This window comes from Corylus avellana, chromosome 10 (genome assembly GCF_965113065.1).
Source record: "Corylus avellana chromosome 10, dhCorAvel1.hap1.2, whole genome shotgun sequence".
In the NCBI taxonomy this organism is placed as follows: domain Eukaryota; kingdom Viridiplantae; phylum Streptophyta; class Magnoliopsida; order Fagales; family Betulaceae; genus Corylus; species Corylus avellana.
In genome coordinates this window covers 15260712-15332800 of record NC_142499.1, presented here as the reverse complement: position 1 = coordinate 15332800, position 72089 = coordinate 15260712, and the positions used below count along the sequence as shown (strand labels likewise).

The 72089-nt window shown below is 34.8% G+C and overlaps 1 protein-coding gene, 1 non-coding gene and 2 pseudogenes across 2 annotated transcripts; 1 reads left to right on the top strand and 3 right to left on the bottom strand.

Annotated features, from left to right (window-relative positions):
• Window positions 1-22641: 22641 nt before the first annotated feature.
• On the bottom strand, window positions 22642-23620 carry LOC148583394 (uncharacterized; annotated as a pseudogene).
• A 16067-nt stretch (window positions 23621-39687) lies between these two features.
• GAMMA-TIP (gamma tonoplast intrinsic protein) lies at window positions 39688-40918 on the bottom strand. The gene is made up of 2 exons (XM_059607486.2): window positions 40383-40918; window positions 39688-40258 (listed from the first exon to the last, which is right to left on the bottom strand). The coding sequence occupies exons 1-2, from the start codon at window positions 40764-40766 to the stop codon at window positions 39887-39889; spliced, it is 756 nt and encodes a 251-aa protein (XP_059463469.1). The 5' UTR covers window positions 40767-40918; the 3' UTR covers window positions 39688-39886.
• A 1478-nt stretch (window positions 40919-42396) lies between these two features.
• Window positions 42397-43676, top strand: LOC132177906 (protein PLASTID MOVEMENT IMPAIRED 1 pseudogene; annotated as a pseudogene).
• A 3988-nt stretch (window positions 43677-47664) lies between these two features.
• Window positions 47665-47736, bottom strand: TRNAH-GUG (transfer RNA histidin (anticodon GUG)). The gene has a single exon. It is a non-coding gene; the product is annotated as a tRNA-His (tRNA).
• Between the last annotated feature and the right edge of the window lie 24353 nt (window positions 47737-72089).

The following is a 72089-nucleotide window of genomic DNA, read 5'->3' as shown; positions in this document are numbered from 1 at the left end:
TAATAAAAAGTAAATGATCAGATATAAAAAGTGAGTGATTTGATATAAAAGTAATAATATTTTTTTGGGAGAAAAATGAAGTGAATAGTGTGGTGGATCTGGGGGAATGTGGGGGAGTTTAACAAATACCCCCAAGATAACCGTTGCCGAAAACACTTTATGAAGTACACTCGGCTCTAACTCCACATTTCTATTTATTATTATCACAATTACAACAGTTCCTGCACGACCAATTAAGATGCCAAGGAGACGGTAGAAAATTTTGTAATGACTGGGCTGCCGAATGAATTTTATGTCATAAATAGTAGGAAGCAAAACTAAATATATAAAAGTTGGAAAGCAACCTACAAGGAAAAGCTAAATCTTTATGTCATCATAGATGTAGAAATTTGTGTAAATTACTTGGACTATACGATAAAAAATCGAGGAATATTCTATTAGAAGTCCTAAGATAATCTAACGATTGTGAGGGAAGTTATTTAAACAGGACACATATATAGGTTCGGTTTGGCAAACGACGAGAGGATTTCCACTGCACTGTTTATACATGGGTTGACGAGATGCATTAGGTACAAAGGCTTGATGAGACGGGCTCCAGGAAAAAAATGAATGCCAGTTTGAAAAAATGGAGCAAGTGAAATTCCTATATCGTTCTTACGTTTTGCCAACTAAAATCAACAACCAGCTTTTTTGTCATCCAATTTACGTTAGGAAATTGACAATAAATTGGCAACCAATTTCCACACAGCCCTTTATGCAAAAGACAAGTTTGGAAAGAAAACACACGAGAACAAACACCAATCACGCATTTACACAAAGAGTTTACATGGTTCGGCCCAAAATTTGGCCTATGTCCACCAACAAGAGAGTTTCACTATGTGCAAATTCTTACAACTCACAGTACCTGCCCATACCACCCAATTACACTTTGCTCCGGAGAAAAGCCACATACACTCCTCTCAACAAATGATAATTGAGTTAGACAAAAACTCACTCTCTTGCCCTATCCTCACCCTATCTCTCTTCTCTTTCTTACATTGAAGAAGCTCTTCTTTGGGATTTTTACTTGGGATTACTTCTGTGGAGCTACTACCCACTTCACTACAATAGCCGAATGGCTATATATAAGCAAAGCTCACAATTCTCTTCTAAACATAGCCTACAATTGTTGACAATATGGCTTGCATTTGCTACTCCTTTTATCAAGCAGTGACAGAGCCACGTTATCCCTTGGGGATGTCGTGGCACCCCCAAGGATTTTAATTTTTTTTTTCTTTTTTTTTTAAATTTTAACCCAAGGCACCCTCAAAATAAAAAAAAATTAAAAAAAAAAAATGTTACAATTTTACCTACCCATTACCAAGACATAGCAACCCTAGCCTTCTCTCGCACCCCATTTAACCCATGGCAATTTGAGCACATATTTATGAACTTTTATAGATATTTTTTGTAATACATATATTGTGTGAATTACCAAATTTTTAGGGTGGAGAAAATTTCTAGGACACTAAAAAAATTTTGGCGGCACCCCCAATATAAAATGGCTGGCTCCACCACTGTTATCAAGGCTTCTAAAGGGATGAAGACTAATGGAACAAATTAGCCTCAATTGTCAACAATCTTCTAGAGAAAAGTATAGCATGCCAATTTTTCTCCTTCAAGGATTTATGGCAACCACCATCTTTTGACTTTGAAATACAAGTCATAACCAACAGAGCCTTGTGCTGCAACCCTGCAAACGAGGACTACTGAAATCTTACGACAAACAGTATCGTGGAGCATTGGGTTTGGCACCGTTGATTTCCACACAACTCCATAGTATTTTTGGTAAATGATTGTGCCTTCATGGCCATGGTAATGCTAAAGCACATTTGCCGAACTTTGTATAGGGCGATTCTCTTGGTCAAAGCGAGCCATACTATAAGACTGTTTGGCAAGGGACCAGAATGGCATTGTAACTATAGTGCACCGTTACAGAAAAAGACGGTTTGCAAGGCAGACCTGCACTCATCAAAAGTAGCACTGTCTCCCATTTTTTGTTCTTGTGTGAGTATTAACCCACAGGAGCACTAACCAAACCACCAGCATTAACACATACCTTTTTTCCAAGAAAAAAACAAAAAAAAAAGCCCCAACCCCAATATGCAGAGCAATTTCTTTGAACCAGTTAACCCCCAACCCCTCAACGCAGACCCAGCCTCCATCCTCAACAGACCTACCGAACCTAGCCTTCGTCCTCCATTCTTCTTCCTTGCGTAGACCCACTGAACCCAGCCTCCATCCTCTGTTCTTCTTCCTTGCACAAGTTAACCCACCCCAACCCCAAAACACAGACCCACGACACCTTCTTCTTCTTCTTCGACCACGTTAACCCACCCCCAACCCCCAAACACAGCCTAACCATCCCACCACTTCTTCTTTGAACCCACTTTCTCTCTTTTTGCACTCTACTTTCTGGCAAATTGTTTGTGCGTTGTGTACGTGATTTTGTGGTTTCCACAGCATCTCGGTGACAAAATCTGCAACACCCTCTTGCATCAGCATGGTCAATGTGTTCCATTTCAGAACCTTTGTATCGCCGGTAAGTTTTCATCTTCCAAAACATTGTGTGTATTCTTCTTGCTTACACTCAGCCCATTTACGGAAAAAATTTCTTCTTCCTCTCAGTCCCATCTCAAGAGCACTACCTCATTTTGCAGTATGCAACTATATGGCTCGACGCAACCAGTCAGACCATCTCCTCAGACCAGATCCTAAACCAAGGTTAGTAGCATAAATTCCTTCTGAGTAGCTTTTCAATATTTTTTCCATGGCCACGTTTATCTGTAGGCAAGAACGCAGCAATACACTTTAATGAGAATGGACCAGGTAGAAGTAAAAAATATATTGTATTTATGCTTTGTTCTGCTGGATTGTTACTATTTGTGTCCCTAGAAATTACAAAAAAATAAAATAGAAATTAGTTTGGTAGTTGTAATTGAAATTGTAATCGGTGTTTTCTTTTTTGTTATTTTGTTTTAATAGTAATTCTAATTCTAATTCTAATTTTAATTGTGATATTGTATTTTTTACTTTGTTATTCGTCAATGTGAATTGGTATTTTTTACTTTCTTGTTCGTTAATGTGAATTAATATTTTTAGTTTGTTATTCTTTAATGTTAATTGGTATTTTTTTAGTTTCTTGTTCGTTAATGTGAATTGGTATTTTTAGTTTGTTATTCGTTAATGTTAATTGGTATTATTTAGTTTCTTGTTCGTTAATGTGCATTTTTATTCTTAGTTTGTTATTCGTTACTATTAATTGGTATTTTTAGTTTCTTGTTCGTTAATGTGAATTGGTATTTTTAGTTTGTTATTCCTTACGGTTAATTGGTATTTTTTAGTTTCTTATTCGTTAATGTGAGATATCGTCATGGTTTTTGTTATGGTGCAGCATGTGGGGTATTTCCTTCGATCATTGGTAAAGGACCAACCAGGCACCTCAAGACCATCTGCATCGACTATTCTACGACCACAAAAATCAATATCAAAGGTTTGATTGTTATTAGTCCATTAGCTTCATTATTTATACATTGCATCATCATTTGTACGTTTTACTTTTACTGAGATACATGTGACTGTATTCTGTTTTGAATATTTAGTAATTGTAATTGTGATATTGTATTTTTTACTATGTGAGTCGTCAATGTGAACTGGTATTTTTTAGTTTCTTGTTCGTTAATGTGAATTGGTACTTTTAGTTTGTTGTTCGTTAATGTTAATTGTTTTTTTTTTAAGTTAGACCATGTTCGTTAATGTGAATTGGTATTTTTAGTTTGTTATTCATTAATGTAAATTGGCATTTTTTTAGTTTCATGTTTCTTAATGGGAGGTATCATCATGGTTTTTGTCATGGTGCAGCATATGGGGTATTTCCTTCTATCATTGGTGAAGGACAAATCGACCACCTCAAGACCATCTGCATTGACTGTTCTATGACTAGAAAAATCAATCTCAAAGGTTTGATTTTTGTTAGTCCATTAGCTTCATTATTTTTTTTCTTTTTTTTTTATCTAATCAACTTCATTATTTATACATTGCATCATCATTTGTACGTCCTTTTTTTATTGAGCTACATGTGACAGTATTCTGTTTTGAATATTTAGTAGCATATAATTAATGTTTAGTGTCATCTCATTCACTGCCTATAATATATTTACACCTATCACACTGTCCCATAGATGTCCATGCACATGACACCCCGAAAATCATCTCGTAAGCACCCAGCCCAAAGCAATGTCCGAGCACCAAAAGAGTTTGCCAAAGGGGTTCCTGCCCACGAACTTTAATTGCTATATATCATGTTGGACAAGGCAATCGTTGGCATAATATTGCCATACTGCAAAAACTTGCTTGCTGAGATCACAACCCAACTTAATGTTATTATTCGTCCACACGAATTCACATCTCTCCAGGTGAAGAATAAAATTCAAAAAAAAAAAAAAATTAAGTTAATTGCACAGATTTTGCAACACTCTTGAGAGGGGATCTTATCTCAGATTTTGGCTAGGATTCCAACCAAAACAATGTCATATTACCATAGAAATGATGCTATTTTTTATATATATTAAAAAAAATCTTTTAAAAAGTGGTTATCAGTTACTAAAGTTATTAACTGCCTAAGTAGTTAGTGGAGGCATCAAAATTTTGATGGACTATTTGAGGTATCAAAAAGTTATGGGTTGGTATGATTTTTGGATATGTTGTGAGCATTTGAATGAAGAAAATTTTAAGTCAAATTTTGTGTCATTCAGAGTTAAATTGAAATAGTTATGATTTTTCCAAGTTTGACAGGTCAATCTATCAAAAACAGTTACAATACCTACAATTTATGCAATATTTTGAGTGGGTTAATGATTTCTTTAGGCCACAAATTTTGGATATGTTATAGTTAAAAGCCTTAGGTTCATTAAGGATTAATTGTAAATTTTACGCAAACAAATTAAAGTAAATACAACTTAGCATTGGTGACCATTTGGCCACTACAGGGGCCCACGTTGCAAGGCACCATTTTGGTGCCTAGCCACGTGGCTAAACCTGTGGGACATTTGTCCCACATTCAGAGGGGTTCGTCCCCATTTCTCACATACACGAACTCACTCTCTCACTATTTAGTTTCTCATATCTACCAAAAACTCTCAGCTGGCCACACTTGTTCCTTCGAAAGAAAAAGATATCCGCTACCCAAGAAACTTTATGAAACACACTCGGCTCTAACTCCACCTTTTTATTTATTATTATCACAATTACAACAACTCCTGCAAGACTAATTAACATACCGATGAGACAATATAAATTTTTTTTGTAATGACTAGGCAGCTGAATGACCTTTATGTCATAAATAGTAGAAAGCAAAACTAAATATATAAAAGTTGGAAAGCAACCTACTAGCAAAAGCCAAATCTTTATTTCATCATAGAAGTACAAATTTGAGTAGATTACGTGGACTATATGATAAACAATTGAGGTATTTCGCATTAGAAGTCCTAATATATATGTATGATTTGTTATAACATACATTAGAACTAAGTCTATTAGCACTTAATTATTGTATTAGTATGAACTTGTATACTTATGACTTATGTCATATTATATATGTATAATTTGTTATTATAATCATATGATTCAATGATCAAAAGATCATGTGATATAATCATATAAATTATAGTGATAATACATTAATACTTAAATTGTGATTTAATGGTCAATTGATCATGTTATTATTATTATTATTATTATTTTATTATAAAGGCGGTTAGCGGTTTTAAAAAACTCAATAATCGCTAACGGCTTTTAAGACGGTTAGCGGTTAGAAGTTAAGGCAATTAGCGGTTAGTAGACGGTAGTTCACCCCTAATACTACATACCTCACCAATGTCTCACTTTTATCCAATCTATTAAGGTACCACAATGTCATTCTCCTTGTGGGATGCAATTTCGAATATCATAAAAAGCTTTCATTTCCCTCACCGGACAACAATTAGATTTCAAATAAGATGGTCAAAGGTCTGATCCAACAAATAGTATTAGAGTTAGGGTCATAAGTTCGAGTTACAGAAGCCTCATGTTGAGGGAGGGATTGTTGAAGTGTAACAGTGTCGCTCTACTCATGTGAACGACTAGAACATGCCTTGTGGGGTGCGATTTCAAATGCCATAAAAGGCTTTAACTTTCGTCATTAGACACCAATTAATTTTTAAATGAGATGGTCAAATATAATAATTCAATCCATTATATATATATATATATCATGGCTACTACACCCTACCACGTTAGCATAGAAAATAAGAATCGAATATTAGTGTGGTATATAACATTTTTCTTTATTTTTTGTATTCATTTTTAGTAATAGACTCCCACTAATATTTTGATTGTAACAATATAATTAAATAACTTATACAATTAAAATTCTATAATTTAATTTTAAAACCATAACCAAACATTAGGGTTAAGATGTAATTATTTTATAGTAACATCCAAGTAGCATGTATGCTTTTTACAACAATTGTTGAAACCACCAAGCCTTGTGGCTTAGTGGCTTCAAGAACCTCATTTAAGGATGCTTTCAAGCTCACTGAAAATTATTTTTCAAGGTTGATTCACAGGATCCTCTCCTGATATTATTGAAGGTTTGATAGTATGACGGTCAAAATTTATGGTTCAATTCTGAGAATGCTTACCGATTATCCAAGATTCCTTGGCAAGTATAGATTGTTATATTTTAAGGACAATTTTTTTTTTTTTTTTTTAACTCTTAATCGGTTAAGGAACACAAGTGCGCCCGAGCGCAGTGCACTCCTACGTGTCTATGTTTCTGTTACAAAGATTGAATTCAATTCAATCTCTTCTTCTTCCAATTTTGATTGCATCCGATGCAATATGTTTTATATAGTTAATATCTATTTATATTAAAGCTTTCCAATTGTAATAGTTCTCCTAGTTCTAGATGTATTAGCTCTCCTAGTTCTAGGTGTATTAGCTCTCCTAGTTGTAGTTGTATTAGTTCTTCCTATTTGATTTCAATTGTAACTCTTTGCCTATATATACAATAAGAATAAAACTGAGACTTCATTCCGCCAAATGTAACTTGGCACAATCTTAGAAGCCAATTCAAACTGAATCAAGATTTTAAGCTAAAATTTCATTAATAAGAGTTCAAAAGATTTCCATCAACAATCCTCATATTTTATTGGACCCATATCCCTTGAGACGGGTTCTAAACCTATGAGTCATCTTATTCTTTGAAGAAGTCAAAACAACACTAGTACAGATGCAAGCATGACGTATATCATACAAACATTCACATGGGTAGTAGTAAGACATATATTTCTTTCAAGAACTCACCTGCCCATAGCTTATTTTGTGCTTTCTACTAACATTTCCTCACCCATGAACAAAACCCTGAGTTGTCTGATGAAGAAAAAAGGAAGTTATGGTTTGGAGGGCATGTATTTGGTTTAACAAGCATTGTCATCATATTGAACACATTATATGGCTTCGAACACTGAATGTGTCATATAAAATCTTACACGAAGATTGTATGCTGCAAGTTGAATGGTTAAACTTCAACTAAATTTCTTGAGCCTTAACAAATCACCTTCTAAAACATTTTGATATATTTTAGGAGTGCAAATTACTTGCATGCTTTAAGAGACAAAGACCGTACTTAAGGAAGCAAGCATTCCTTTTCCAAGGCAAAAGTCTTGTTTCTCGTCTACCCATTTAAAAACTCCCAAGGTTAAAAAAAAATGGTGTATTTTTTATCCTTTCCTCTTGAAATGTTCACCCCACGTCATTGCCTTTTACCCGGTAAAAATACGATATCACATCACTCTTTTCCTCTTGAGAAAATTTTCCGATCTTAAGAAAATTTTAGAAAGTAAGACCTTATTTTCCCATCAATACATAGCTCAACATTTGTCAAATGCTCAACCATATTAACTTCAGGTTATACCATTTATTGTTGCAATATCATATGGTCACATCTTCTATCCCTTAATAACTCCTTATTTTCTAATTTTATTTGATTATTTGGATTGATGTTACAAATATTTCCTATTTCCAACAACTACAATTGTAATTAGAGCTTATTTTCATAATCTTTTCTCTATTGTTACTGATAAAAGATATTATTATTACTATTGATGAAGTCGTTAAGTTCCTTACTCACGAAGTTGCTATCACTTCTATTAATAAAGTCATTATTATCATTACCCATGAGTCATCACTATTAGTGCAGTTAGGCTTATCATTATTATTAGGGTTAATTTATAACTTTTTTAGTACTTGGATTTACAGTTTTTTATTTTCTCCCCCTAAGTTTTCAAAACAGTCAGAAATGGTACCTAACATATGAGAAAAGATAAAATTGATACCTCCGTTAGACTATGTGAGAAAAAATTAATGATCTGCCACGTACCACTCCCAAAATATGCCACGTGTCCTAAAAAAAAAATTGAAAATTCCATAAGGTGGCTGGCCACCTCACTTTGGCCATTGGGGGTGGCCGAACCACCCCCAAGGGCCAAAAAGGGAGTGGCTGAAACCACCCCCAAAGCCTTTGGGGGTAGCCGATTTGACCACTAGGCCCTTGGGCACCTCCTTTAGCCTTGGGGGTGGTCGATGCCAAGGGGTGGCTTCGGCCACCCCATGCGGCCGGCAAGCCACCCCATGGCCAAAATGGGGGTGGCCACCCCCTTTTTGGCCCTTGGGGGTGGTTCATCCATCCCTAGAGGGGGTGGTTTCGACCACCCCCAAAGTCCAACCACCCGTATTTTGGCGATGGGGATGGCTTCGGTCACCCATTTGGGTTTGATTTGTTATAAATCTAAACCCGCACATTAGGTTTATAACAAATCAAACCCTGTATTATTTGTTAAATTTAAAACTGAATTAGACATTAAATGATATACTCGTTCTTTACTACTAGTTTGAATTACAAAATAATTCTTTTTCTTTAATATGGACAAAGCGCATGCATTAAGAAATTATGATTGTTCCGAACTTTATATAGATAATAAATGACCACATATTTAATGTGTAAAGAGTAATGTTATACATCACACTCTCTATCTCCCTTCCATTTTTAAAGTCTACGTGGCGTAGTCCCCTAAACCAAATGCTATGGGGATCACACCACATAGACTTTGGAGAGATGAGAGGAGAATAAAAGATGTGATGAATAGAGTTATTCAATGTGTAGAATGTAAATTGTTCAAATTCAAAGTCCAAAATTAAATTGGGTTAACTACCTTTAAATTAGTACATAGGTTTAAATTTGTATCACAAATGATTCATGACTTATGAGTAAATACAGTACATTCCTCACCATTTCGTCGGCCAAACTAACGAACTACCATGAGAGTGGTTTCAGCCACCCATGCGGCCCGTCTGGGAGTAGCCAAACCACTCCTAAGGCCCTTGGCGGTGGTTTGGCCACCCCAATAGCCAAAAAGGGGGTGGTCGAAACCACTCCCATTGCAGTCCATTAGTTTGGCTGACGGAGGTACTAAACTAGTATTTATTCATAAGTTACGTACCATATGTGATACAAATTGAAATTTATGTGGAAAAAAATAAAAATATGAAAAACTAAGAACTAAAAAGGTAATTAACCCAATTAAATTAACACCTATGTTAAAGTCCAAGGATAATATTTATCAAGGAAACTTCACAAAACCCCCCATGAACTTCCATGCATTTTGAAAGTACCCCCAAAGTTCAAAAACTTTCAATTAAAACTATCTAACTTTCAATTTCTTTCAATTACCTAATTCCATTAGAATTTTCTATTAAATCTTGTCAAATTTCTCAAAATACCCTTATTTTTTGTTAGAAAAAAATAAAATAAACATCATATAGGTTAGGCATTTATTTTATTTTTATATAAAAAAAATTAAAAAAAAAATGTGTTTGCAATATTTTTAAATTTTTATTATTAAAAAAAAAAAGAGAGTATTTTTAAAATTGTGACAAAATTTAAGGGAAGTGGGTGATTGAAAGAAATTGAAAGTTTGATATCTTTAATTGAGAGTTTTTAAAATTTGAGGAGGAATGCCAAAACGAGTGGAAGTTTATGAGGGTTTTGTAAAATTTCTCCCATTTATTATTTTATAAAAAAATATCATAAAAATATGTTCATCCTTCTACCGACAAACATAGGTTTCCTTTTCCTTTTTTTTATTTTTGTTTTTTGGTGGAGAGTTTGACAAGACAAACAAGAAACAAAAACTGAGAATTGTTTTATTTGGGCTGAAATTTCGTTGAGAAGGAAATGTTAAGTAAAAGTGGACAGCGAAAGGGTCAAGCTTTGCGGGCTGGGCTTATTTGGAAAACCGCCTTTGTCTTCTAGTAATTGTAGATATTTGGATAAACTTTGAGAGGGTATTTTGGGGAGTGACAATGACTGTTGGGCTTGAGGCATATGGGCTCGAGTTTTTTGTGAGACAAGTATAGATAGAATCGTCATATTCGCTGACGCGGATTGGGCCCCATATCAAATGCCAGCTCGCAAAGCACGTGTCGAAAAGCGAAACGGATAAACATTCAGAATTGAGAATTTGATCAGGTGGATGTGCGTGGCTTGGTTCTATTTGATCCTTCCAAGTGTGTCTCTCTCTAGGTGGGGCCCAAATACCAACAAAAGTTTTTAATGGGAGCAATCGAAATTCCCTTTCTCTCCCATCAATTCTTTTGGAAGAATGTTGGGTGCTTTTTAAGTTTTTAGTATTTTTTTTTTTTTTTTTTTTTTAAGTTTTAGGTAAATATTATTTTTAAAATAAAATAAAAAAGAAATTGTCTCTTATTTCTTTCACTTAGAATCGTTCATTTGAAAGAGATAATATCTAATTAATTATATTGAAAATATTTTTTTTTCTTTAAAAAATAAAAAGACAAAAATACTTATATAACATAACTAATTAGATATTATCCAGTTCAAACAAACTAAATAAAATCATGTTTCAAATTAGGAGAACACCGAAAGAACATTAAGACAACATCAAGCATTTCTCATTATTTTGTATTATGATGTATATATATATATATATATATATATATATTAATTTGGTATCCTACGAAGAGCTTGCAAAACCTTCAACTTCAACGACTTTTAAAAACACAGAATGGATTTGTGTTGGTAATTTGAGGCACTCCACAACTGACTGGGCGTCGCTGCCTCAAAAACATTTATGCAGTCCTCCACATTTGACTGCGAGGCTGCTGATGACATGGCACAAACCTCGTCAGCAAATTGAATAGGAAAGTTAATAGTTGATGGAATGAGTGATTTTTAAAGCCAATTAAACTTGGAGTGGTTTTATTTTTAAGACGATTAATTCTAAATACACAATTTATATTTTATTAGGTTACATAAAAATGAAAGGTAAGTATGTAGTATTACTCAACACGAGACACTTTAAGAGTAATTTCAAGGAAAAAAGTGTCACAACCCTCCTATGCTTTTGTGCTTTTTAACTTTTAAGGTCTCATTTTCTAATTTGATAAATAAATGACTTGTACTGTGAGCATTTTTCAGTTAAGCCCTTTGTTGGTTTTGAAGTCAAATAAATAAATAAATAAAATTAATGTGAAAATATAATTATGCCTCTATATAGGGGTAATTAATGTGAAAAAGGGGTCTGGATTTTTTTTTTCTTCTTAAATTTGTTATCCGAGAAGCATAGTTTTATTTTGACACTTATTTTTGTTATTTATTTGTAGTGTTCTTGATTTATACGGAAAACATGTCTTAAATTCATCAAATTAAAATTTGGGGGATTAAAAAGGAAAAAAGTGAAAGTACAAGAGAGTCATGACCTATTTTTCCTAATTTTTAAACCAGTTAAAACCAAGGAATCAAATTTTTTCTTTCCTAACTTTAAATAGAAAAAGAAAAAAGTGAGAGTCAGACAGGGTTTCAACTTTCAAGTATGGATTTTCGGTACAACCTTATGTTCTATTTGTTTCGACATAAAATGATTTCTAAATATATATATATATATATATATATATATATCTTTTTTCGGTATTTGGTGCGGCGTAAAATTATAGTCAACAAAAAATATTTTTCGTTTGACCAAAAATTCTTCATTAATTTTTGAAAAATAATTTTCATTTTTAAGAACCGAAACCATTTTTCAAGTTTAAGCATCTCATTCTCAAATCGATAGACCCAGTCGAGACGTCATCAGGACCCACCGGAACCTGCTTGGGACCTTGCCTGGAACCTATCCGAGACCCAACCAAGCGCTGCTGGAACCCACCCAAGACCTGATTATGACACTGCCAGGACTTAGTTGGGACTCCACTTGGACCTGGTCGGGACTCGCGGGACTTAACTAGGACCTTGCCGGGACATTTTTTCGTAATTTAAAGTTTAATATGATTAAATGAAAATATATTTATATTAAAAAAAATTTGTGATTTTTCGTACGCAGCAAACACAGAAAAATAAATTTCAAAAAAAAATATTTTTTGCTAAAAATATTTTTCAACAAAAAATATTTTACGCCAAGACAAATGGAGTTTTAATAAAATTGTTCTCCACCAAATTGTGGAAACCTAACGTGAACAGAGAACCGTAGAAGGAAAATGCGTTCGGGAAATAATTAGTGGGAAGTAATTGGGCCAAAGGTATCATCATCATCAAGTCAGGCAATTGGCCCATATACTCTAGAAACTCATCTTATATGATAGGATATGATAAAACTCTATAGAGTCCAACTTCGTATAATAATTGGATAGCCCATTGTTCTATGTACAAGTTGCAGGCCCGTAAAAGGCGAGCATCTCTAGCAATTTTAACTATTTTAGTTATTTTAAAACACTTTTTTTTAGTTATTTTTTAATACAAACTTCAACATAATGTTTATTTTACTATTTATTTTTATTTAAATATTATTTTTTATTGTTTAGGAAAAAAAAAGAAAAGAATAAAAAAAAAAAAAACATTTAATGTGCTACAATAAACTTTTGTGAAATTTATTATAATATTTCAGTTTGCAATTGCGATTTTAATAAATGTGATTTTAAAAATAATGTTTTTAAAAATAGTGTTTTTGAAATCGCTACTTTTTAAAATCGTAAAGGCGTTTAGTAAAACATGTTAAAAAATATTTTTTTATTAAATATTTGTTATGTAAATTCATGGTTTTGATTTAAATTCGCACTTTTTCAAATAAACACCCTCTGGTCTGCGCAATTTTTTTTCCTTATTTAAAATTAAGTACTTTTGAAATCACAATGCCAAACACTTACGTATCCTTACTAGAAAAGCATAATGATTTGTAATAGTTAAATTTAAGAGAAACGATAGAATTTATTCATCTTTTAACTATTTTTATAGTAAATAAATAAATTCACTATACGTAGAATTCACATGAATCTACAAATATAATAAATAATTTATTAAATTTATAAGATAAAATAAATAAAAAATATTAAGGTGAATCATAGATCTAAATTTAATTATTGCGAATCATTTATATTATATACCGGAGATGTACGAATTCTATCAATATGGAATATACGTCAACTGCTCCTGAACAGAGGAAGTATCAAGAACCTGACAAATTGTTGCCCAGGAAGAAAAGAAAAGAAAAGAAAAGGATAAAAAAAAAAAAAATCAAGCCTCGCTGCTATTTTTAGTCAAACTCAGAAATTATATATTTCCCACAAATACAAAGTTTGAGTAAATCAATCAACCCGACTAAAAAAGTTGCACTGTTAACTTTCATATCAAGGAAAAAGATAAAGAGATAAAGATCAGAGTCGATAAGCCTTTGTCAGATTGGCTGATTACCATTTCAAAAGGAGATGGTTTCAAATTGAGACTGCTTGACAATAAGTGGCAGATGAGACTGGTTTGACAAGAAGTGGATTTTTTTTTTTTGTTTTTTTTTTGTTTTTGTCTTTTTTTGCAATTATAGATTCAATGGTTAATTTTTATTTGAAAAAATTACATTTTACTCCCTTAAAGTTTAGGATGATTTGTAATTCGACCTTCAAAGTTTCAATTTTGAGCAATCTATCCTCTAAAGTTTCAAATTTTTGCAATTCGATCTATATTATTCTAAAATTCACATATTGCCCCAACTTTTTATTTGTTATTTTTATTAAAAAAAAAACAAATTTGGAGTGCAAAAATGGCTAAATGGCCAAAGAGCCACATGAATTTTTTTTAAAAAAAAAGTTCTTATAAACAAATAAAAAATTATGGGCAATATGGAAAGTTTTGAATATAATTGGTCAAATTGTAAAAATTTAGAACTTTGAGAGTGAATTGCCAAAACTGAAATTTTAGAGGTCGAATTGCAAATCACCCCAAACTTTGGGAGGGTAAAATATAATTTTTCTTTTTTATTATTATAATATTTTCAGCAGAAATAGGCAAGATAACTATTGAATAAGTATAAATTTTTCATACACACTCCAACAGATTTTTTACTCTTACTTTTTTTTTTTCTGTAAATATTATTTTCTGTTGAAGAGTGAGAAAGAAGATGAGGAGAGAGAGAGAGTTAGGAAAATAAAGTGAGAAAAAAATAATAATAATAAAAGTTTATAGTGTAAAAAGTAAATAAATAATTAGCCTATTTACTATTCACACTAGATGAAAAAAAAAAAAAAAAAAAAAAAAAGTTAAATTGCATATTCTACTAGAGACAAAATTTTTTATATTTTTTATATTTTTATTTTTATTAAAAGTGATACATATCATCATTTTATTGATATTAAAATATATCTAACTGAATTCGTCAAATGTTTTGACAAATTTGACATCAGGAAGTCAGGAACTAAACAAAAATCTCTAAATTCACTTTAATACTATAAAAAATTAATGATAAATCAGATAAATCACATGAACTAATTTTACATTATTTTCATCGGAGTTTAATCGAGATACGTCTAGTCGCTAAGGAATTCATACTTGGTTTGGATTGGTTTGCGAGATATTCATCATCCTCTTGTGCATTTGCTCTCTTATAAAGTGTTCCACAAACTGTTTACTCATGTCGGAAAAGGAGTTGATAGCACAAATAAAGAATTTTAAGAAAGTTTCAAGTTATTTTGAGATGATAAGACAAATATGGCTAAAAGTTTTTCCTGAGTCGTTATATCAGGCCTATCACTTACTAATATATAGGGGTGTCAATGTGGGCGGTAACCGCTATAACCGCTAACCGCTTAACCATATTAACCGCTAACCGCCTAACCGCTATAACCACCTAGCGGTTAGCGGTTATTAAGTTTACTAACCGTAACCCTAACCGCCTTTTTATATAATATATTTTTATAATTATAATTATAAAAATATTTATACATATAATATAATCAATTGATCATTAAATCACAATTTGAGTATTAATATATTATCACTATAATTTATATGATTATATCATATAATCACTTGATCATTAAATCACAATTTGAGTATTAATATATTATCACTATAATTTATATGATTATATCATATGATCAATTGATCATTAAATCATTTGATTATATAATAACAAATTATACGTATATAATATGACATAACTCATAAGTACATCAATTCATACTAATACAACAATTAAATATCTAGAGACTTATTTCCAATGTATGTTATAAACTTATAAGTCTGTATATGTTATAAGTCTATATAAGTTTGCATATGCATATGAATAATATAAATGTATAACATCAATACTTAATCATATGATTCAATGACAATTCAAATACTTTATTGAAGACTTCAAGTGAATCATATTATTAATGTACAATGATGATATGATTTGTATAATATCAAATTAAGTAATTGACATTGGATTAAACAATGACCAATGTGTTACTTATAAACACAATTTAAGTATTAATGTATTATCATTATAATTTTAGTAATTTATATATTATCATTATAATTGATATGATTATATCACATGATGGCTTGATCATTAAATCATATGATTATATAATAATAAATAATACATATATAATATGACATAACTCATAAGTCATAAGTATACAAGTTAATCATACGATTCATGTACAATGATAGTCACAATTGATTCAATTGAATTAAACAATATATTACTTATAACTACAATTTAATTAAAGTATTATTAGATACTTTAGGAATTTAGGATTTAGGAGTTTGAACATTACCATTTACCATTAGATAATAAGTTCAATTCAAAGAAAAAAGATTATAAGTAAATATAATAATAATTTAAATAATTAATCATATGATATAATTTAATGAGAAAAAAGTTAACCGGTTATGATTTAATATTTAAGGAAATTTTTTTAAAATACAAGTAAATGTAAATTTTGTGTCAAATATTTTTGATTTTTCAATATGGACTCGTTTTATAGTAATTGGGCCCAAGAAGACACTAAAAAAAAAAAGTAAAAAAAACCCAAAAATGCCCCTAACAAGAAGCCCAAAAAGCCCTCAGAAAGCCCAACTTTGAAAAAACGGTTATCGGGCGGTTATCTATTTCATTAACTGCTAACCGTTAGGCGGTTAATGGTTGCGGTTAGTGAAATCTACTAACCGCTAAGGCGGTTACGGTTAGCAGTTATTGCTAATAATCGCTAATCGTAACCGCCTTGATACCCCTACTAATATATGTGCACTACACAAAACATAATTTAGTAATAGATTCACTTTTTCTAAATTTCATTCTTTCACATTTCGTAGAAAATGCATGCACTTTTTTTTTTTTTCCTATTCAAACGAGGGAAAGGGAAAAAAAGAGAAATTGTATAGACGTTAATTCTGTCAAGATAATATTACTGTAAGAGATAATATGTGCTGTTTCACATTACTCAAGTGAAGAGAGACTTCAGCCATTAGCTTGTATAAAAGTTTTATTCTCTTGTCCCACAATGTTAAGATACAAGAAGCTTTTTTCCTTTTAATTTTTATATAATGAAGCTCTTATTTATAATCAAATCATTTAATAAAAACTAAATGTAGCTTATAAGACTTTAGTATATAGATGTAGGTATATTGTCAAACCACCTTAATCTTGTCTCTCTTCTTTACATTTACGCATTATAATTTCTTACTATTACTACCTTATCAAATCATAGTTCCTATGATTTAGGTAAGAAAACTACAAGATTTTACTTCCTTCCTCTCATCCTTATTTTACCAAACAAGAAAAAGATATATATATATATATATCCACTTCTTAAAACCCATGCTGAAAACATGCGATAGAAAGGATAAGGATATGTGTGGTTTCCTCGTCTTATCTATTGCCAATTTTAAAATGGAGAAGATAAGAACAAAAATAAAATAAAATAAAAAGAAGTTTGCAACAGAATCATCGTCATTCGTCACACGGAAAATAATACAGAGAATCGAGCGTCAAGCATTCCATGGGAGGCGTCTAATCCTTCACAAAAACAGTATCGTCAAAGTAATAATGGACATTTATTTACAACAGCCGCTCCAAATGGGCGGTGATCGGTGGGTCCGATCCCCTCATCTCATGTTTTGAGAGACGGAGAATTGGTGCATTGTGTGGTCACTTTTATGCCACGTCTTCATCCATGGCTTAAGGTATCATACCCTTCATTGATACCAATATTCCAGGAATCCAAAGGGGTCGTTTTAGAGATCGACAAATTTTTTTATTTTATTTTTCTAATTTATAAGAGCATTCTTAATGAAATAGTCAAATGTTACTTTTATCTAAAATGGTTTTTCAAATGTTTAAAAAACCTTTTACATTGGATTAGCAAAAAAAAAAATGTAAAATAGATATTTGATTTGAAGAGCTAAAAAAAAAAGCTAAATATAGCAGCACTTTTCAATGGAGCTATTTTATTTTTTATTGTTTCTCACACATGTTTTCTCTTTTTCTCAAATATTTTCTTACTTTTTCTCTGCATGTTCTTTTTTTCCCAATTTTTTTTTTTATTTTTCTTCTCATATGTTCTCTTTTTCTCAAAACTTTTTTTACTTTTAATAATATTTTAATAAAATAGATAAAAATATAGCTAATCGGATGTAGAGACATTTAAAAATGACTTAACTAAACTAAATAAAAGTAAATTTTTAAAAATTATTTTACATAAAAATATGATTCATCCATTGAGAATGCTCTAAGGAGAAAAAAGTTACAAGGGATATGACTTATAAGCTCGTGTTCGAGTATGAGAGTTCTGTGGAAGCAAGAGGCTCATCCGTAGGGTTTGTTTGATTAGGGGAGCCCTCTCACACCCTCCAAATATTGTGTTTTTTGCCCTTCCTCCTGAGACGATGAATAATAAAGGATCCTTATCCTTTAGAGCTACCACCCTTTATCTCAAGATTAAAATCACTTTAAAGAGTCTTAAAAATGCTATGTTTGTTGATGTTTTCCAATCTTAAATCATTACTTTTCAATAATAATAATAAAAAAAAAAAAAAAAAATTACTTTCAGAAAGCAAACTTTAAAACAGTTTTTAGAAAATAAAACATGACATTTTTTTTTATGCATGAGAATATGTTGGAAAAACTAGTACGTTATTTTTTCTTACGTGTGGTGGTACATTTATTACTTTCGACACAAAATAATATATATGAAAAAAAAAAAAAAAATTGTGACTTCGTGACTACACCAAACAAAACAGAGGCCATCGAAACAACTTAACGGTGAGCGTGTAACCATTCCAACCAGATAGCTAGGGTGGCTGTTCGACCACATTTATTATAGTCAAAGGCAATCACGTAATCATTCCAAAAGGAAAAAAGGGTGACCACACGACTACTCTAATTAGATAGGAGTAGCCACTCGGTCCTTCCAACAGTTAAGGGTGTTAGGAATAATACCCTAATTAAACTCCAATTATTCTGTATGCTATTATATTTTTAAATTAATAATTTATTTAATAAACATTAGACATATAAATTATTTAGACATATGCTTGATTGTTATTTATCATACATCATACAAGTAAGGTTAGGTACAAATGAAACGAGGTTGGTATAGGTAAGCTCCCTAGTGTTTGGCCCTCAGCCAATTAAAAATTTAGCCCTACGGCCACTAGGCTACCTACCCATTAAATAATAAGTTGGTGAACATGCTCTTTATATATATATATATATATATATATATATATATATATATAAAGAGAGAGCGAGATGGTAGGAATTAATTAGAACAATCTCTCACAATATAAACACATGTGACATTAAATTCTTCAACCATATGACCTCATACACATAACATTGGATTCATGTTTCTCTCCTCCCTTGTCGGTTGTAGGGCTTTCATTCTCATGGAACATCAGTTGTACCATGAGAGTGATGTATTTTCATTTGTTAGATATTTTTGAATTGTGCTAATAGTTAGTTAGTACCAGAAAATCAATTATCTAGTAACTTGTTTTTTGAGTTGTTGTACTTGTACTTAATCTTTCTATTTTTAACGCAACTATAGAACAAACATTTTCAGACATGAATATTTTTAAAATCAGGCTTTGCAACTGTTAAGAAATATAACTTGGAACAAGATTGAACAAAGACATGAAAAGAGAATGAATTCTCATATATTATGCTGCATCTTTGAGCTATGTTTTATAGTACATTAAGGGGGACAAAATCCCATAAACTATGGACTAAGAAAAGGAAAATACAATTCAAATATAAAATCTAATAATGACATACAGGTCTGCTTCTATATACATGGAAACTAATTAAGATAAATAAATGGTAGATAATCAAGGGAAGAATTTCAAGGAATCAAATCATATCTCAATACTCCCCCTCAAGTTGGTGCATCAAGATCCGTAATGCCCAGCTTGCTAAGGAAACTAAGGAAGTTGTCACGGCCTCAAGCTTTAGTGAAAATATCAGCAAGGTGATGGCTAGCATGGACGTGAGCTATAGAGATGATCTTAGCACAGAGTTTTTCACGGACAAGGTGGCAATCAATGTCGATATGCTTCGTTCGTTCGTGAAAAACGGGGTTGGCAGCAATGTGAAGGGCTGCTTTATTGTCACAAAAGAGCTTCATGGGTTGAGAATGAGGAACCCCAAGAGACTGAAGAAGCATCTTGAGCCAAAGGAGTTCGCAAGTGGTTACTGCCATAGCGCCGTATTCAGCTTCTGCGGAAGAGCGGGAGACAGTGGTTTGCTTCTTGGTTTTCCATGAGAGAGGGCTATTGCCAAGTGTAGTAAAATAGCTGGTGGTGGATCAACGAGTGATGGGGCAACTCGCCCAATCTGAATCTGAGTAACCATAAACTTGGAAGTCACAATCAGTAGGGAAAAAAATACCTTTGCCAGGGGATGATTTGATATAGCGTAGAACTCTGATGGTAGCATCGTAGTGTGGCTGACGTGGTTGATGCATAAACTGACTCAAAATGTTGACGGAATACACAATGTCGGGCCTAGTGATAGTGAGATAAAGCAAGCGGCCCACAAGACGCCGAAAAGGGCTAGGATCAAGTAGGGGAGTACCTTCTTCATTTGTAAGCTTGAGATTTTGCTCCATTGGAAAGGTAGCTGGCCGAGCACCAAGATGACCACTATCACTGAGAATGTCCAAAGCATATTTTCGTTGATTAAGAAAGATACTGGTTAGTGATCGAGTAACTTCGAGGCCCAAGAAATATTTTAAAGTGCCAAGATCTTTGATGCGAAACTTTTGGGCTAAGAAGTCTTTGGGTTTGCTAATGGAATCCAGATTATTACCAGCCACCAAGATGTCATCGACATAGACAAGAACTATTGTGAAAGAAGGGCCTTGTGACTTAGTGAATAGAGAGTGGTCAGTTGGAGATTGTTGAAAACCAGCAGCAACAAGGACGGAAGAAAATTTGGAAAACCAATTGCGAGAGGCTTGTTTAAGCCCGTAAAGTGATTTGTTGAGACGACAGACTCGATTCTCCCCCTTCTTGCAAAAACCGGGTGGAAGGGTCATGTAGACCTCTTCATCAAGGTCTCCATGCAGGAAAGCATTATGAACATCCAGCTGATGGAGAGACCAATGATGGGCTACAGCAACGGCAAGGACACAACGAACATTGACAAGCTTGGCAACAGGTGCAAAGGTATCATGATAATTGAGCCCTTCAATTTGAGTATAGCCTTTAGCCACAAGGCGGGCTTTGTACCTTTCTTTGGTGCCATCTGCTCGAAGCTTGGTCTTGAAGACCCATTTACAACCGATGGGTCGTTTGCCAGATGGTAAGGCTTGAAGTGTCCAAGTGAGATTTGCCTCCAAGGCTTGAATTTCAGAAGCCATGGCATCTTGCCAATCTTAGTGTTGGATCGCTTGTGTATAATTGACGGGATCTTTATGGTGAGACAAAGCAGACAAAAAAAGCCAAGTGTTTGGGGTGAAAATGATCATATGAAAGAAAATGAAACAGAGAATGGACCATACCTGCTGAGTGCTGATGAGGGGAAGTCGTGATGGACTTCTTAGGTAGAGGCGCACAAATAAAATCCTTCAAATAGGTGGGTCGGGAGATGGTGCGTTGAGGTCGAGTGGGGATGGGTGGTGGTGTGGGTGAAGGCGCAGGAGGGGTAGGAGGACAAGATGAGTCAATTGGGTCGATGGGACTAGGAGCAGAAATGAATGTTGAAGTGGTTGGAGTAGATGGGTTAGGGAGAGAAAAATCCATAGAGGTGTAAAGGGATAACATGTGCATTTGGAGAAGGAGAATGATGTTGGAATGGGAAAACATTCTCAACGAAAGTTACATCTCAAGATATAAAGATTTTCTTAGTAGTTAGATCATATACTCGGTATGCTTTATGACCAAACGGATAACCAAGGAAGATACATTCGGAGGCACGGGGTGAAAATTTGTCACGAGATGAATGAAGAGTTTGTGCATAGCAAAGGTAGCCAAACACCCGAAGATGATGATATTCGGGAGGGGTATTGAAAAGGAGTTCATGGGGGGATTTGTTTCCAAGGCTAGGGGAGGTGATTCTATTGATGAGATATGTGGCAGTCAAAATACACTCATCCCAAAAAAAGATGGGAAGATGGGCTTGGAAGCGTAAGCACCGTGCAACATTGAGTAGGTGTCGATGCTTACGCTCTGCAACTCCATTTTGTTGGGGCATTTCCACACAAGTGTGCTCATGGATTATACCTTCATCGTGGAAAAATTGTTGGATGCGTTATGATAGAAATTCTTGCCCATTGTCAGTTCGGATGTGTCTAATTGGGCAGGAAAATTGATTTTTGATGAAAAGGCAAAAATGCTTCAAGCAGGAATAAGTTTTAGATTTGAAACGCATAAGATATACCCCAGTGTTGTGTGAATAATCATCAACAATAGTCAAAAAATAATGGGCACCTGTGTGTGAAGGAGTAGGATAACCTCCCCAAATGTCATAATATATTCGAGAAAAAATGGCAGTACTTTTATTGTGATTCAATGAAAAAGGGAGACGAGTATGTTTAGCTCGTTGGCATACATCACAGTAAGAACAAGAATTAGGAATAGAAATGAATTTATTCATGCCGGATGGAGATGGATGTCCTAGACGTTGGTGCCACAAAGAGAAGTCAAGATTCTGTTGGGATTGCATGGCAGATGGAATTGCAAAGGAAAGTGGTGTTGCGGATGCCTTGTAGTAGTATAGTCCATCACGAAGTTCACCCATTCCAATCAGCTTCCTCGTGGCTAGGTCTTAGAAGACACAAAAAGTGGAGAAAAACATAGCAACACAATTTAGATCACAAGTGATTTTGCTAATAGAAAGGAGATTAAACTTAAAATAAGGGACGTATAAAACATTGGCTATAGTGACAGTGGAGGATAATTTGACAGAGCCAATGTGAGTGATAGGAACGACTGCACCTGTTGGAAGTTTAATGGGGCTAGCATTGCTGACTTCGTGAGAAGTCTCAAGGATGGATGGAATAGAGGTCATGTGATCGGATGCTCCACTATCAATGACCCAATCAGAGGAATGTGAAGGTGGAATTAAATTACAAGAGGAAGATGGGATATTACCAGCAAGGTTGGCTGAAGGAGTGGGCGAGAGAAGATCCATCAATTGGCGGTACTGTTCAGCGGAGAGACCTGGTATTGAACTTTCATGGTATGAGATGTTCCTGGTTTTGTAGAGACATGATGAGCAACATAAGGAAAGGATCCTTTTGGGGGGCCGGACTTTTGATTGCTGCGAGAATGATCCCAATTGGGTGGATACCCTACGAGCTTATAGCAGACATCTTTCCAATGTCCAAGAGCTCCACAGTGATCGCATTTTGGCCTACCATGTCCTCTGCCTTGTGATTCATTTGTACGAGATTGCGAGAAATTTCGATTTGCTGCCATGACTATAGAATCAAAATTGGATGTAGGGAGGTGGAGCAATCTCTGTTTTTCTTCTTGATGGATAATGGAATAAACTTTGCCAACATTGGGAAGAGGATCTATAGCAAGAATCTGACTACGGATGGAAGCATATGATTCGTTCAATCCCTTAAGGAACTGAAAGACACGTTCAACTTCCTGCATTTGGTTGAGTTCTCGCAAGGCACCACAAGAGCATTCTGGAATGGTTGTGAGTGTATTTAACTCATCCCAATATGATTTGATAATGTTATAGTAGGCAGCAATTGACATATGATCTTGGCTCAATGTAGATATATCTCTTTTTAACTTAAAGATTCAGGGATTATTACCTTGAGAGAAACGTTCTTCTAAGTCAATCCATACCTCCCGAGGATTGTTGCAGTAGATGACACTGTTGATGAGCGATTTATCAATGGAGTTAAGGATCCATGATAGTACCATATCATTACATCTTTCCCACATAGGAAGGTTTGTGGAGTTGGCGGGTGGTCGAGTAAGAGAACCATCTACAAAGCCAAATTTGTTTTTGGCATTTAAGGCAATTTTCATGGCTCGCTTTCAGGTGATGTAGTTGTCACTGGTGGGAGGGGTAGAACACAAAACTGCTTCTGGATGATCGGCAGAATGGAGATAATATGGAGAAGATTGAAGAGAAACATCACTGGTTGTTGTGTGAGGTGTTTCATTGTTCAAGGGTGTATGACCCTCCACATTTGTGTGGGACTCGGACATGTTGATGGAGCAAAAAAAATTGGAAAGCAGAGATGCTTTGATACCATGTTAGAAGTCCCACATTGTCTGGGTATTAAGAAATATAACTTGTGGAACTTCCAACACGCCCCCTCACGTATGCCGGGAAGACATCCAAGCCAACACGTGCGACAATGGGTGATTGTGGGTTAAAGAGATGGGCCATTTATAAGGGTGAGGGAAAAGCTCTACTTTTGAGCTAGCTTTTGAGTTGAATTAGGTCCAAAACTCATTTATGGTATCAGAGCCTAGCCCAATTGGCTGTGGCCCACTGTCACCCATTGTTGCACGTGTTGGCTTAGATGTCCTCCCGCCACACGTGAAGGGGCGTGTTAGAAGTCCCACATTGCCTGGGTATTAAGGAGATGACCCATTTCTAATATAGTATCAGAACCTAGCCTAATTGGCTATAACCCACCGTCACCCATTGTCGCACGTGTTGGCTTGGATGTCCTCCCGCCACACGTGAGGGGGCGTGTTGGAAGTCCCACATTGCCTGGGTATTAAGGAGATGGACCATTTATAAGGGTGAAGGAAAACCTCAACTCTTGAGCTAGCTTTTGGGTTGAGTTAGGCCCAAGACCCATTTCTAATAGCAACAAAATTGAAGATAAGGTCCTAATTGATTATTTGATGTTGTACATCAAAAAATAAATTGTTGCAAAATTTAATATAAATTTATTTTTTATATATTAATTTAATCTTCAATCTTAATATATTTTTCATTCATGCTTTGACCCCATCTCATAAGAAGCTCTAGTTCCATCATTATGTAAGGTCTGTAGCTTGCATTGAATATGGTTTAAGATACGAATAATGAAATTATCATCACATTGAAGATCGTAAACCATAAACCTTGCAATTTATAAATAAGTTTTCGTAGTCGGTAATGGAATTTAGCATTTTATTTGATAAGACTATAACACATCAATCATGATGATTTATCTTAATCATGTAAAGTAACTTAGGATTGATGAATTAGTGTGAATACAATGCATTGAACGGACCATGTAGATTGTCATTCTTTTATAATATTGTCAAAAGAATGATGATAAATCCTAAAAGGATCATGAACTTAAATGTGATGTAGATGTCACTTTGATACTTAAAAGTAAGATACTTGATCAAAATTTAAGTGTGTTCAGTGATCACCTGTAACATTATGAGAACACCACTCCTCAAGAAAGAATCAAAATCCTTTAATTAAATCAAAGAGATAATAAATATCTCGTTGACATAAATTTAATGGGATTAATTATTTTTAATCTGTGGCCTAAATATTTAGTATGAGTTACTAAAATTATTATGTACATGGCGAAATGCGATCCCACAAATGGCTCCTCTTAAAGCTCTGGGCCCAGATGGATTCACAACGGAATTTTTTCAAAAAAATTGGGCAACTATAGGGGAAGGGGTATGTAAAACAGTAATTGAGATTTTAAATTTGGGAGTGATGCCTTCTACTTTGCATTTGACGCATTTAGTCCTTATTCCTAAGACTAAAACCCCTTCATGTGTCACTGAATTCCGTCCGATAAGCTTATGTAATGTGTTGTATAAAGTAATCTCCAAGGTCCTTGCCAATAGATTGAAGAAGGTTTTACCATTTATTATTTCCCCAACACAAAGCGCTTTTATCCCGTGGAGGTTAATTTCATATAACATTCTAGCGGCTTATGAGACTCTCCACACTATGCATTCCAGTATGAGGGGGAAAAAGGGGTTCATGGAGGTAAAGCTTGATATGAGCAAGGCATATGACATGATAGAATTGAGATATTTTGAGGCAGTCATGAAGGGTGTGGGCTTTGATGATCGGTGGATTCGCTAGATTATGATGTGCATAACTTCGACTCAATATTCGGTCTTAGTAAATGGAACTGCATGGGGCAAAATCACTCCATCCAAGGGTCACAGACAGGGAGATCCTATCTCTCCGTATCTTTTCCTGATTTCTACTGAGGCTTTAAGTTCCATGCTAACTAATGTCAATTGTGAGGGGAGGTTGTCAGGCGTTCCTACTTCTAGAAAAGACCCCCATATTAGCCACCTGTTTTTCGCAGATGACAGTTTATTGTTTAGCAGGGCTAATTGATGTGTGCCAAATATTGCATATTTGGACCCCTTAATTTACTTGTGTTAATCCTTTAGCTGTGTTATTATCTGATGTTCTGTGTTAGTTTTGTGTTTTTAGTATTTTGTAGGTGTTGAAGAAAAACTACTTTTTGGAAGAAAACATACTTTGAGAAGACCTAGCTGATGTGGTTAAGTTTAACAAAATCCAAGAAATGGGTAAATCGGATTAAGGATAAGATTGGATAAAATTTCGAATTGGATTCAAATTCAGATTCTACACATCTCAGTATTTTGACCATAACTTTTCGTTCACATATCCGATTGAGGTGATTCAAGTGGCGTTGGAAAGGTAACTCAAAATACTATAATTCATTGTGAAATAGGATTTTCCTAATTCGGACGTTTACTATTCCAAAATCGTCCCGTAATTAAATGGTACAAACCTGGACGAATTGTATCCGATTTCAACTTGTAAAACCCTAAGTTTTAGGTCTATAAATAGGGAATTATCAGATTAGTTGAGGGGGCTACGAATTTGAAGATTGCAGAGGAGAAAGAAGAGAGTTTAAGGTTTTCCTAACTTTTGAATCTCTACTTTGTGATTCTTATTTGTAAGTACTCGATTTTACATTATGAATTCAATCAATTTTGTTTTGTCTTTCAATAACATGAGAGGCTAAACCTTCAACTAAGGTTGAGGATGAAGCCTCACTTATGATTAGCAACTTTGTTTCATGTATGTAATATTTCCCAATTTAATGGTTTAATTGCTCTATTGTTTTACTTCTAATCAATTGGATTGAATAACTCTTGGATATCTTTTGTGATTCAAGGATACACTTGATGATTTAAGATTATTCAATACAATTGATTGCTTGGTTTTCTTTGTTAAAAATTGGATTTCCTCTGTGATTTATTATCTGGATACAATTGATGTTTTGATAAAGATTGGATATTTTCTTGTGATTTACGGATACAGTTAATGATTTGATCGAATATTGGATTTCTTTTGTGATTTGGGTTATGAATGGATACATGGGATCTTTTGATTAATTCTTTGAAGCAATAGTAAAACAAACTTAAGATTTATATGTGAGAACTTTGGAGAATATTATAGATCATGAAATTATGTTGTTATGAATTTGTGAGTGCGGATTCCGAAACCTTAGTGCTTCGTCATAAGATTTCAATCACTTTAAATTGCTCATGCTTTGGCTTTTTCATTCAAACAAAAAAAACTCTCAAAAATTTGGAACTAGACTAGGGTTTAATTAATTTAGATTTAAAATTGCTTTCAAGAATACAATTCCCTGTGGGTTCGACCTCGCACTTGCAATCCATTAACTACAATTGATTCGTGCACTTGCGAGTTAAATAAATTTGCACAACACTAATCAATCACAATGGAGTGTCATGACGGATATATTGAAGATGTATGAAGGGGCATCCGGACAAAAAATGAATACAAGCAAGACTTCCATATTTTTTAGTAAAAATACTCCAATGAAGGATCGACGAAAACTTTTGGAGATATCTGGAATACCAACCACTCAACGATATGACACATATCTGAGGCTCCCGGCACTTGTGGGGAAGTCGAGAACAACGGCTTTTCAAAGTATCATTGAGCGGATATGGAAGCCACTCCAAGACTGGAAACTACAGTTCCTATCTCAAGCTGGAAAAGAAGTTCTATTGAAGGCAGTCATTCAAGCGACACCTACTTATTGCTTGAACGTGTTCCTATTTCCGAAGGCCTTATATTTGGAAATAAATTCTCTCATGCAAAAGTTTTGGTGGGACCATAAGGAGAAGGAGAAAAAAATTGCTGGGATGAGATGGAATAGAATGGGAGTCTCGAAAGGGCATGGAGGCATGGGGTTTAGAGATTTCAATTGTTTCAAAAAGGCCCTCTTGGCATTATTGGAGCTAATTCGCCAAGAGGAGGATTTCAAATTGATATACTCAATGGAAAATTGAGTATAGCAGTAGGGAGGCAAACCGACCAGCTCACGAGCTAGCGAAAATGGCAACGAAAAATGTAATGGATGCTATGTGGGTTGTTGATCCTCCTCTAAAACCTTCTAGTTCTTGAGGAATCTGCTTTTGCTATTTGATTAATAATGAAAGTCACACGTTTATCAAAAAATAATAATAATAATTATGGGATTAAATTGGATAATCACGAATAAGATGTAGTGAATTAAAGTGATAGTAAATTTATGACTTTAATTTGACTACGAAATATTTCATAAATGAGTCAAATATAAAATATAAGTATAGTCAATCAGAGAAATTGAATAATAAAAAAAAAAAAAAAAAGTAAATAGGTTGTAATTACAATTATTTAGTGAAATTAATTATAATTAACAGTGACTTATGACAAGTCATGAGATGTCATGTGTCATAAAACTATTGGAGCTAATTTTTTGAAATGAGAGCTAGTGTAGGCATAATATATATATATACTCTTATTTTCACAGTCCACTCTTTTGGTCATTATTTTTTAGAGAAAGCTAAAACCTTATTTAAGTGCTTCTTCCTTGTATTTTTTTTATTTATTTTTTTTATTTTTATGTATGCGCCACTCCAATTAAATTGGGGTGGTCGTGTGGTCACCCGAAGAGAACAGGAGCAGCCGTGTGGTCACCCTAACTAGATAGGGAGGCCACAAAGCCACCCCTCTCTACTGCTGAAAGGGGCTGTGACCACTATTTTTTTTTTAGTTTTAAATTATTTACTAGTAAGAAAGTTGGCCTTGAAAAATTAAAATGTTATTGTCGGTTTAGTATTTGTTTCTTTAAAAATCCATAACACTTTCTAAAATGTTTACTAAACAATTTTTTTAAGTAGATCCAATAGAAAAACATGTTTTCAATTGTGGACTCCATCCAAAATACTTTCAACTTTATATCACATAAAAAAATCAAATCAAAAAAATTAAAAGCACTTTTCAAACAATTACAAAACATATACAAATAAAAACAGGGTGATCTGGTTAAGGATGCTGCTCATTGCTATAGATATTATAGCGGAAACAGACCGGAGAAAAAAGCTTCTTATAAATAAAAATGTTTATTTAATTTATTTAGACTTGCATGTTATTTACGGGAACTGTACATAGGAAACAAGAAAATGAGAGGAAAATAATTTGTAGTACCACCGTTAATAATTCTAAGGTGAAGGGCGTGGTGAGTTGGTGACATAAGATGTGGATGGGTTTGAAGAATGAACTACCATCGGTTCTACAATCTTTCCGCAAGGATGGTGTCTCGGAACCCGAGAAGTATGAAAAGATGGTAAAGAATCCAAAGCTAAGGATGGCCACCTAATGGAATTTTTCTTTAAGAAAAAAGTTATTAATTATTCGTTGGAATAAGAAAACAAAGAACAAATTAATTCGTATTATTAGAAAAAAAAATATTTTAAAAAAATTGTTAATGGATTAAAGGCCTATTTGAATTTGTGATTTCAAAAAGTGTTTAGTGAAGAAATTTCTCATTGTATCTTGAATATTATCTCTGTAGAGAGTTGCATTTAATGTTTGTTTAGTTATCTAATAAAAGTCGCTCTATTCCTTTAAAAAGAAAAAAAGAATTTGTGATTTAAAATGTATAATTTTTAAAAATGCAGTTAATGTTATGAATGCATTCATGCAATTGGTGGATGACCATTTAGTTCCATCTCTTGGAATTCTACACATTTATGTCATCTTTTAGAATTCCTATAACATCCATGTAATACATTGATGTACTCTCTTGTTTCATATTCCCCTTTTCATATTCTTTCACCTCCCATTATGATTCCATGCCTATAAAAGGGAGTATTGAGTTGTATGTAAATCACACAATAATAGAGAAGAATAATACATAGTTCCTGAAGAACTAGTTTCATATATTGCAATATTTTATCTTGTCTTGTTATTTTCTTTAATTTTACAACACGTTATCAGCACGAAGCTCTAGCTAATTGTTGTGTTCTTTTGATCTTCAACATCAAAAGCTATCTGTGAGGTATTCTCAATTCATTAAATTTTTATTGTTTTATGATTCATGTGAGATTTATTATAAAGCTATCATAATACTTGCATATTATGATTTATGTGAGATTTATTATAAATTAGAATTTTATCATACTAATGTTATGAATATGATGTCTTATAATTTTATATGCCTGAAGCATATAAAAACTGAGTACCTTTCGGTAAAGGATCCCTTGACCTTGTGTAATAATTTAAGGGAGAGATACGAGCACCAGAAGATAGTTATCCTCCCAAAAGCTCGTTATGATTTGATGCACCTGAAGTTGCAAGATTTCAAGAATGTCAGTGATTAACTCTGAACTCTTCAAAATCAGCCCACAATTAAAATTGTATGGAGAAAAAGTCACTGATATGGATATGTTAGAAAAATACATATACCACATTTCATGCCTCGAATGTGCTCCTGCAGTAGCAATATCAAGAGCGTAATTTCACAAGATATTCTGAACTGATATCTTGCATTCTAGTGACTAAGCAAAATAACGAGCTATTAATGAAAAATTATCAATCTCGTACAATGGACTCTACACCATTTCCTGAAGCAAATGGAATCTCATTTCATGGTAATAAAGGAAACCATGGTTGTGAATGTAGACATGGTAGAAGAAAAAAAATATAGAGGTCAAGGGGAATGTACTCATAATTTTTACAAAAGAAATGCTCCATACCACCAGAAGTGGAACCACACTGAGGCGAAACAAAATGAAAACAAAGGTTTACAGAATAAACCTACAAAGAACTATGAAGATAAATGTTACATGTGTGGTATGAAAAGATATTGGTCACGTACCTGTCGTACGCCTAAACATCTGGTAGACCTATATCAAGCCTCCATAAAAGAAAAGGAGATTGAAATGAATTTTGCTAATTACAGTAATCCTGAAGATTCTTCAATTTTTCTTAATATTCTAAATGGAAAGGGTAACATTTATCTTGATGTTTATGATTTCTTTGTAGACTCTAACACAAATACTGATCTTCTGATTGGTGATGAATATGTCTACAACAATTAATATGTTTTCTTTATGTCTTAATTATAGTATGTTTACATTGTCAAATTTCATTGTATTTTGTTATTTTCTTTTTGATTAATGAAATTTTAATATATATTTTGTTTATATATAGAGGTATGGGTCATATTGATGGAATGATTAATTTCAAGATGATTGGTGAAGATTTGTGTCTAGCAGACAGTTGTACAACGCACACAATTCTTAGAGATAAGAAATATTTTCAATACTTGATATTAAACAAAGCTAGTGTCAATACAATATCAGGTTCATCAAACCTAATCGAAGGCTCTGGAAGAGCGAATATCATATTGCCAAAAGGAACAAAATTTTGTATTGATGATGCTTTGTATTCATCTAAATCTAGAAGAAATTTAATCAGTTTTAAGGATATTCGTCTAAATGGTTATCATGTTGAAACCACTAATGAAGGTAGTGATGAATATCTTTAGATTACTTCAACAATTTCGGGCCAGAAGCTCATATTGGAAAAACTGCCTGCTTTCTCTTCCGGGTTGTATTATACAACAATAAGAACAATTGAATCACATGTTGTAATGCACCAGAAGTGCTCTAATCCAAAGATGTTTATGCTTTGGCATGATCGTCTTGGACATCCGGGAACAATTATGATGCGTCGAATAATTGAGAACTCTCATGGGCATCCCTTAAAGAACCAGAAGATTCTTTTACCAAGTGATTATCCTTGTGCTGCATGTTCTCAAGGTAAACTTGTTATCAAACCATCCCCTTCTAAGATAATTGTTGAATCTCCATCATTTTTACAAAGGATTCAAGGGGATATATGTGGGCCGATTCACCCTCCATGTGGGCCATTTAGATATTTTATGGTTTTAATAGATGCATCATCTAGGTGGTCACACGTTTGCTTGCTTTCTACTCGTAATGTTGCATTTGCTAGACTTCTTTCTCAAATAATTAGATTACGAGCACAATTTCCTGATTATCCAATTCAATCTATTCGGATGGATAATGCGGGTGAATTTACATCTCAAGCATTTTATGATTATTGCATGTCAATTGGAATTAATGTTGAACATCCTGTTGCTCATACTCATACTCAAAATGGTTTAGCTGAATCGTTTATTAAACGACTTCAGTTAATTGCTCGACCTTTGCTTATGAAAACAAAATTACCTGTTTCTGCTTGGGGACATGCAATATTACACGTTGCATCATTAGTTCGGATCAGACCAACAGCTTACCAAAAATATTCCCCTTTGCAACTTGCATTTGGTCAACCACCAAATATTTTTCATTTTCGTATTTTTGGTTGTGCTGTATATGTTCCAATTGCGCCACCTCAACGCACTAAGATGGGACCTCAACGTAGACTTGGAATTTATGTTGGTTTTGATTCTCCTTCTATCATTAGATATCTTGAGCCTTTAACTGGTGATGTTTTTAAAGCACGTTTTGAAGATTGTCATTTTGATGAAAACATATTCTCATTACTAGGGAAAGAAAAGTCGTTGCCAGAAGCACGACAAGAAATCACTTGGAATAATTCGACGTTATCTCATTTTGATCCTCGTACAAATCAATGTGAACTAGAAGTTCAGAAGATCATTCATTTGCAGAGTATTGCAAATCAATTGCCAGATGCATTTACTGACAACAAGAAAATAATTAAGTCTCACATTCCAGCTGCTAATACTCCAGTGAAGATAGAAGTCTCTGTAGGACAATTAATTAATACAGCAGCAAATGAGTCTAAGGCACGCCTGAAGCGTGGAAGACCTATTGGTGCAAAGGATAAGATTTCCCGGAAGAGAAAAGCACAAGGAAATGAAATCGGCGCTCCTGAAGAGGCCTTACCCACAAAACTGGCAACGAAAATTGATCCATCCAAACTTTCTGTACAAAATTCTCCTGGAAAGGAATCCCCCGAAGAGGAACCTCTTGAAGAGGAATCTCCTGAAGAGTTACCTCCTGAAGAGGAACAGGTACCTGAAAATAATGAGATCTCAATAAATTATGTAAGTACAGGAGAAATATTGGATAGAAACAAAATTGTTGTCGACAACATATTTTCATTTAAAGTTGCATTTGACATTACCAGAAGTAATGATGATATTGAACCACAAACCGTCGAAGAATGTCGACGTAGAAATGATTGGCCAATGTGGAAGGAAGCAATTCAGGCAGAATTGAACTCACTAGCAAAACGTGAAGTATTTGGACCTGTAGTCCAAACACCTGAAGGTGTATCGCCTGTTGGATACAAGTGGGTATTTGTACGAAAACGAAATGAGAAAAATGAAATTGTGAGATACAAAGCAAGATTTGTTGCACAAGGTTTCCTGCAGAAACCTGGTATTGATTATGAAGAAACATATTCCCCTGTAGTGGATGCAATTACATTTAGATTTTTGATTAGCTTGGTAGTTACAGAAAGTTTGGATATGCGTTTAATGGATGTGGTTACAGCATATTTATATGGATCACTTGATAATGATATATACATGAAAATTCCTGAAGGATATAAAATGCCTGAAGCATATAATTCGAAATCCCGAAGTATTTATTCTATCAAGCTACAAAGATCTTTATATGGGTTAAAGCAATCCGGACGCATGTGGTACAATCGTCTTAGTGAATATCTATTGAAAGAAGGATTTGAGAATAATCCAATTTGTCCATGCGTTTTCATTAAGAAATCAGAATCCGGATTTGCTATCATTGCAGTTTATGTAGATGATTTAAATCTTGTTGGGACTCCAAAAGAGCTCATAAAAACTGCCACGTATTTAAAAAATGAGTTTGAGATGAAAGATCTTGGAAAGACAAAATTTTGCCTTGGTTTACAAATTGAACATTTTCCAAATGGAATTCTTGTTCATCAGTCAACATACACAGAAAAAGTCCTGAAGCACTTTTACATGGAGAAAGCTCATCCTTTGAGCACTCCAATGGTTGTTCGGTCACTTGATGTGAAAAAAGATCCTTTTCGCCCTCGAGAAGATGACGAAGAAATTCTTGGTCCTGAAGTACCATATCTTAGTGCAATTGGTGCTTTGATGTATCTTGCAAATTGCACACGACCTGATATAGCATTTTCAGTTAATTTATTAGCAAGATACAGCTCTGCACCAACTCGAAGGCATTGGAATGGGGTCAAACATGTTCTACGTTATCTTCGTGGCACAGCTGACATGAGATTATTTTATTCAAAAGGTTCAAATTCACAATTAATTGGATATGCAGATGGGAGTTTTCTTTCTGATCCGCATAAAGGTAGATCTCAAACATGATATCTATTTACAAGTGGAAGTACTGCTATTTCATGGAGATCTGTCAAGCAAACACTTGTTGCTACTTCTTCAAATCACTCAGAGATTATTGCAATTCATGAAGCAAGTCGGGAATGCATATGGCTAAGATCAGTAATTCAACACATTCGAGAAAAGTGTGGTTTATCCACAATCAAAGATAGCCCGACAATATTATATGAAGATAATGCTGCTTGTATCACACAGATCAGAGGAGGATATATTAAGGGTGATAGAACCAAACACATTTCACCAAAGTTCTTTTATACACATGAGCTCCAGAAGAGTGGTGATATTGATGTCAAACAGATACGATCAAGTGACAATTTGGCAGATTTATTTACCAAAGCATTACCAACTGCAACATTTAAGAAGTTGGTGAATAACATTGGAATGCGCCGACTGAAGGATCTTTCATCATAAACAATTGAAGCTCTTCATGCTAATGAGGGGGAGTAAAATGATTATGCTGATTGTACTCTTTTTCCTTCGCTAAGGTTTTTCCCACTGGGTTTTCCTTTGCAAGGTTTTAATGAGGCAATCTTAAAGCATACGAAGGCACACAAGAATATTATACTCTTTTTCCTTCGCCACAGGTTTTTTCCCACTGGGTTTTCCTTGGCAAGGTTTTAACGAGGCATATTCTTAGTGTATGGTCATCCAAGGGGGAGTGTTATGAATGCATTCATGCATTTGGTGGATGACCATTTAGTTCCATCTCTTGGAATTCTACACATTTATGTCATCTTTTAGAATTCCTATAACATCCATGTAATACATTGATGTACTCTCTTGTTTCATATTCCCCTTTTCATATTCTTTCACCTCCCATTATGATTCCATGCCTATAAAAGGGAGTATTGAGTTGTATGTAAATCACACAATAATAGAGAAGAATAATACATAGTTCTTGAAGAACTAGTTTCATATATTGCAATATTTTATCTTGTCTTGTTATTTTCTTTAATTTTACAACAGTTAAGTATTTAACAAAATAAAAGTTTAGCTTTTAAAATTGTGCATTTTTAGAAGAAAAAAAAAAAAAAAAAAACACATCCTTTTGTGTAGGGCTAGGTATCGGTCGGTTAAGACCGGTTAATGGACTTATCGGTCGGTTAACCGATAAGCTATCGGTTAACCAAATCTTAACCGATTACCAACCGATAAGAAGTCTTAACCGAAAATTGGTCAAATCGGTAATCGGTCAACCGGTCGGTTAATTGGTCGGTTAAACCGGTTTGGGCTTTTGTGGGCTTTTTATTGGGCTTTTTTACTTATTGCTAATTGGGCCAAAAAATAAATTTGAGAATTGCTAGATTGAGTTTTGTGGGCTTTTTATTAGGCTTTCTTCTTTTTTTTTTTTCTTTTTTTTTAGTTTATATTAATATAATAAACTCTTTCTCTTACTGGGAGCATCATCTGAGATTGCTCCATGAGCAGAAATGCAAAATCGGTTCTACTGTTCTAGCTCCTGGAAGCCCATTTCGTTCCAATGAACAAAATATATCAACCAAAAAATCAAGCTTTATCTGATTCAAAATGGCAAAATTGAAATTCTTCATTGGAAGGAAATTCGACGTCGTTTTGGTTTTAACTTTTAATAATAAATATAAAATTTTAAAAAATTAAAAATTAAAATAACTTATCGGTCATATCGGTTAACCGATAAAAAATTTTTAACCGACCGATAAGCTTATCGGTATAAAATTTTTAACCGATTACCGACCAATAACTATCGGTTACGGTTAATATCGGTTCGGTTAAAGTCGGTAATCGGTCGGTAATCGGTAATCGGTTAATCTGCCCACCCCTACTTATGTGCAATTTAAAAAAGAAGATTTTTTTGATTCTTCAACTCGCAATTTTTAAAAAACGCAATTCAAACAATTTATGTTTTGCGATTTAGTTTAAAATCGCACTTTTTATTTATAAAATCACAATACGCACCCTAAATGGAGGTGGCTGATGCTCAAGGGTGATTCAACCAATCCCAAATGCTTAAAAAAAAAAAAAAAATTGAAGGGATAGCCGAGCCATTTCCGATGGCCATGTGGTGATTTAGCCACTCAATCGGCCGATCTGATTCGTGTTGATGTGATTCTGTCATTTTTTTTCTAAAAATAGAGACTAATTTATTCTTTTTTTCTCTTTTTTTTTATTCCATAGAAAGTTTAACATTTTTTAAAATTTAAAGAGTTATTTATCAAAATTTCAAATTATACCAATCAAAAATACATTTATCTATTTATAATAATAATTTCAAAAGTGGAATATACAGAAGGGTTTCAAACTTTCTAGTAAGTGATTTCTAGAAAAAAGTAGAGTAATTGTTGTAGGTTGCTAGCTAGACAAGAAACGTGAAGAAAGAAAAAGAAGAGTGGGGAAAAAGGTAACCCAAATTAAGGACAAAGGTCGTGTCCATTCCATAAAGTGAAAGGCCAATTGGTACGAACACTGACCCTAAAGTTTCACGTGCTCTGCTGCAGTGCTGCTTCACTCTTCATGATTGATAGGAATCTAGGATTAACTAATTAACTATCCTCTGTCTCTAGGGCTTAATTGCCCTCCTACTGTTACATTATTTTAACAATTATGTCTAATAATTATATGCATAGACTTAATTAACTACTCTAAATTTTTATATAGACTTCGATTAATTAATAGGATTTTGTTTTTTTGGTGAAATAAAAATGAGTTGTTCTATAATTAAAAAAAATTACATGATAGATATGTTTTTTTTTTTTTTTCAAAGGAAAACATTCCATACCTATTCATTAATAAAATAGTCGCGAGCAAAAGCTCTTACAAGTAGAGCAAAAAACTCTGAAGCAAATCATAGCCGAAATTAAAGTTACAGACAGCAAATATACCAACATACCAATCAAGGCCAATCAATGACAATAGGTTTAACATCAAATCTACACCAAACAGACACAATATAATGCATAGGTAGCGCTTATTTCTTGGCCCTGAGAGCAAAGAACCCCCATGCCGAAACTCATTCTCCTTGATCCGTAAGCCAGGATATCGCTCACATCCACAACTCAAGGGTCTGGACCAAAAGCAAATACTCCACAGAGCATCGAGATACAAACGGACAGACCAAAAGAGAGAGGATAGAACCTTATTACAAGCAAAAAACAGGAAATAAAAAATGTACAGGAAAATAAAACAGGAAAGTAAAGAACAAATACAGGGAAAACAGAAATACAACAAAATAAAGCCAACAATACATGGAAAAACAAACAGGAAAAACACACTAAGCAGATGACAGCAGTCAGAAGAAAGCCAATCGCGTGCTGGCTAGAAACTGACGTGGTAGGTGGCGTTGGAAGCTCATCGTGGGAGGACGCTTGGAAAGACTTGGGAGCAAACGGTGGAAGGCAAAGTGGGCGCGGAAGAGATCGGCGGCGCACTTAAAGAACTGGGGGGGAGAGTTTGGTGAATCCCCCAAGAGCGGCACCCACAAAATGTGCCAAACAAGCAAAAACAAACACACACAACAAGAAGAAACGACAAATAACAGGCAAAAATAGGAAAGGAAAATAAACCACAAAGCAAAACAGAAACAAACCACAGCTGGAGCGACGGAACCGGTGTAAAAGGTGGGAAGGACATGGACAGATCCGGAGAGCAAGATGGTGGGGGCACGCGTCAATGTGAATCAGACGGAGGAGGAGAGATCGAGCAAAGACAAATTGATCCAATTCCAAGCCCAACCCAAACAAGACGCGACAGAGATTGATGGGGGAACGGTTAGGTGGGCACAACGGCAATGGGAGAAAGGGCAAAAAACCATAGAACTAGACAAAAGGAAAAGGGGCGACAGAAAAAGAGGAAAACCGCACAAGCTGAAGGGGGAGAGAGGAGACAACAGAGCTAGGGGTATCAAGTAAATAGATTAGCTCACCATGCGGAGAGGGCGAGGGGAGGAGGGAGGCAACCAATGGCCATCCCTCCTGCCCGAAACTAGGGTTTACCATACCTGTTCGGTGCTCTACGAAAAAAAAAAAAAAAAAACTAGGTTTTCCTCCTTACTCTAAGAAGTAAATAATATATATGCTAGCATAGTATATATTACAAAAATTTAAATAATGTAATAATATTATATCACACTATCACTTTTTCACTTTTATTCATACACTTCATTAGCAACTTTTAAAATCATCCCACATTTATAATAAATTATTATTAAATTTTAATTTAATTGTAAAAATTACGTTAGCTTTGCGAAAGGAAAAATATAAGAGTGAGAATAAATTGTTAGAGCACTAACAGCAAATTTCGTTTAATTTTTTTTAAAATTTATGGAATAAAACTATTTCCTTTTTTTATATGCTTCTGTTCGAGATTGTTCTTTGTTTTCTTTTCAACAATTTGGTCCAGCATTATTATGCCTACTCTATTAACATAATATCGAAGCATTATTTACTTGGTTAGATAAAACAATATTAAAATCTTATTTTGAAATGGCTACTCCTCGAGATGGGACAGTAATGTACGAGGTGCTTCTAGTACTATTAAAAAAGATGCAATAATTGAAGAGTAAGATTATACACAATAACTCTTTCACTTTTATTCTCGCACATTGCTTTTAAAATTATTATTATTTGAGATAATTTATTATTAAATTTTAATTTAATTATAATTTTATAAACCATGTCAAATTTATAAAAATAAAAATATTAGAGTAGAAGAAAAATTAGTAAGAACTTCTATTTTTAATTTTTCTAAATTTAAAGAACAAATTTATTTATTATTTTCCAATCCAAATATATTTTATAATATTTTTCTCGATCTTTTCATACACCATTAAAATATTATTTTTGTTTAACTTACAAGTTGTTACTTACTCTCATATTTTTTATTTAATTCCAACAAAATCTCTAATAAAAGGCAAAAAAGAGGAGAGTGAAAAGAAAAATATTTTATATGAAAATAATAGATATAGAAAAATTCTATATGTTCAAGGAACTAACAGAGAAATTGCTGTATGTTATTTCTTGTGGGTTTTTTTTTTTTTTTTGGTTGAGATATTTCCTATATTTAGAGAAAAGGGAATAGCTCTTAAATCCAATAACGAAAAAGAAAAAAGAAAAAAATGAACAGCATTTTGAAATTGTTACGAAGGAGAAAAGAACAGAAATCATACAGCCGAAAGCAGAATGACACAACCACAACCCGAGTTGAGAATTACAATGACAACTTTTCAGTGAGAAACAACAGTGGCGAGATGATCAAGATGGTGAAAAGATCAACGGTGACCAATTAAATTAAACACAATAACAACCCTCGAAACAAGTAAATACACCAGAGAAAAGCCGTGCCACTGTTCATTTAAACGCAATCCCAATAATTGACTAGCTCAGTAGTCTGTGGAGGGCAGCTGCTCGTGAGTGCGGCTGATGAAGACGAACTCGTACACAGCACCGGCGATCCCGCCGCCGATCAGAGGTCCGGCCCAGTAGACCCAGTGGTTCTTCCAGTTCCAGCTCACCAGGGCGGGGCCAAACGACACTGCAGGGTTCATTGAAGCACCGTCGAATGCGCCACCGGCCAAAATGTTAGCGCCGACGATGAAACCGATGGCGATGGGGGCTATAATTCCCACATTACTCTTCTTTGGATCTATGGCCGTCGCGTAGACTGTGTAAACTAAACCGAAAGTCATCACGATCTCCAAAACGAAGGCGTTCCAGACGCCCACTCCCGAGGACAGAGAGAAAGCACTGGTGGTCTGCGAAGTACAGAAACAAGATCCGAAATTAATTTAAATTTAATAATTAAATTCAATAAATAAAGTGCCAAATAAAGTGTAAGAAAATAACTGTAAAAAACTAACAGAAAACGGATAGCCTCACCATGCCGTTGGTGGCGAACTTGAGAAGCAAGCAAGCGACGGTGGATCCAAGGAGCTGGGCGATCCAGTAGAGGATGCCACGGAGGAGGGTGATGTTACCGCCGACGAAGGCGCCGAAGGTGACAGCTGGGTTGACCTGGCCGCCGGAGATGTTGGCGCTGACGGAGACGGCGACGAAAAGGCCGAAAGCGTGGGCCAGGGCAGCCGCCACTAGCCCGGCCGGGGTGGTGGAGCCGTCGTCGGTGAGCTTGTTGAAGGCCATGCCGGAGCCCTGCCCGGCAAACACGAATATGAGCGTCGATATGAACTCCGCCAACGCCGCCTTCAGGTTGTCCGGGTGGGTCACCTCCTCCGTCCTTCCGACGGCAATATTCCTGAACGGCATGGTCGTCTGATGAGTGTTGTTGCCACGTACACAGTACACTCACTACCTTGAGCTCTGGTTCTAGGTTCTTCTCTCCGCTTCTCAACTACTGCCTTTATATTGAACGTGACGAGAGCAAACACACCGGCTGCAGCCGGTTTCCGGTGGAGAATGAGGATGGCAAATAATAATAATTTCAGAACGGGACTGGTGGACAGGCTGTGAAAACACAGATTTTTTTTTTTTTGGTTTTTGGTTTTTTTCAAATTTTGGGGAGACCATCATCTGCTGCCCGTTCCTGTTCGAACAGCAAAGCAATCGGGCATAGGATGCCGAACTATTGCCACGTGTTCCGCATTGATAAGAGCCACGTAACGTGCTGGTATAGTTGAGTGTTTTTGTCTGCTTTGCTTGGCCTCTGGAAAGATCGAATAAGTTTTTGTATATTAATGTAGTCTTTTTTTTTTTTTTTTTTTTTTTTTTGTGTCGGTTTTATGTTTTCTAAAGGCAAAATACTTTTTTAAAAGTTATTACATAAACAAAGTTGTCAGATCTCATTCCTCAACAAATAGTGTCTATAAAGTGTGTTTAAAAAAATACTTTTCAAGTGAAATTTTTTTGTTAATTCATTTTATGAAAACATGTTGAGTAATTTGTCTAAAAATTAGTATCAAAATTTTTATTTTTAATGTGTCGATCATTGCACGGTCATTAAAGTAGTCCGACCTTCTTAAAAAAAAAAAAAGTAGTCCGACCACAATCACAAAGTTGACAATCATCGCGAGATTTGTCGAGACCGTAAATTAGCCTCCAATATTTTTTTTCCGTTTATTTTATGTTTTGAGAAAAATATTTTCAAAATAATTATCCTAACTATTTTTAAACGTAACCTCGCAAACAAAACTATTTCAAATGTAAAATCTTTTATTATTGATGCTTTTGCTTCTGTTCAATAAAGTTTTAAAAAATTCTCATGAATTGAGTGGAGTTATTGGTGTGATTCTGGCTATATTGACAGGGTCTATTTGTGCGCCTGATTATTCCTTACAAATTAGTTGTAATTAGTGTAGGACAATCTAGTTTAACTGGTTCTTATGGTTTACAAACATTCTCAAAACAAAAAACACATTTCAAAATAATTTTGAAATAATATATGAACAGAAAAGAGGCAAGGGGATAAGTAGTGAGTGAGTTTGTGATGAATGGAGCTTTGGCATTCTTGACACTGACATGGCACGTGGCAATAGTTATTGGCCACCCGTAAATAAATCACGTGGCCCCGAAAAGATCAATGAGTAACATCAAAGGACGGTGGATGTGCAATATCTTTCTTTTTTTCTTTTTTTTTCTTTTTTGATTAATCAAATTTTTTTCTTCTCTCTTCTACCCTTTTTGTTTTTTTTTTTAAGTCACATAGCGGCTTCTTCTTGTATTAAAAGAACATTAGCCGATGAACATGAACAGAAAGGTGTGTCGTGGGAATTATTATATGGGAGAGGCTTACATACAGTTGTTTTAAACTACCGCAATCTGCGGTAGTTTAAAACAACCGCTCAGATTTTCCTAAGGGTTAAAGAACCCAAAACTGCAGTGATTTTTTTAATAAAAAAAAAAATTGACGGCAAGAAAGATGCCGTTAAGTACTCCCCACCCAAACCTTATCTCTCTTCTCTAAAGGTAGAAAACCCAAAAAAATTTTAATCAACGCCGGCCCTACTGAAGACTCCAAAAGCCATGACCTTGGACTCTTTCTTTCCAAGTACAGAGGTAGTCAATCACTCTCCTGTATGTAAGCCTCTCCCTTTAATTTATATTTTAAAGGTATCCGAGTTCGGCAATGGGACACAAGTTTCAATCTTTCGGGGAAGGCGAAAGGAGGAGAACTAGTTTTGAAACTGGGGTTCCAGATTATGGAGAAAGATGGAGGTATTGGAATCTATAGACAGGCTGAGGAATCAAGGTCAGATAAATCTAGTAATTTATCGTCTTCTTTTGCTCGAAAGCAATCAAAGGCATCCTTTAGTGTCCCTAGTCCTAGGATGTCGAGCCGTAAGGAAGCTTGGAGTCCTTCACAGACAGGAGCAAACACAGCAGATCTTCAAGGAATGGATGACTTGAATCTCGATGAGCCAGAGCCAGAGCCAGAACCAAAGCCAGAGCCCAAGCCAGCGGCTGCAAAGTTGGAAGAACAAGAAACAAAAATGGAAGATCTCGATCTCCCTGACTTCGAAGTTGTGGATAAAGGTATTGAGGTTCAAGAAAAAGAGGAGGATTCAGAAAAGTTAGTTGAAGAAAGATCAGTGTCAAGCGAGGTTGTCAAAGAGGTAGTGCATGATCAGGTACATCTCACAAGATTAACCGAACTAGATTCAATTGCTCAACAAATAAAAGCTCTCGAGTCTATGATGGCTGAAGAAAAAATTGTCAAGACAGAGGAAGACTCTGGATCACAGAGACTCGATGCAGAGGAAGAAAACGTAACAAGGGAATTTCTTCAGTTGCTTGAGGAAGAAGAAACAAGTAAATATAAATTCAATCAACCTGATGAAATTCCACCTCTCCAGGTTGAAGGAGCCGAGGATTATACAGAACCTGAGTCCAAAGTGTACCTCCCAGATCTTGGCAAGGGCTTGGGCTGCGTTGTGCAAACAAGGGATGGGGGCTACTTAGCTGCCATGGATCCTCTGGATACTGAAGTTTCAAGGAAGGACACTCCAAAGCTAGCCATGCAAATATCAAAACCATTTGTTCTCCAATCACATCAATCCACAAGTGGGGTTGAATTGCTTCAGAAGATGGCAGCCATGGGGATTGATGAACTCGGCTCTACAATTTTGTCTTTGATGCCCATGGATGAACTGATGGGTAAAACTGCAGAACAAATAGCTTTTGAGTTGTAAAGAAATTCAATTAATTCCATAAATATGTTAATTGTAATTTGGCACATTCCCTGGATTATGATAAATTTTCTAGAATTGTTGTTGGCATGTATGACTACTTCTGGTTCTTTCAGATATAGTTAGACCAAGTTTGGTTGTAAAGAGAAGAGAGATAAGGTTTGGGTGGGGAGTACTTAACGGCATCTTTCTTGCCGTCAATTTTTTTTTTTATTAAAAAAATCACTGCAGTTTTGGGTTCTTTAACCCTTAGGAAAATCTGAGCGGTTGTTTTAAACTACCGCAGATTGCGGTAGTTTAAAACAACTGTATGTAAGCCTCTCCCTTATTATATATAATTTCCTTTGAATTTTGTATAGTAGAATATCTTGAATGGATAAATTCATGTGAACTAGAATAAGAGAGAATGATTAATGACAACTTTGGTTTATTTAAAAGTGATCTTTCAGTTAAAGCCATTAATTAGTAGGAGTAGTACAGCTTGACTTGATCAATCAATCATAATTTTAAAAATTATTATTATTATTTTTTTTTTGAAAAAAAAAGTCAGTTTTTAGTCATTTATTGACCACAAGAAGTATCCTTTTTCACTATGCTTTTGTCTAATGACTGCACATACTGAACCCGAATGATTACTACCATCTTTTTCAGATACCATTAAGTGAACGGTGAAGAGTGGGAGGAGAGAGAGAGAGAGAGAAAGATCCAGAAACAATCCCTATTTATAACACTTGTCCTTAGGATAAGCCTAATACAGCTGAGGTGAAAAGTATTTGGCATGTAGTTAACAGCATCTCCTATAGTGTTATATATTTTAAGGAAATGGTAAGTGTTTTTTTATTTTTTTTATTTTTTTTTTGTCTTTTTAATTGTGATGTGATTTTTAAAATTATTATTGAATTTGAAATTATCATTATTGACTTAATTTATTGGTGATTTTAAAAGTTACATCATAATTATGAGAATACTAGAAGAACATTAAAAGAATACCTAACATTTTTTTATATTTTACTCTTTATTTTTTATTTTTAAATATTATTTGATGACCCACTAGATGGATTTATCTCGAACACTTGGAGCATTTATAATGAGCTATTCATATCAAAGTTAAACTTGAGGAAAAAAATTCATTATTTTTTTTTAATTTAAAGAGTCACTTTTAAAATGAATCAATTATTAAATTCTTTATATCTTTCTCTACTTTAGTTAAATATTATTATTTTATTAATTTTTAATTTTTTTTTTTTTTTTGTTCTTGGTACATGAGAGAGAGAATGAAAATAAATATATAAGATTAAAAAACTAAATAACTTTTACTTTTTGGCACTTGATATTTGGAGAGCTTTGTTGATTAAAGTTAAATTTAAAATAGAGTAGACAACTTGTTAAATGATTATTTTTGTGAATTTTTTTTTTCAAAATTTTAAAGAAAATCCAAATTTAAAGAGTTCACTGAGAATACTCTTACAATGGGCTAGCCAAAATAGTTACAAGGTTATTCTGATTAGTTCTATACCAGTTTTCATTTCGAAAAACTCCAAATCTAGCCATTATTCAAAATAACTAAAGACTTGTTGAGCCATTAGTTCAAACTCTTCTTTAATATGTGAGGTTAACATAATGAATATTTAATTGAAATTTGGTGAATTTTGGAATTATGGTTCAAAAATGTTAATTACTAAAATGTGAAATATAAATATTTTTTAAAAAATGTATGTTTTCCATTTTAAGAATGTAAAAAAGGAAAAAAGTTAGTTAATCCTGGTATTTGTATATGCCACAAATAAGCTAAAAATCCAAACGAACCCATTATTGCTTGCTTTCTGTTTATGAACATTGAACTGAACGCACTATCTTTCTTCTCCTTCTTCATAAAGTAAAAGCTTTTAATCCATAATACAATTGTTAATTATAATCTCCCACCGAACTATAGTGGTTAGTGTGTTTTCATCATTAAAAAAATATATATGGTTAAAAGGTTTTTCTTCATATATATATATATAGACCGGAGTCGACCAATGGCGTGAAAAGGACGGCATGGATTAGAATATCGCCCGCCGCCCGGGGTTAAATGTAGCGAAAGTGGAATGTTCAGGATTATCCCATCCTTATAAGATTTTATCACTTTATCTTTAGAAGGGCCTAGAAACTCACAAGTCAATAAGACAATTTTAGATTTTTATGGTTTCATCAACACAAGTAGTGCGGTTTGAAAACCGGAGAACGCATGAACTAAATTGTCTGACATTACGTTTTTAAACAGTTGTGGTTTTAAAATAGAATACATATATATTTTTAAATGTAATGAGTTTTTTTTAATCCAATTTTAAAAGTTAAATTGTGCTTTTAAAGATTAAATTGCAATTTTATCAAACGCTTAACTGTATTTTTAAAAATTACGTTTTCAAATCACATATTTTAAAATTGTTATTTTTAAATTACATTTTTTAAAATCACAAACCTTAAATCAAAGGAATCGAGAGACTGTAGAGAACCATATTACATACCAACAGACCTTTTAGTAGTTGCTTGCCTCTCTCTCAGCTAAGGTTTACTGACTTGAGCGTTGAAATACCTCCAAATTGATGAGTCTCCTGGTGACCTTTTCCATCTTTTTTAGGCAGAGCTCCTCCTTAAAAAAGCGACTGGAGACTAGGGAGGAACCACCTTAAGTGGGGGAAGCCCCCCAAGCCATAAGGTGATCCAAAAAAAAATAATATATATATTATGGGAAATTTTATTTTAAACTCCTGAATTGTTACGTAATTTGACATATCCTCGAACTTTGAAACCTCTTAATTTGGACCCCTGAACTTTCAATTTCAATCAATTTGAGCCCCCTTTCAAAGTTGAGACATTAAAAGTGATACAATGATGTTTATACCTCTGATTTTTTTATAAAATTCCAAATTTACCTTTAATTTTGATTTTTTTTAAAAAAATAAAAAATAAAAAACACAAGGTGACCCCACGGTTGGGCAACCAAGTGAACCTTTTTTTTTTTTCCATTTTTTTCATTTTTTTTAATAAAAAGAAAATTAAAGGGTAATTTTGTCTTTATAGGGGTTTTAATGGTAAAAATTGATCGATGGGTTCAAATTGATTGCAATTGAAAGTTCACAGGTCCAAATTGAAATGTTTTAAAGTTTGGAGGTATGTCAAATCACAAGGTAGTCTATGGGTCTAAAGTGAAATTTTTCATATTTTTTTATAAAATAAACCCTTAAAAAATAATTTTTGCCCCCCTAATTTTTTTTTTTTTTTTTTTTCTAATTTCGCCCCTCCAACCTAAAAGTTATAGTCTTGCCCCTGCCTGAGATCATTGTAGATATTATCTGCATCAACACCCTTCATTAAGTTTTGGAGTGATAAATGATAGTAAGTTATCTTAAGTTAGATGACAATATTATACGATTATTCTATCTTTATTTATCTTCTACTCTCTCTCTGAAACTGTAGAACTTGTCTCTCAATGATAGTTTAATTAGTTGTGGACTAAATCTTATGAAGCAGAAGTTACTAGTTTTAATCTCCCTTCCGGGCCACCCCTCATGTGCGGACATGTAAAAAAAAAAAAAAAAAAAAAACTGTAGAACCTAAAATAAAAAAGGATGAAAAAAATTATTATCAAATGATTGTGGTTTATAAGGAAGTTTAGAATTCTTGGAATTACCTTATTCGTCCAACCCTACACAAACACTATTGCTATTCTTTTACCTAAAAAAAAAAAAATGATTATTTTTCACTACACAAAAACAGTACATTGCCCAACAAGAGCATAGCAAATTTGACTTTTCAATTATGTTTTCATTGGAAGTGATTTGGGGAAAATTTCTCAAAAATTGACAATAATTGACATGATGACCCAACAAAAGGACAAAGAAATAAAACTGACTCCAACCATTTTTGACAGGATATGACACTTCTTTAATTGGTTATCCAAAAAAAGAAACAAAAATTGCAAATAATTCCACACCAAAATGAAAGTGGAAAAATATTCATCCAAAACTAGAATTCTATTTTGTGGCTGCTGGGATTCGAGCCCAGGTCTCCACGGCCACAACGTGGAATTCTTACCACTAAACTACAGCCACATGATGACAAGATTCCTAATTACTATTTCTATAACCGGAAAAACTTCTATGCGATAAAATCTTTGCCATCACTTGATTACATGTGGTGTGGGGGGACAGCTACTATTTTGGAAATAATTAACATGTTAAATATATATATCCAAACTGGTAATTGTCATAAAAGTTGCATTGATTATGAGAATGAGACAAAGGAGAAGCCTCCACCAACCCAAATTTTTTTTTTTTTTTTTTTTTTTTTTTTTTTTTAAAAATTCCTAATAAGTCGTTTAAATCTGGTTTCAATTACACCTCCTTGACCTTTTCACAAGGGTTTATTACAATTACTGTACGAGTAGAATGCATGGCATAAAACAGTAGGATGCACAAAATGCACTTCATGGCTGTTTCTGATGACTGATACATATGGAATAAGCATTCAATGAAATTTTTGTTTTATGTTTTCGTCAACGTCAAACCAATAAGCGTCAAATAAATAAAAACAAAAATCCACATGCTTGTTGTTGTTTTTTTTTTTTTTTTAATGAACAACCACAAGAATTTGTTGCAAACCAAACATCCACCCCCTTCTTTACATAGAATCTTGTGTACAAATAAGTTTTTTTTTTTTTTTTTTTTTTTTTTTTTTTCAAAATTAAAACGAATAAAATCCTTTCTATTATCTATGCCACAAAAATATCAAATGGGTTAGTCATATTGTTTCTTGAGAATAATATATGAATAAATCTTGAATATAAGAGTTTGATTAATAATTTTGTATCTCAAAAAACCAGAAGAACTAATTTTTATATTAATTTTTTTGGGTAAAGTCCATTTAACCCTCTCAAACTACCACCCCAATGACAATCTACCCGCCAAATTATCAATTGCGACAATTTACATCCCAATTTTAACAAAATGATGAAATTACTCACTAAAATAAAAACAAAAATATTAAAATTTAATTTTCTTTTTCAAAATTTTAAGAGTATTTTTGTCTTATTGAAAATTTTTTAGGGTTAATTTTGTCATTTTGCTAGCATTGGTGGGATACATTGTCATTATTTTGGTAGTTTTGGGATAAATTGTCGTAATTGATAGTTTGCGGTGTAGATTGTCATTGAAGTGGTAGTTTGAGAGGGTTAAGTAGACTTTATCCTAATTTTTTTCTATTTCATATTTAATATAACAATTATTATTTTGAATTTAAAAAAAAAAACTATTTAATTTTCTTTGGTGCCCGTTTGGCACTGCATTTTTTGCGGCCAAACACATGTTGTAAACAAAAATGCAGATGCATCAACCTTTAAAAAATGCTAATTAATTAATGAACACAGTACCAAAAATTACGTTTTCATATAGTTCCCTTAATTAAGATACTTATTGAAAAACATATTTTTGACCTAAGATGTTCACTTTTCATATAGGTTTTAGTTTAACGAGTTTGAGAGAGTCACTTAAATAGTTTTTTTTTTGCATATGATGAGATTTTATTACAAGTTCACACTTCTGCCGACAAATTTCTCTTGCTTAATTTGAGCCTTTTCAATTCAATCTCCAACTACCTAAAACCTCAAATACCTTCTAATTTTCTTGGCCATAAAAGATTGGCTTATCTTGTGGAGGAGGGTCTAACTACTACCAGACCTTTAAGATAAATTCTTATAAATGATTATTAGGGCCAATTCATTCAAAGGAATTAAGAGACTCCTGGAGGGCCTAACTACCTTCAGACCCACAAGAAGGGCCACCCATGAAATTGCTAGGAAGACTGAGAGCCAATGGCCGAAAGGCTTAAAATGTCGGCAACCTACAATTAGGGCTGTTAAGTGAGTGAAGCGTCTCGCGAACAAGCTCGGGCTCGGCTCGCATAAGCTCGGCTCGTGTTCGACTCGAATATTAAATGAAGCACTTCATGAACACAAATCCTGGCTCGAATATTAAATGAAGCAAGCTCGGCTCGACTCTGCTAAGCTCGTGAACAGCTCGTATAAGCTCGAGTATATATATATATATATATAAACTAAGTAATAGATAATTAATTATAAATCTCATAATTATTAAAACCTTAAAATTGCATTTATATTTAAGCGTTAGAGAATAAAAAATTCTAGACCATTCGTGATGAAAGAGAGAGAGAGAGCAATCATTAAAAAAACCTTGATTCAATTAGAGCAGATCCAAACGAAAGGAAGAAGAATCAAGCAGAAACTATTGAGGGAGATTGCGAAAGGCATAAACTATTGATGAATCAAACAGACCCAAACACTATCACTACATGTCTGGTGAGTGAGAGTGAGAGAGTGGGAAATTGGAGTTCCGGTGGAAGATCCATTGTGACTGGTGAGGGGGATTGAGAGAGAGACGTTAAAAAAATATTTTTTTGTAGGGGGCGTTGTCCCAATGCAGTCTGAATGCAACCTGTTAACTTGTCCCACATTGTTAAGAAAACATTAATCTCCAAGTTTGCTTATCTATAAAAGGATGCATATCCTCTCTCTTTGAAACCAAATGCCTTGCTGTATTGACTCAGGCTCCATACTCGACTAGTCAGGCTAAGCAAATACTCATATGCAAACTAACTTCTTAAGCCGTTTAAGAGCACTTGAAGTTAAAAAAAAATTTTAAAACAAAAACATTAAATATAAGAGCCAACTCGCGAGCTGGCTCGACTCGACTTATTATTAGCTCGAGCTCGATTTTTTTGGCTTGCCCTTGAGCTCGACTCGAGCTCGAGCTCGAGTAAAATTTAAACGAGCCAAGCTTGAACAAGGGAAGCTCACTCAAGCTCGGCTCGTTTACACCCCTACCTACAACTAGAGCTTAAAGGGCACGAAGGCTTGCGGCCTAAGTAGTTCGGTAGGGTTTCGAACACACCCTCACCAAAATAACACCTTTAGCAATTGATGGGAGACCCCGTCGGCTCAGCCAAACGACTGCCGATCATGCCATGCCCTCTCCCCTAACAAATTTAAGGAAAGAATCTCCACATTAGTAATAAACTACTAGCTAGAATTCTTAAAACCCTAGAGAGGAGGGTGACCCACCACGACCTATATAAGAGGCAGGAGAAAACTGGTTCAGGTATGCCTAATTGACCATATCTTTACTCTACTAAAATTTCCTCTCATCTCTCAAAACTGATTTGGGCATCAGAGTGGTCTCACCGGATCCACCGCAAACAAACCCTCTAACCACTTTTTTCTTTGCAAAATTCTCCTCCCTGTTGGCTGTGTTCAATCATTGTCTTAAACATCTTGCAAGCAATTCTGACCCAGATTTTGATGTGAAATTTGCTTTCAGACAAAGACATAATAATGAATATCTTATATCTACCAATACATGTGTAGTTTTAACTCTTAACCTTTTCATAGCGCATGCTATCTAAAGCCATTCACTGGGAAGTGATTGTTCTTGGTGCAATGACCCATGCGATTTTCTCATGATCCATCACTTACTGCTTTCAAGTGTCCATTTACACAATTTAAATCCCTATAGATTTCCTTTCTTTGCTCATGACTTGTATCCTTGGCTAGAAACTCATTGAGATTCACATTAATTAGCTAGAAACAATTTTTCCGATTAGAGATTCACATTTATTACATGCTGGTAAATCAAGAGTTAAAAATCACATAATCTTCCTATTGTAAAATTCATATCATCATGTCATATCATTGTATAAAAATGTTCATGACTTCCTATAAAATGCACAGTTTATAACAAATATTCATGCTCGAAAATCTTAGTTTAAAGGTTCACGTGAGAATTTACTCACCAAACCAGTAAAATTCCACAAGGTAGTTGTTTTGGTTTTCGTCAATTCCCTCATTTGCAGGGTATTCTACCCTTGGTCACACTTCTAGGCCAAAACTAAACGTAAAACGTAAAACTTAGACTCTTAGTATTATGCTAAAACAAACCGTTAAATAGTTTCAGAAATCGTTCGAATTGTAATCCACTGATCATGAGACGGTTTCACCATTTGGACCGTTATGACGATTTTTGGACAGAAACTCTTTACTCTAAAAATCGTACCTTTTGCCATTTAACACGTTCTGAGGCTTAAAAAATGTTTATTTTTTCTAATCTAGACATAAAAATAAAAAATTAATAGATATTTGAATTGGGTGCTCAGCCCTACCCACTGTCGAGTCTAGATTGAAAGGTTCTTAAAAAAAAAAATTGATCCCATTAATTTGAAAATCATAGGCTAAAACGTTGTAATTAAAGATTGGAACCGAATGATTGGTTCCCCTGTCCCATCGATTGTGCCGACCAAGTTTAATAAATATGTATAACTACATATTCTGGTTAGGCATGTTTGTGTCACAACACATATTTTATAATTAATTCCACAATGATGTGTTTATAACGGACCATTGCCATCAAATTAAATAAATGGTTGCCGAGGGGAATGAAATGAAGAACTACCTTCGAGATGGTTGATCGGTCGGATGAATTATAATTTTTTTATTTTATTTTTTTAAAGAATAAAAATATTTATTTATTATAATTAACTAAATATTATTTAACTCAGTTGAATTGAACATCCTGATTCGCCTCTGGCCATGGAAACCATAATAACGATCCCCATGGAAACCCATAATAATGAAAAGAAAAGGGGCACGTGAGTGAGTGTGAACGTGGAGGTGGACCACGTGGAGGCATCATGCAAGTTGCTCTACCAGGCTGGCGACGTGATTGGTCGGACAGACATAATCAAGTATGTGACAGCTGTACTCCCATTAACCAATCCGGTTACAGTAATGTTGACTGAGGCATCACGTATGTTGTTTCGCTTTCAGCGGATAGTTTTGGACTCTTCCACTCTAATTACTCCAAGTCCCACTCCAAGGAAGCAAATGCTCTCTAGCCTGTTTATATGCTTGCAAAAGTTCCAATAACTATTCACATTAAAAAAAAAAAAAAAAAAAAAGAAAAGAAAAGAGCCATTCGTAACATAAATGTAGGAGTTAGGTAGACAATGTATCCTTTTGTCTCATGTGAAAAAATTGAGATTCTGTTTTTTTTTTTTCAAGAATTTCAAATAAAAATAAAGCAAGAGAATAGGATACAGAAGGATAGAGAGAATTAGTATCGTAGCTCTCGGGTGATTTGGTTCAATAATAATTTTAATAGTTACATTATTTTTAAAAAGATTTAAAGAAGACATAAAAAAAATTTGTAGCATTGCTCTGTATTATGTGGCTTTATGTATTTTAGAGTTGTATGTAAAATGACTAATTAAAAGTCTGAAAGACGCGTCTATCCTATTTTCTAAATTAAATGCATTTTAGCATTTGAGTTAAGTGTTTTTTCTATGGGAAAAATGCAAAATTAGTTCTTACGGTTTACTTGATTTGCAATTAGCTCCATGTTATATTAAAATGAACTCAAAGATTCCTCAGTTATTCCACAAAAATAATCTACTCCTTATAGTCAAATTTCGTCAACTAATTCAATAAATTCTGTTAGTGTGACATTGATTTAAATATGACAAGTATCATAATTTTATTGGTTCTAACGTTTCACGCTATCAAATATGTTAAGTCAGTGAACGAAATTTGACTGTATGGACTAAATTGATTTTTTGGCATACCTCAATGACATTTGAGTTCATTTTTATACCACTGAAAGTTAATTATAAATCATGTAAACCAAAAACTAATTTTGCATTTTTCCCTTTGCCAAATGTAGAAGCAAGGTACGCATAAGCATTTTATGTTTTTTTTCTCTTCCCCTTTCTCCTTTATTTATTTATTTATTATTTTTATTACATCTTTTTAAGTAATATAGATAAAATAAAAATAGATAATCAATTATTAGCTAAGATAGAAAAAAAAGTAGTTTTAATTAACTATTTTAAATAAAAATTTAGCAAATTCATTGGGAATGCTGCTTTGGCTAGCTTATAATCCTCCATGGTAGGTCAAGTCGATCTTCTGTTTGGGTTGACTGTAGGTTAATGTGTAGGGTTATAAACGATATGATACACTCGCCAACTTGTTCTATTAAGTTTTACTCGAATTTGAGCTCGACATTATACAAGCTCGCTCATTATTATAGAAACCTGTTCGATTATTTAGTAATACATACCTGGCATGCTCAATTGAACTCGACGTGGGGCTTGCGAGCTTGACTCTTTTAAATCGCAACTCTCTCGGCTCGTTTAGGGTTTTTGAGCTCGACTCGTTTAACACTCAACTCGCTCGGCTTGCCCGACTAGTAAGCTCGATATATATATATATATATATATATATATATATATAGAGAGAGAGAGAGAGAGAGAGAGAGATAAGTATGTATTTATATAGATATCATCACTCATTTGGAAGGTTAGGGTAACCGAAGCAAACGTAAAGTTTTTCTCTCACATACCACAAGGACAACGTGGTTTGGATGAATGATTCATGTTGTATGTTAGTATTTTTGTTGGCAAAACTCGATGCCCAAAAGCCTGGATTGAAGTGTAAAAAGGTACATCCAGGTTGGACCGTTCGAATGGAAACATGACCGTCCGACGGTGGAAGAGATGTGATGAGAATCAATAAGCACCATTAAAGGATCCATTGCATGTTCATGTTGGGCCTATTACTAGAGCAAGATCTAAGAAGATCAAAGAAACACTTAATGGGCTGATTCAAGAGATTTGTGCTAATTCTAAAATGGGGCATTCCAAGCTTGGCCCAAAGGGAGATGAAGGCGCAATAAATTTGATCCAAGCTATTGATGAAGCTGATTGTGCATAATTTTCTTAGCAATGGCATGGATTAATGGTTGATTATGGCTGATTGACTTTCCAATTACATACCAATTAATTGGATGATTGACTTACCAAATTATATGCCGATTAATTGGTTTATTGACTTACTTATTTCAAGACCTTCCTTAGACGTGATTTAATTGTCAATCTCAATCTATTTTTGGCGTGGAGTAGCTGCTGATTTCAGACCAAATCAACCTTTATTTTAGGCTTTTATTAGTTAGTCTTTTTTACTTTATTTACTTTCCAATGTTGGAACCAATTTAATTTCCTTTCCATAGCAAGCAGGTAGTCATATTTTCAGCCATGCTTTATAAATAGCATGTACTCATTGTAATGGAGATCATGAATGAAAATTAAAAAAAAACGAGGTTTGGTTCTTCTATTGGTTCTTCAAAGAACTTTTGAACTTATCAAGGATTCTTCCTTGTGGCGTTCAAACTTTATACCTTCGGTTCGTGATTCCATTATAATCATTGGGTCGAGGGTTGTTACTTTATACCTTTGATTCGCGTTTCACTTATAAACGTTGGGTCAAAGTTTTCTATCAAAAAAAAAAAAAATATCTGAATTTTAGTTTTCTTGGGTCCGCATTCCAATATTATTGTTGGGTCTCAAAAACGCGTCGATTGAGGTTCGCATCACAAAGGGTTGTAAATATCCTCGTGTCTATAATTTCTTGATTAATTTTCTTATAGTGATTTTTGGGTAGGGGTGGGCAGATTAACTGTTTGCCACATACTGACCGTCTACTGACAGCGATTGAACCGACATTAATCGTTTGCCGCCATAAGCTGGTTAGTAATCGGTTAAGGATTTTCATACTGAAGTTGGTTCGATTCAGTTAATCGGTATACTTATTTTTTTATCGGTTAACTGATTAATTGATGAGAATTTTATTTTGGTAGTCCATATGTATAATGGACTCTTATTGTGTTAATTAATGGGCCAATTTTATTTTTATTATTATTATTATTATTTTTTTATTTTAAAAAAAATTTGTTCAATAAGCTATTTTAGCCCACAAGAGAAATTTGGGCCCTAAAACAATCAATTTTTAGTCCAATTAAAAAAACTCACGGTTAAAAAAGAAACTCTTGGTTAACCGATTAACCGAACCGTTATTAACTGATTAACCATTTTAACCGAAATTTTTGAAATGATTTCTTATCGAAATGTTATCGGTTAATTAACTGAATTAATTGATAATTTCAGTTAATTATTGAAAATAGGTTTACCGATACCGTTATAACCGATACCCACCCCTATTTCCGGGGTTTGGATGCCACGGAGAGATTTTACTTTTAGAACGGTTTTTAAAAGGTTTTATATTCGTCACCAAAATATCCGTGTCTTCATGATTTACTGCTTTACATATTTTGGTAATTGATTGCTTATTGGTTTATATTTTTAATTCCGCATTTTTTCTTATAAACAAAGCACCGAATGTTACATATTCAAGCTCCTTAACTCGCATATGTTAATTCTTTAGCATTGTTATTTGTTTAATCTTTTTTTGTTTTTGTGTTTCAGGGTTTCAAATGATAAATGCAAGAATTCCAGTGGAAATTGGGCTTAAAGTAACATTTTGGGAGCATTCTGGAGACTTGGGATTGAGCGCAGCAACATTTAGGCTCAAGCGCATCAGCGCTCGAGCGCATTCTAGCTTAGGCTCAAGCATAGGTGCGCTCGAGCGCACATACTATGCGATCAAGTGCACTCGGTTTTCCAGAATGGGGGAAAAGACCTTTTCCACCTGAGATTAGGTTTTCAATCCCCTTTTTGAACTAGGAGACTATCTACGATTTGTAGAAGGCTTCTAGGGTTCTTAGGGTCTCCTACTTCCTATAAGTAGGCATCTAAACCTTCAAAAAAGATACACTGCTACCTAAAGCAAAATTCCAGTAAATAGTAGATCATGACAAGAGGCCATTGTAGTAGAGTCATGAACAGCTAAACTGCTCGTAGGGGGATTGATGTAACCATATTCAAGTACAATGATTTAATTGTATCTTAATTTAGATTTTCAATTTATGGGTATTGGTTGTATGATCTAGAGGATTGCTAAAATTTAATATTGTTCTTCATGTTTAAATGCAATTGTTCTTAAATTCCAAAATCAATATTGGTGAAATTCTTATCTTGTCTTAGAAAGCTTTTTGACTTTATTGAACTCAAATCATTCTTATTTTCTGTGATTATGGGGATGATGATTATACAACGGTTTTAATTGACATATAATCAAGAGAGTTAGATAGACCATACCTAGGAAAGACAGATTGTATTACACCTTAGTTTAAGTAGATGATTCGTACTAACTGAAGATGGGGTTAGTGGTGAATTTTCCATCTTCGCATCTCAGATAGAGACGATAGAGAGATGTGAAAATTATGGGATGAAAAAAAAAAAAATTGGATTTTTATTTTTCAGGCCCAAAAAGGCAAAAAGCCCACTTTATTGGAACAAAAAGACTAATAATTTTTTTAAAAATGGGCCAAAACAGTTAAATTATGCTCAAACTTTAGGCCCAATACCTAAAATAAGCCCAAAATACATTTTTTTTTTCTTTAAAAACTGGTTACCCGGTCCGGATAACCGAGTACAAACCGGAACCGACCGGTTAACCGGTTCCGATTTTTCAAAATCAATAACCGGGATACCCTTTTTCCGATTCCCGGTTTTGGCCAATAACCGGGAATCGGGACCGGTTGACACCCTTAGTTTGGATGTATGATGATTCATGTTATATTAGTGTTTATGTTTTTAAATTTCCGCCTACAATTTCATCTTAATTAATGATTTTTCTTTTTCATTTCATATGGCATTTGGTAATCATATACAATTATTCATCCGCCAATGTATTCACATACTAGAGGCCAGCTGTAGCAAGGTGCAGGGTGGTGGACCATAGGGAAGGTGGTGCTATATGGAAGAAGGTGATGATTTGGAAGAAAGTGGTGATCTGGAAGTTATTGGTGATGTGGAAGATATTAGTGATGTAGAAGTTGTCGCTATGGATATTGGTGGTAGTAGGAGAATATCCGGTCTCTGAAATGTGTTGAGAATCAGATACGAAGATTGGACAATAAGAGTTAGAGGGAGACGCAATTATCCCGTGGCAGGAAAACAAGATGGGGGAGATGTAGAAGAAGTTGGGGCAAATTTTATGCCTATGATGCAGACGACCCGAATGCTAACGACTCGGATGTTGTTTACAGTGTTGTCGAGGATGCAATTTCTTTCATGGTGGAACTCATTTGCAGCAGGAACGAAAAAGTGCAAGCTAATATCCGTGCCATTTCGCTGATGAAACAGTGAAGTTGTTGGTTAAGGTATGTGTCTCAATGAATTTTTTTAGTGTTTTATTCTTGCTTTGTCTTACTGTCATTTGGCTCTGTTTCTTAGGAAATAATGAACTCTAAGGCTCTATACTTGGAGTTTGAAAAATCAAATAAAAGGGAAAACGTTGAGGATGATCAACTCATTTCCTCCCTCAACGAAATAATTCGAAAGATTTCTATCAAAGGACAAGCTAGCAAGTCGTCAATCGCACGAGAATTTTGTTCAAGTATGTGACTAATATCTGTCCAATTTTTCCTTGTTTTATTTTTGCCTTGGTAATGTTGTACTTTGTTTTGTAGGCCGAATTAGTTGTGATTACTCTTCATTTAGATAATGAAAGGAATTACCGAAGTCTGCGGATGCAAATCATTAACAAGTTAATACCATATTTTCACTAGTTATACCTAGCATATTCAGTACCATTTAATTGCTTTCAGGACATGAAGCAATATTTGAAATGCTACTATAAGAAGATTGGTATGAATTCATGATTGCTTGACTTTTTTATTTTATTTTTTGAAATGTTGATTGAAGTAGGTAAGTTTAATTGTGCAGTTGTATATCTTATTTTCGTAGTGTATACACTAAATTATTTGTACATTCCAATATGTCTTTACATCAAAATAGATGCCTTAACTCCAAATTCCTCAATCGTTCTAAGAATATTGTTGTGCAAAGTTAGAAAATGAGAGAACATTAAGTTATGCATTTTGAGAGTTGGCTACAATTAGGGCTGTAAACAAGTTGAGCCGAGCCAAGCTTTGGCAAACTCGGACCAACTCATTTTAGAGGAGCAATAAACGAGCCGAGCTCTAGCTCAAGCTGAGCTAGAAGAACCTCGGCTCGGCTCATTGGGAATGCTTAGTAGCTTAGGATCGAGCTCGGGATCGACTAAAGGATAATTTCGAGCCGAGCCGAGCTATCGTGTAGCTCAACTCGGCTCGAGCACGAGGTATTGCATTTCCCATTAGCAACAAAGAGAAAGCTTGAGGATATAAGAGTAAATAACACAAGAAAGTGGCAAAAAAAAAAAAAAAAAAAAAAAGGATTAAATACTAAATACCCCATGAGGTTTCGTTGCTTTATTTTTTTCCCCTTAGGTTTGATTTTTATCACAGGAGGACCCTGTGATTTTGCTAATAGATCAAATTAGTCATTCTGTCAGTTGACCGTTAGTCCACGTGGACCAAAGAAATGTTGACACGTGGCACAAACTTAAATTTATCTTATATTTTTTTTAAATTAAAAAAAAAAAAGAAAAAAAATTAGGGGTGGCTCCCTTTGGCCATGGGGGTGGCTAGTCTGGCCAGCCACGCCCTCGGCTCCAAGGGGGTGGCCGAGCCACCCCCTTGGTGCCCAAGGGGTTGGTCGAAACCATCCCAGTGGTTACTGGGGGTGGTTCGGCCACCCCCATGGAGCCTAGGGGGTGGCCGAAACCACTCCCGACCACCATCGGGGGTGGTTTCGGCCACCCCCTAGGCTCCAACCTTGGCCACCCCCTTGGGCACCAAGGGGGTGGCTCAGCCACCCCCATGGCCAAAGGGGGTGGCCGAGCCACCACCAAATGGCCAAGGGGGTGGCTCGGTCACCCCCATTTTTTTTTTAATTTTAAATAAAAAATTTAAATAGGTGCCACGTGTTAACATTTGATTGGTCCACGTAGATTTTCGTTAAGTCAACCAACGGTCAACTGACAGAATGACTAATCTGGTCTATTATCAAAACCATAGGAACCTCCTGTGATAAAAATCAAATCCTAGGAGGGAAAAAATAAAGTAACGAAACCCTAGGGGATATTTAGTATTTAACCCAAAAAAAAAGGTAACTGTATAATATGTTCCTGAGTCAACCCTCCAAAATTTAAAAATTTTTAAGTTTTTTTCCTCGAAAATTTACTTTCTATATCAATTGAAATGACAATAAAGTTCCTACCGTCAAAATTTTTTGACAGCCGTTAGTCCCAACCAAAACGCACTATTTCACCTCATTAAAATATTAATTTTTTATTAATTTAATTTTAAATTTTAATTATAAAAAAAAATTAATTTTTTTTTAAAAAAAATTGGAGGATTGGTGCCACCCCTGGCCACCCCCAACAAGGGGTGGCCACAAGTCACCCTAGGGGTGGGCAAACCACCCTTGGGGGTGGGTGGCTGGGTAAACCACCCTTGCAGCCACCCACCCCCAAAGGTTTTGCGGTGGCTTGTAGGCCACCTCTAACCACCCGTGGGGTGGCTTCGAGCCACCCCTAGGGTGGAGGGGTGGCCGCAAGCCACCCCATAGGGGTTGAATGGTGGCCACCCCTGCAATTTTTTATTTTATTTTTAGATTTATGTTTTAAAATTAAATTAATAAAAAATTAATATTTTAATGAGGTGAAACGGTGCGTTTTGGTTAGGACTAACGGCTGTTAAAAAATTTTGACAGTAGAAATTTTATTGTAATTTCGATTGACCCAGAAAAGTAAATTTTCGAAAAAAAATAACTTAAGTATTTTTAAATTTTGGAGGGTTAATTCAGAGATTTATTGTACAATTACCCCAAACAAAAAAAACAGAGAAAATGGTTGAAGGAGACGAGAAATTGCTATCGGGTGTTGATCTCCATTCCCCCACAAAATGTGAGAAATAACTCAAGAAAATATGAGAAATAAGCAAAGAAAATAAAATATAGGAATAGATTGCGTAAATGTTTGAGAGAGACCTCTTGGCACAAAGGCAAACCATGACACCGGAACTGTGAATCTATGACAATGTTGACAAGGTTTTGTCAGGACTGGAAGAGAGGGGGACTAAGACGCAACCTAGGAAATGAAATGACACTGGAGAGAAATCCAAGGCTCTCTAATGGTTTTTAAGGTTAATAGGATTGAACCGTCAAGCTGGTGTGATATTTATGGTCTCTTTTTATTCACAGCCGTTGGATTAAATTTAAAGTAAGTGGGAGTCGTTGAATGCTTTTAATGCAGATGATAAGAATTGGATGGTTAGGATGTGCCCCAAAATCCAATAGCTGGGATTTGTTTGTGTTTCTCTAGAATCTGCATGATTGACACATGTTCAAGTACATTCTTTAAAAAAAAATTAAACGGTCAGATCAAAAGCTAACCGTTGGATCTTTAAAAAAAAAAAATTGAACATATATATCAATCAGACCATCTAAAAAAAGAAAAATTATATATATATATATATATATATATATATATATATATGTGTGTGTGTATTTATATATATGTATACGTATATATATATATGGGCGAGGCTTACATTTGGTACTTTAAGTTGGAAGGCTGAGATCTTCCAAGGAGATTTTAATCCCAAAATGGCACTTGCAAAGACTTTTTTTTTAAAAAAAAATTGATGCCAGGAAGGGATGCCCATTAACTCTTCCATCCAAACATCCTCTCTCTCTTCTCCAAACTTCTCTCTTTTTCACTTTTTCAACTCTATTCTCAGTTTCCCTCCAGTGCGCTATGGGTAGAATCTTTTCCTTTCACATCTCCACCTCTTTCTCTCTCCCTCCACGACCCCAAAGTCGCCGTCCAAATCTCCTCCCTCCTTTGCCACCCCAACTCCAACGCAGGCGACAACAACCTTTGCCGCAGGCTTTATTCTAATATGACAACTAATTCCCCTAGCTCGTCGCTCTCCGCTTCCTCCCCATCATTGCCAGCGTCTACCTCTCCCGTGTCCACCGGCACGGGCTCCGACACTTCAGAACCCACACCCTCCACATCTCCACTGTCTAATTCCCTCTCCAAAACCCAATAAGCCATTCAATCACTCTCCTCCATCCTCCTGGCCTCAACCCCACCTCCTCCTCTCTCCTCCACATCTCCGGAGAAACCATTGTTATTGCTTGGTGATTTTGTAATTGACTCCCTTTTCGAGTAATGTCGAGGAATGTAAGACGGCTACAGGAGTCATCAAGATTTGTTAAAGAATAGGCATGAACTGAACTGGGTAGCAGGCTGTAGTGATCTAAATAATTAACTAAGGTTAGGTAGCTTAGTTAGGGGGTTAATTTGGAATTTGGGTCACTAAGAACACTAGAAGAGTAATTTGGACTTTTGGACCGGACGTACGCTAAGGTTAGCTGATGTACGCTTTTGTTTGTAGTTCAGATGTATGCGAGGGGGACCACTGTACGTACGCTCTGCAAATAGTACACAGATGTACGCAGGACCACACAGACGTACGCTACTTTTTGGAATACCCTATGGATAATACTTGGATGTACGAGGTAGCCTTTGGATCACTGTGTAAATAGTACCGGACATACGCTAGGATTGGCAGACGTCTGCTACTTTTCTGGAGAGTTGATAGCTCCCATCAACTACAAATACCCCCTACCCCCTTCAGTTTTCATACCTCTCTCTTGCCCCTAGGGTGCCAGAAACCTTTTGTGAGTGTGTTTTGTGAGATTGTGAGATTGTGAGATTGTGAGATTGACGAGTGGACAAAATGAGGTTCTCCCTGAAAACCTTGAAGCGGGCGTACGGTCCGAAGTATCACAGAAGACATACGGTCTCGATCCCGGACGTACGACCCGGAGTGTGACAGGAGACTTTATTTTAACTAGCCGTCTGATAGCTCCTATTTTCTTGTTTTAAAGTTATTTTTATATAAATTGGACTAATAGAAGGTTTTTCACAGATTTGGGGAACCCGAATCATTTGGAATACTCAGAGACATTATACGACCTAGGTGAGTTTGAACTCACATAATGCTCATTGTTATTTTCCATGCACTGCACAACTATTTTGTGTACCAAAAACATGCATATTTATAACTCTCACGATTTACACTTGTTGCACAGGAACTCTAGCATTTTTTAGAAAAACGTTCTGCTGAATATGTTAAGAAAGTGAGACTTATAAAAGCATACATATAAAATACAGACAAGATAATTTGCATCGTATGACATGGTATATTGGTACGTGCGGTATAATGGCAATGGGCTTACTATACATGTTAGCTTTATCCTCAAATGTATGAGTGTTATGTTGGCTTTGGATCCAATGATTTTGTGACCTGGTGTAGCCATTCCCAAATGGCTAGGTTACTACAGGACGGACATCATTAGTGGTGTAAGCCACCCGAGGTCAGACTCGGTCGTGCTGCTAGTGTTATATATGGTAGCATACAATGGTTGGGGCACTGGCACTGTATTACAGGTCCCTCAGGATAGCACCAACCCAACTGAGAAGAGGTAATATCTTGGGTAGACTATACTATTGAACTATGACTGTCAGTCTATATCATATGCATATATTAATATCTATACCACATTCTTGATAAAAACTGTCATACAGAACTATTTCTTGCTTTATGAAAATGGAGTTCATTATTAAACTGGCATGGACATTATTTGTGTTAATATTCTCTAAGTCTTAAACTTATCCCAATTTTTATTTATGTTTTCCCCTATCATTACAAATATCTGCACGGTTTAGCTATCCTAAAAGAGGATGCTATTAGAGTCGACTTGGATGATAGCACATGACTTGATTCGGGTCATTTTTGAGGACATGGACCTGATTTGGTTGAAGTCTATGTGGAAGGATGGAGGAATTGCCCGCAAGGATATGATTGAGATTTTAATCTCGTTAGCCTTACTTAAGCTTAGATTTAGGATTTGAGCTGTTGATCTTTTGTTTGAGCTATGTTATTGTTTGTAATCCTATTTTAATGACTGTCGGAGGACCGGTACCGTTGACGGTTATCTTTATATTATGAGGATTTATATTTACTCTGGTGCATGTTGTGTGGATGTTAAATTTACTACTCTCTATTTCCTATAGTTTTCGAAAGTCTTCCTCTGAGACTTTCTCGTTTTAACGAGAAAGGTTGAAATCCCTAAGTTTTGTCCCGCGAGGGATAGGACTGAGAGACGAACCATAGGGTCAATTACTAGTTAATTGATTTGCCCATCGGGATCGTTACATCGGCACACCAATCTTATGCTAGCCAGTGATGGGAGTTGGTCAAATTTTGCGCATGATTTCTTCTATGTTTTGTAATGGCCTCAGTTTACCAATGAAAACTGCACATCGTGATAGTGTTTATGTTTCTATTTCTGGCCAAATCGGTGCTAGTGCCGTCATCGGCGGGGCTGGTGGTGGGTGTCGTCGGATATTCCCGGAGGAAAAATGGAAAAGCTGGAATGGAAACTAATTTTTGTCGCTTTTTTTTTTTTTTTTTTTCAATGGCTTTTTGATGAGATTTGAGGTCATCGTCTTTTCAGGGCTGCCCGAGTTGACAAGCACCAAGAGTCGGGAGACTTTGTTGATTTTGGGTTTTTCTACTCATAGCACACTAGAGGGGAAGAGAGAATAGAGTTGAAAAAGAGAACAGAGAGAGAGAAGTTTTGGAGAAGAGAGAGAGAGGACATTTGGATGAGAGAGTTAACGGCCATCCCTTTTTGCTGTCAAATTCTTTTTTAAAAAAGCCTTTCCTACTGCCGTTTTGGGGTTAAAATCCCCTTGGAAGATCTCAGCCTTCCAACCCAAACTACCACAAATTGCGGTACTTTAGAAGTAGCGCATGTAAGTCTCATCCCATATATATATATATATATAAAAGAAGATAATACCTTACACCACTGAATATAAATAAAATAACATTTTCCTTAGTTGAAAAATATTATTTATTCTACAAATTCTATTTTGAATAGAAAATTAAACTATTAATGAAAGTCATAAAGTCATACTTTGAAAAAAAATTAATATGTTGAACAAATAACTAATATTAATATATTAGTACATAATATTTTTTATGAATACAAAATAGAACAAAATCTTTCACTAAACATTAAACGCAATCAAATCAATTGTCACATAAGATTTAAAGTTAATATGTTTTAGGTGGTTCGAATGTATTAATGTTCGTTTTAAATAGAAATCATTAATTAGCTTTAGGTGTGATTTAAATATAAATCCTTAATTAGTCAAGACCAAAACAGAATAGGATCTCAAATGAAATTGAAGAGGAAAATTTTCGAACGTGACTTTCCATCTTCTAATGATTTTTTAAATTGTTTTTTCGATTTTCAACTATGAGACTTTCAAAATAGAATGTTGGAGAAGTTATGGCTTAATGTTGCAAATTGAATACTATTGATTTTTAATAATATCTTTTTAAGAAATTCTTAAGCAGTTTTAGGAAAAAAAATATTCAACATGAAAATCTAGTCAGAACTCTAGAATAAACAATTGTAAGAACTAATATTAATATGTTTTTTTTTTTATTATTTTATTTTATTTTTAATAATATGTTTTTTTTAGGAGAATCTTTCATATTCATTTATTGAAAAAAGAACAAGAGTTTAAAACTCTTATATCATAGAGCATAAAGCACTGATAAATCATAACCAAAGCTATGAGGTTACAACGTTATAGAAACAAACATAAAAATCTTACAATCAAGTTCCATATTTGACTTCAATATTCACTAACTCATGTCTAAACTTCAGTTATAAAATAGATCTACTCCAGGCAGACTCAATGTATTATATAGGTAACTCATATGTGTTTAACATAATTTTCTATATTTTATTTACGGTTAGACATGTGTAACATAATTAAGGTTGAATATTTTATTATTATTCGTTTCACTTATTTATTGCTATCGATTTTTTAAGCCTTATTTATTTTGGAATATTTCATATTCTGATATTCATATGATATTATAGAACTTTGATAATAAGATGTTTCTGAATTGTTCTACCTTTCGTAACACTAGTATAGGCTTTGTATTTATAATTGAAGTTATTACAATAGATAACAATTTACAGATATGATATTACATGTGAATTCTAAAATATCTTAAACATATAATTAGACTCTAACTCCTTTGATGCTTATCAGCTGTAACTATGTGATATTTATCTTGAGAAGCTTTATCTTGGAGACTATTTTCAGTTTGAACTTGGAGATTATCTTGAGACTTATCTTTATCCTTAACTTGCCCCCTCCAGTTCAACGGTAAAGGAACGACGTTGAGCTTGAAACGAAGAGAGGCTAATTGAGTAGGTGATAGAGGCTTGGTAAATATATTCGCAAGCAAATCTTTAGTAGATATAAATTGAATGTCAAGTGTCTTCTTGTTGACCATATCACGAAAAAAATGGAAGCCTATCTATATGTGTTTCATGCGTGCATGATAGAATGGATTAGATGAGAGATAAGTTGGACCAATATTGTCACACCACAAAACTGGAGATCAGACTGAAGGTACACCAATTTCATGTAATAATGATTTTAGCCATTGGATGTTAGCTGCATCATTTGCAAGGGCTTTATATTCGGCCTCGGTGCTAGAACAAGCAATTTTTTTTTGTTTACAACAACTCTAGGAAATAAGGTTTGGACTTAGAAAAATAGAGAAACCTCCTATAGAACTGCGATCATCACGGGAGCCTACCCAATCTGCACCAAAAAATGCTTGAATTAAATTCGAGGAAGAATGTTGAAACTGTTGGCCAAATGACATTGTTTATTTGAGATAGCATAGAAGAAGCTTAGTTGCCAGCCAATGAAGAACAAGAGGCTTTGTGCATGAATTGTGACAACTTGTTGACGGTGAAGGAAATGTTTGGTCTCGTGATGCATTAGTATTGGAGGGATCCGATTGTGCTGTGGTAGAGAGTGGGGTCATAAAAAATAGTACCATTAAAGGCCGAGAGACTGGTTGATGTGGCCGTTGGTGAGGCAATCGACTTTGCATCACCCATTCTTGTACGAGTTAGGAGTTTTAGGATATACCGCTGCTGAGATAGGTATGTAATTCCCGAGTGGTGTAGAACCTTAATGCCTAGATACAAAGTTTAGACTTCCAAGATCTTTGATAGCAAACGCAGAGTATAATTGTGAGATCAAATCAGTTATGGTAGTAGCTATGGAGCATGTAATAATTATGTCATCCACACAAATGAGAACACACATGGTTAGGGCAGCAGATTTATATATGAACAATGACGTATCAGATTTTATGCCATGAAAACCAAGAGCAATTTAGCGAGTGCTTAACCTTGAGAACCAAGCTCGAGGGGCTTGTTTAAGCCCATAGAGAGCTTTTAGCAGTTTGTATAGATGCAAGGGAAATTGAGGATGAGTGAATTCGAGGGGTTGAGTCATGTAGATTTCTTCAAATAATACCCAATGTAGGAATGCATTGTTTACGTCAATTTGACGAATAACCCAACCATTTGAAAGTGCAAGAAAAATAACTATGCATTCTGTAGTGGGCTTGATTATAGGGCTAAAGGTTTCACCAAAATCCACACCATGTTGTTGATGGAAGCCCTTGGCAACAAGCCGTGCTTTGTATCTTTCAACTGAATCATTAGTCATCGTTTAATGCAAAATACCCATTTACAGCCTACAATATTTTGAGCATTTGAAGGGGAAAATAATTTCCATGTTTGACTCTATAACAATACATCAAACTCACAGTTCATTGCTTCCCTCCATTGCGGATGCTTGATGGCAGAATAGTAGCCGGTTGGTTCCACAAAATCCAAGTTAGTTTTTGTTAGGAGTGCATGAGGAAGAGAATATTTTGTGGTACCATCGGTGGGTATTTTGGTTTGAAAATACCATGTTTGGCTTGTGTAGTCATGGAATGGGAATTGTTTGTAGGATTGAAAAGCAACGGTGTGGGCTGAGGGTGAGATAGAGACATATCATCTCTGTGTTAGGGACATGTTGGCTTGTGGTGTCGGGACCTATGGATGTGGGAGTGGCTGAATGCTCTACGAGTGAGGAGGGGGTTGGCTATTCTACAGATGTGGCAGAAGCTAGGGGATTCACGGGTTGGATAGAGGTTGGGTGATCTACGGATGGGGTAGTGCTGGGTGTTCAATAGGTGTTGCAAGGACTTGGTGAACTTTAGAGGGGCTGGTCATTGACATGTTTGAGGTAGGTGCTTGGTAAGCCAAAGAGGGACCGGTTAATATATTTGTTGATCTAGGCACAAGGGAGGATGTGTGTGCAGGTGTAGGTGGGCTGTTTGGCATGTGAGGAGTAACGTTGGTAAAGCTAGGTGTACATGAAGTAGTTGTCGATTGTACACTTGTTGCTAGAGGAGACCTCACGGGCTGGAGGAGAGAGAGTTGAAATTAAGGTGGACCAAGAATTGACGCACTGGATGACGACAAAGAAGGCGATCTTTCAGCCTAGGGAAATTGAAAAATTTCTTCTGGGAAAATTACTTCTCATGAGAAGTAGACTCTACCTGTTGGAATATGCAGACATTTGTAACCTTTGTGTGGAAGACTATACTCAAGGAAGAGACAGTGGACAGACCGAGGTTGCAACTTATTGACATTGTAGGGTCTCAAGTTTGGCCAATAGGTTGAACCGAAAACCTTCAAAAAATTGTAGTCAAGCTAGATTTCAAAAAGAATTTCGAAAGTAGATTTTTTTTCTAGGGTGTTTGATGGCATTCGATTTATAAGATAACATGTAGTGATAAAAGCATCTTCTCAAAAACGAAGGGGAACAGATGCATGAGAGAGAAGAGCTAATCCAATTTCGACAATGTGTCAATGTTTTCTTTCAATAGCCCCATTTTGTTTATGGGTATGAGGACAAGATAGTCCGTGAGAGATGCCATTTTGTTTAAAATATTTATGCAGACAGCGATATTGGCCCCCCCCCCCCCCCCCAGTCAGATTGAACACACTTAATTTTTGAGTTGAAAAATCATTCAACATAGGATTGAAACTGAATGAAAATATCGAAGACATCACTTTTGCGCATAATTGGAAAAAGCAAGGAATAGCAACTAAAATCATCCGTAAATAAAACATAATATTTGAAACCATATTTTGAACAGATGGGGAAAGGACTCCAAACATCTGTGTACATTAATTCTAAAGGAAATTTGCTATGATGAAGAGATCTAGAGAATGGCTGTTGATGACTTTTGGATCCAAGGCGAATAGTGCAAGACATGGAATCCTTTTTATTTTGGAGGAAAGGAAGCTTGAATGAAGCTAAGACACAATGAACGATATGGAAAGCCACGTAAGCGGGAATGCCACCTTAGCACAGACGCACGTTCACCCACCAAGGCAGTTGGTTCACACAATTTATTAACAAATGAAAAAGGCAGAACAATGTAGACCCCGTGATTAGTCAGCCTGTGGTTAGGGACACGGAGAACATTATATAGTCTAAATTGACAAGGGGTAGAAATTTGGGTAGTCTCAATATGCTTAATAGAGAGCCCAGTACCATTACCAACACAAATTTGATCAGAACCACCATACTCTTCAGCCTTCAAGTTGAGATTTGCAAGATTCGATGTGATGTGGTGTGAGGCACCGGAGTCTGGATACCAACTTTGATCCTCAAAGTGGGCCAGGGTAGCAACATACGCTTGAGTGTAAGAAGTATTTTCTTGTTGAAAAGATTCATCAAAACGGTGATGGCAGGTGAGTGCTGCATGGCCATGTTTTTGACATACATGACAAAAGAGACGAGTCTGAAATTGAGGGGAACGTCCACCATGCTCCCTGCCACGCTAATTTCCAAATTGGTGGGGTTGATGATAATGATTGTAGTATCGTCCACCACAGCTAGGGGCAAAATTAGAGGATGCGTCCCAGCCACCATGTCCACGGGTAGACCTATTTTTTGCCACATAATTTATAGTTGCAGAGGCAACGTCTAGAGTTGCAGCATTGTGAAAAAGGCGTTGCTCATGAGCAAAAATATGACCATATAGATCATCAATCGTGATAGGGTCCACATAGGTGGTGTTGTGAAAAAATATACCTAAATTAATAGGTAAATAATTGTACGTTTTATCTGCAAGTGCACAAGGTCAACATGGTAGTATAAGGTGCAAGTACATGATCAGTCCCACGAGGATTGCTGAATTTATGTTTAAAAATTGATTCCTTAAGTAAAAGCAAGTTAAAGATTGATTGTTGATGTGATGATAACAAATGGTAGGGCTTTGATATCCACCACTAATTATGTTAAACTAGTATATCAATATGCCAATGCTTTGATCAAGTTATGCATATTTAATGTTTGCCAACATAAGGGTTAAACTCTAACTCCTTAAGCTATTGATTTCTCAAAGCAACGAGTTAGGCATGGGTGTACACTCTAACTCTTTTCTTTCCTAAAGGATTTAGCATGGTATATCCTAAGTTGTTCTTTAGAAAAGCATATGTTCTATAGAAATTGACAAACACACAGGGCCGAGGGCATAGGTGTATACTCCCGGTTCCCCATGTTGATTAACCCAAGAATCGCGGTGTGGATTCGTTTGTTACTTAAGTTAAACCCAGGACTCGGCCATCCAAATTGATCTAACTAACAAGTCCATACCATATGCACATGTTGATCAGGCATACACATATGAGGAATTCATGCAAGCAGGTATTAATCAAGATAAATAGCATAACATGATCATCACAAGCTGCCAATATTGAAATATTAATTTAACATAACTAGGACTTCAATCTAGCCCTACTAAATAAATTAGCTACACATAGAGTTGATGTTAAACATCTTCATAAAATAAAATAAAATAAAAGAAAGAATAAACCCGAGACTTGACTTGAGAGCTCCTATCCTTCTCCCTTCTCCAAGCCTACCTATTCTAAAGGCTTAGGAGTCTATTTATAGGCTTTAGAAGTCCTTGAAAAAGTAGTAAACCCTATGGTTTTCGCAGGGTTTCAGTCCTATTACAATTTGGAGTTTGAAAAACCCTAATATGGAAATAGGGACATTGTAGCCACCACTTGGAATGCCTCATGTGCACGGGTGCGCTCGATCGCAGCCCGTGTGTGCTCGATCGCATGTCTGCGATCGATCCTCCTGGCCTGGCTCGTGCAGCATCTTCTCTGGTATTGCGCTCGATTGCAGTACCAGGGAGCTCCAATTTTTCCATATTCTCTTTTTGAGCCTAAATCACCCAGTTTTACTTCACTTTCTTCCAAAAGCCTGTAAAAACATCAAAAACACAAAAAGGAATTAAAATGGCTTAATTAATTACAATCAAAGGATTAAAACATGTAAGATAAGGGCTGAAAATATGAATATTTTAGCGCTTATCAGATGGTAACGGAGGTGACAAAGAAGATGAACTTGCATAAGACGGGTTAATTTTTTTCCAAAATAATTACGCTGCCACTTTAATTTTTAGATAATTCTCTCACACTCACTGCCACTCTCTCACTCCCTCTCGTCGAACAATGTTTGCTGCCTAGGTATCAAAAGCATTTTTAATGTTGACTTATCTAACAAACACAACAAGTCTTTCAAAAATTTTGATAGATTCTAAACTCAAACTAGCAATGCCTCTATTATGAATACTTTGTTGACTTATGAAGCCTTTATGATAATTAACATATTCTTGATCCCCACTGTGGGTTGGCTGCATGAACCCATTTATATTGTTTGGACCCATCAAGAAGTTACGCAAATCTTGAACTCAAATGTTATACTTGAGTACAACTAGTTCTAGTCCACTGTTCTTGTTGCAATGGCTGTGAAATAGAACTTCTACCTTTGGGAGATACTCTAGATGGCAAGGGCCTAGTAGATGATCTCAAGGAGATTTAAAAAGTATTATAGAACTTGCTGATTGTTGTGATTAAATGACAATGTTCGTAAATGTCTTTACGTTTCTTATTGTTTCTGTTGTGTCTTTATGACATTTTTTTATGAAGTTTTGCTTTAGAAAATTTTGTTTTAGGGCAATTGACATGGGCTTGAAATCTAGAATTCTTTGGCTATGGTTTATCCATTTATATGTGGAGTTTTTGTTTTTGTTTTTTTAATTTTTTTATTTTAGGGGAAACTTCACTTTGACCCCCTGAACTTCTACTCAATTTTACAAACCTCCCATGAACTTCCAAATCTCTTATTTTGGACCCTTGAACTTTCAATTACTCTCAATGTGGACCACTCTGTCAGATTTTAAATGTTACATGACATTTATACCCCTGATTTTTGTATAAAATTTCAACGTTCAAAACTTTTTTTATTTAAAAAAAAACATGAAAATCAATGACATTTTGGTCTTTTTTTATATTTTTAATGGCTAAAATTAACGGAAGGGTTCTAATTGAGAGTAATTGAAAGTTGAGAGGTCAAAAATGAGAGATTTGGAAGTTTAAGGGGGGTTTGTAAAATCGGGTGGAAGTTCAGGGGGCCAAAGTGAAGTTTCCCCTTTATTTTATTATTATTATTCTTTTTTATGGGTTGGGGGAGGAGGATGGGGGGTTAATCTAGAACTAATTTCGAAGA

What these genes read in the sequence shown, in the direction of transcription:
- GAMMA-TIP (XM_059607486.2), bottom strand. Translation starts at nt 40,766, where the DNA reads ATGCCGTTCAGGAATATTGCCGTCGGAAGGACGGAGGAGGTGACCCAC. An exon ending in AGTTCGCCACCAACGGCATG is followed by an intron (nt 40,259 to 40,382) that starts GTGAGGCTATCC and finishes TGTACTTCGCAG; the next exon opens with ACCACCAGTGCTTTCTCTCT.